At 46.9% G+C, this 60948-nt stretch overlaps 4 protein-coding genes and 1 pseudogene across 8 annotated transcripts; 3 read left to right on the forward strand and 2 right to left on the reverse strand.

Moving 5' to 3' along the window:
• The first annotated feature begins 80 nt into the window (after positions 1-80).
• LOC114110794 (collectin-46-like) lies at positions 81-10556 on the forward strand. 5 transcript variants are annotated; one of them, XM_027962146.2, is made up of 9 exons: positions 81-119; positions 939-1010; positions 1431-1632; positions 6163-6279; positions 6562-6669; positions 7014-7121; positions 7481-7597; positions 7781-7864; positions 10005-10556. In XM_027962146.2, exons 3-9 carry the CDS (start codon positions 1434-1436, stop codon positions 10388-10390), a joined length of 1119 nt encoding a protein of 372 aa, XP_027817947.1. In that variant the 5' UTR covers positions 81-119; positions 939-1010; positions 1431-1433; the 3' UTR covers positions 10391-10556. The 5 variants fall into 5 exon arrangements, with proteins under 5 accessions (XP_027817947.1, XP_027817950.1, XP_042096794.1 ...); XM_027962149.2 differs by lacking the exon at positions 6562-6669; XM_042240860.2 differs by lacking the exons at positions 81-119; positions 939-1010; positions 1431-1632 and adding exons at positions 1651-2792; positions 3323-3370.
• A 12572-nt stretch (positions 10557-23128) lies between these two features.
• Positions 23129-33737, forward strand: LOC101106651 (pulmonary surfactant-associated protein D). The gene is made up of 9 exons (XM_027962151.3): positions 23129-23167; positions 23985-24056; positions 24477-24678; positions 28961-29077; positions 29360-29467; positions 29774-29881; positions 30241-30357; positions 30974-31057; positions 33157-33737. The coding sequence occupies exons 3-9, from the start codon at positions 24480-24482 to the stop codon at positions 33531-33533; spliced, it is 1110 nt and encodes a 369-aa protein (XP_027817952.1). The 5' UTR covers positions 23129-23167; positions 23985-24056; positions 24477-24479; the 3' UTR covers positions 33534-33737.
• Positions 33738-38292: 4555 nt separating this feature from the next.
• Positions 38293-50217, reverse strand: MBLA (mannose-binding protein A). The gene is given in 7 exon segments (XM_004021518.6): positions 38293-44981; positions 44984-45073; positions 45076-45138; positions 45760-45834; positions 46704-46820; positions 47207-47396; positions 50051-50217. Coding segments are annotated over 6 exon segments (741 nt in total). The 5' UTR covers positions 47388-47396; positions 50051-50217; the 3' UTR covers positions 38293-44766.
• LOC132658678 (2-iminobutanoate/2-iminopropanoate deaminase-like) lies at positions 38874-43005 on the forward strand (annotated as a pseudogene).
• A 5660-nt stretch (positions 50218-55877) lies between the features above and the next one.
• SFTPA1 (surfactant protein A1) lies at positions 55878-59989 on the reverse strand (the record flags this gene model as incomplete). Its single annotated transcript, NM_001009728.2, is given in 5 exon segments — positions 55878-57312; positions 57765-57842; positions 58579-58698; positions 58946-59140; positions 59955-59989. Coding segments are annotated over 5 exon segments (789 nt in total). The 3' UTR covers positions 55878-56935.
• Positions 59990-60948: the final 959 nt, after the last annotated feature.

Consider the following 60948-nt stretch of genomic DNA (forward strand, 5'->3'; position numbering starts at 1 on the left):
TTGAAGAGAGTTTTCACGAAACAGGCTGAGAGTCAGGTTACAGGACAGGTATAAGGAGCCAGTTCTCGCCCAGGAACTCTAATTTGCCTGGACGTGCTAGAGCCCTACAGGAAACAACTGTGAGTGTCTCTGTCCTTGCCTCTTGTTTTCCCATGTCTGGTGAATATCTCCCTGCCTATGTGGGTGGGTGAAGAAGGCAGGGTGTGTGTAGACCTTCTCGAGGCGGTTCAGTGCTGGTGGAGGGAGAAAATGGGGTAATAAGGGGAGCTCTTCATTCTGGTCCCTTTGTTTGGTGGGAGACGTGTTTCCAGATGTGTTTCCAATTCTCAAGATGTGTATCCAACTCTACAGAGAGGGAGAGTTGGATGTGATATCCAACTAGATCTCTGATGCCATTGTCTGGCAGCCCCTTTGGAAAGTGCATGTCATCTTCCTCTTGGAAGGAAGCACTTCTCTGGCCAGGAAACCCCTTCCCTCCCACTACCTCAGCCTGCTTGGCAACCCTTGGTCGTTTGCACAGGTCCCTTGGGCTTTCTTCCAGGTCTCTACACCTCCCATGATTCTTTTCCATGCTCAAAACTTTACAGTTTCTCTGAGAGAGGAAAGAAGCCCAACACTGGAAGTGACCCATGTCCTGCACCCTGATCTCACTTAGCCCCTGAGTCCCTTTCTGACGGTGACTGGAAGCTCTGTTGGACATGGGCTTTCCTCCTCTGAAGCCAGCCTCCCCCTGATGGCGCCCATCTCACAGGTCCCCTCTTCCATGAGGCCCCTGTCCCAAGCCCTTTCAGGAGGTCTGGGCAGGCATGCTAGGCGTGCCAGGAACTTTCCTGGTGGAGCCCAGGAATGACAAATCCTGGAAAATAAGCAGTCATGCCCCATTCTGTGCTCAGGACAGACCTTACCAAGCATTAGCACTCTGGCTTTTTTTTTTTCAGATAGTGCTGCAGACTCCAGTCCTAGCCTGTCCAGAGCAGCAAGTGAGAGGAAACAAGCCAGCATTGTAAGAGGTAAAGCAATGGACTTACTGGTATAAAAAGGGATAAAGAGGCCCAGAGAGAGAAGGGTCCCACCTGAGGACCCTCAGTGAGTCCCTCCTGGTGTGACAATGGCCTCAGTGAGGAATTCTACACCCTGGTCACAGTGCCCCTGGCAGGGATGACAAGCCCAAAGGGGGATGACACAGAGCATCTGAGAGTAGAGTCATGTGCTGGCAGGCCAGGTCAGAGGCCTGGCTGGTCCGCTCATATCCTCCCTGGCCAGATCTTATCCTAACTTTCCCTAACCTGCTTTCGGAGCCCTGCTACTCTTGGCCCCAGAGGATGGGAGAGGAGATCGGGGAAGGGCTTCTCCTGCCCTCCAGGTGCTGGGCCAGCCCTAATCCTCATCGTTGGACCAAGAGCAGCCCCTCTCTCTGTTCCTCTGCCCAGGACATGCTTCTACTCCCTCTCTCCGCGCTGCTCCTGCTCACACAGCCCTGGAGATCCCTGGGAGCAGAAATGATGACCTATTCCCAGAAAACACTGGCCAACGGCTGTACCCTGGTTATGTGTAGCCCCCCGGAGGGTGGCTTGCCTGGTCGTGATGGACGAGATGGGAGAGAAGGCCCCCGGGGAGAGAAGGGAGATCCAGGTAGAACTGGGTCCATGGACTTGTCCTGGTGGGAAGGGGTGGGCACTGGAATTGTAACCAACCCCAAAACTCTGAATCTTCTGCTGTGGAAACCTTGAAGATGGTCTTTCCAAGTGGCTGGGTTTCCCCCAGATCTTCAGTCCACCTGAGACATGGCTTTACTGGTTGGCAAAGACTGGCTTGCCCAAGTCCCCAGCTCCATAACCACCTGTGCTGATTCCTCCCCTAGGATCTTCTGACCCCAACCACCCCAAGAATGTACAAACAATGAGCGGATGACTGGTATTTGGAGTCCCCTGCTGCAGAACTCACTGGGCTTACCAAGTGGTGCTAGTGGTAAAAAAAACCCTGACTGCCAGTGAAGGAGATGTAAGAGATGCAGGTTCAATCCCTGGGTCAGAAAGGTCCCCTGGAGGAGGGCATGGCAACCCTCCCCTGTATTCTTGCTTGGAGAATCCCATGGACAGAGGAGCCTGGCGGGTTTGGGGCCACTGTGTTGCACACGACTGAAGTGACTTAGTACACTCAAGTAGGAGACATAGGAGATGTGGGTTGATCCCACGGTTGGGACAATCCCCTGGATAGAAAATGGCAACTCACTCTGTTATTGCCTGGAGAATATCATGGACAGAGGAATCTGTCAGACTACAACCCACAAAGAGTCCGATGCGACTGAGTACATACACTCCAAAACTTAACTGTTGTTCATTTGTATTAAATGTTGCCTCTGCAGAATGTTAAATATTTTTGAACTGACGACAGTGTTGTAAGTTTCAGTTTAATCACCTATAGATGAGAATAATATCGACCACACAGTGACAAAGAATTGAGCCAAGGCTTCATTTTTTTGGTGGGTCTTCAAGATAAATTTTATCCTTCTGTCCCAACCAGCTGAATTCTCCTGAGGTTTCCAAATGCATTGATTATTAAGGGTATTTTCTGGAAACACTGCCCCACAGGAGAAGATCTGGTTTTTACTGGCAAGAAGTGAGAATTTGATGAACCAGCAACAAGGACAAGGGGACCACCATGGCCCTGGGCCAGGGCTATGGGGGATCAATGAGGTCTTTTATCTTTCTGAAGTTTGTGTTTTGATTGGAGGAAAGAAATGAACAACATTAAAGCTGAAAAGAATACATAACATCCCCAGGATTTGTAGGGTAAGAGACAAGTATCTGTCTGCCTTTTAGAAAGAGAGCAGCTTCTAACATGAATGGGCTGGGGCTTGAGAAGGCCTGCTAGAAGTAATCTCAGAGGAGGGGTGGTATTCAAGATGCCAGCTCTCTCTAGCTCCCCGAGAGGCCCAGAACTGAAAAGTATCCCTTCTTCTCCCTGCCTGCTCTCATGGCCTCCATGGTTGTGCAAAGGATGGGCAACCTCTCATGCTCCCTTCTAAGGAGTGACTAGCTTCCAAGGTACCTGCTGCCCTCTGCAGCCAGAGGGGAGCCCAGGAAAGGCTCAGCCAGGGACCTGGTGTCTCTGCCTGAACACACTGCACCAGGGGTTCTGGGATGCAGGGCCCATCCTCCGGGCTCCCATTGATTGCCTAGTGAGAATTGGAGCTAAGAGCAAGACACAATGTCTAGCACAGAGGCTCTCGCCACCTGCACAGTCTTGGCCCAGGCTAGCCTGGCCCTTCTTACCCTGGGGGAGTGGTTTCCAGATCTGAAATGTCATCTCCCCTCTCCAGGTCTCTGAATCCTCTTCAGCCTTGAAGTCCTGTTTCCTATGAGTACATGTATGTCCATGGGTTGGGGGTACTGGGATGGGACGAGGGACATCTCATAAGCTGTTTTCTTCACTTGTTACCGGTGCCTCACAGTTTAAAACTTGATGATAAATTCCTTGCAGACCAGGACCTGGTGCTAATGTGTACATCCTGCTCAGTACTAGGCAGAAAGTGATGTTCCACAGATAGTTTCTCAGTGAACAGAGAAATGAAATAATGAGGAAATGAATAAATAAGTGAATGAACAAGTTAGTAGTATCCGACAGATTTCTTTCGTTGTCTTTTTGCACGTGGATGCTTACTCACAACAGTCAAAAGATGGAAACATCCCAAGTGTCTATCAAGATTTATGCATGGTGAATGAATAAAGAAAATGTATTGCATTCATACTATAGAACATTTCTCAGCCATAGACCAGAATGAAGGACTGAGATGTGTTACAATTTGGATGAGCCTCAAGAATGTCACTCCTAGTTTAAAAAGGCAGACACAAAGGGTCATACATTGTATGTCTTTATATAAAATATCCAGAATAGATAACAGAGACAGGTAGCTTCATAGTGGTAACCAGGGCCTGGGAGGAGGAAGGGACGGAGTGATAAATGGGTATGAGGTTTTCTTTGGAATTAATGAAATAGTTTTAAACTAAAGAGAAGTGGTAGTTGCACAATTATGTCAATGTTCTAAATGCCACTGGATCGCATACTTTAAATGACTAATTATAGGAAACTCCTGGAGGTCCAGTGGTTAGGACTCGGTGTTCTCACTGCCAGACCTCAGGTTCAGTCCCTGATTGGGGACCTGAGATCCTGCAAGTTACACATCACAGTAAAGAAAAAAAAATGGTTATTTTTATATTATGTGAATTTCATCTCAATGAAAAAAGAATAACCAAGCTCACAGAATTGAGTGTATAATTCTTGAATCAATAGCCATTTCTCCCTTTAGTCTTTGAAGGTAAATCTCTCATAATTTCAGACTTAGGCATCCTTCTTAAGGTAATGTGATTTTTAAATATTCGATCATTTTTACAAAACAATTAACATGTGCTCACTAATCACAAAAAGAAGAAAATTAAAATTACCTAATTGTGCCCCTTACAGAAAATAACTGTTATCACTTGTGTGTGCTCTTCTTGTGGTTTTTTCAATGTGTGTTACATCTGCACATGCCTGACAATGCGTGGACATGTTGAAGAAACTGATTCAAACTCAATAGAGTATTTATAGCCTACATTTATCACTTGATGATGCACATTAATTTTGACTATCTTCTTTAATTTTAAAAACATGTTACATAGTTTTTTGCCTTTATATTAAAATAGAATTTATCTATAATAGATTCAGATGTATATCATGATTTCATATTTGCATATATTGTGCAATGATGTCACAATAAGTCATGTCAATGTCATCAATACACATAGTTACAGTTTGTATGTGATGAAAACTTTTAAGATCTGCTTGCTCAGCAATGTTCAAGCATGCAACCCAGGATTACTAACTATAGTAGCTTCGCTGTACGTTGTATTCCTGGGACTCAATTGTTTTTTAACTGGACCCTTGTACCTTTTGAAGATTTCTATCCATTCTGCCCACTTTCTCAACCCCATCTCTAGCAACCACAAATCTGTTCTCTTTTATCTGTGAGTATGTCGTTTTTGCTCATTTGTTTTCTTAGATTTCACATATGAGTGAGATCGTATAGTGCCCCCTTCTCTGTGACTTATTCCACTAAGCACAGTGCCTTCAGGGTTCACCAGTGTTGCTGCAAATAGCAGGATTTCATTCCCTTTATGCCTGAATGATGTTCCATTGTATGCACACCCTGCATGCATGTTAAAAACATGCATTTTTCTACACCCGTTCATCCATCCACAGATACTTGGGCTCTAGGCTGCATCCATTTCTGGGCTACCATGAATGACGCTGCAATTAACTTGGGAGTGACAGTGAAGTTGCTCAGTCATGTCCGACTCTGAAACCCAACAGACCGTAGCCTACCAGGCTCCTCTGTCCATGGGATTTTCCAGGCAAGAGTACTGGAGTGCTGTGCCACTGCCTTCTCCAGGGGATCTTTCCAACCCTGGGATTGAACTCGGGTCTCCTGCATTGCAGGCAGATGCTTTACCATCTAAGCCACCAGGGAAGCCCAACTTGGGGGTACATATATCTTTTCAGGTTAGTGTTTTCATTTTCTTTAGTTGAATGCTCAGAAGTGGAATTGATGGATTATACGGTAGCTCGAGTTTTTACTTTCTGAGAAATCTCCTTACTGTCTCCACAGTGGCTGTTCCAGTTTGCATCCCTACTGCACAGAGCTTTCCTTTTCTCTCCTTCTCCAGCGCTTCCTATTTGCTGTCTGATAACAGCCATTCTGAGAGGTGTGAGGTGACAGCTCATTGTGCTTTTGCTTTCTGTTCCTCTGGTGATTAGTGTCAGGTGTCATTTCTGACAGAAACTTTGGTTTTGGGATGGGGGACAGCAGGGAGTCCATGGTCCAGAGTAAGAGCTGACAGCCTTACCTGCCATAAATACCATGGACTTGGGGCAGGGGCAGGTGCACTGTATGCAAAATCGGGCGAATCTTGGTCTGGATCTGCCTCCAACTCTGCAAGCCTGTTCCTTCTCCTGCAAAATGGAGATGTGGATATACACTTCCTGCATCACCACTGGACCAGTCACCTGAAGGGGGAGTGTCTACACCCTACAGAACCCTGAAGGAATGCCAGGGCCCTGACTCTGGAGGCAGCTGGCTCCTCCTAGGCTGGGTCAGCTTTATGTCCATCTTTTCTGCCACAGGTTCACCAGGACCTGCAGGACGAGCAGGAATGCCAGGACCAGCTGGCCCCACTGGGCCGAAAGGAGACAATGGCTCTGCTGGGGAACCTGGACCAAAGGGAGACGCTGGACCACCTGGTGAGCAGCTGGGCATGGAATGCAGGTGTCTGCAGAGGGCGTGCTGCCGCTAGGCCACGGCAGTAGGCGCGCACAGATTCTGCCCCAGGAGGAGGAAGGTCATTCTCAAGGGGGCACAGGGTTATTTCAGGGAAGACTGGAGCTCCTGGGGAGGGCGGAGAGTGAGGGCAACATCTTTAGGAGGAGGCTGCCTGTCTGACTTCTATTACAGCCCCATCTTTTATGCATTCCCACTTCCAAGGAGATTCAATGTCACTGACTGGGCTGGTCCTTTTTCCCCAGGGCCTCCAGGTAAGCCTGGTCCAGCTGGAAGAGAGGGCCCCTCAGGGAGGCAGGGGAACATGGGACCTCCAGGCACACCAGGCCCCAAAGGAGAACCTGGGCCCAAAGGTAGGAGGGTGGTATTGGCGGGTGAGGGAGGGAGAAGGGAGGAGTGACGTTGGCAGCCCTGGTGGGGACCAGGGTATGTGCACAGTGCCTGGAAAAGCCTGGCACCTTCACGCCTGGTAGGCCTGGCCTGAGCCTCTCCCCTGACATTCCCACACTGACTGAATTTCCTAGAGGAGAGCAAGTGGTCAGGAGCAACTGAATTTCCTAGAGGAGACCAAGTGGTCAGGAGCAGTCTCCCGGGTCGCTCTCTCACCTGGAGCTGTGGGTGACAAGCTGCACTGCTCAGGAAATGGTACCTGCTGAGCACACTCTCAGCTGTATTTCTCAGTGTGTTCCTTCTGCAGGAGGAGTGGGTGCCCCAGGCATGCAGGGCTCCCCAGGCCCCACAGGTCTCAAAGGAGAGAGAGGTGCCCCTGGTCAGCCCGGAGCCCCTGGACCTACGGGGCTGGCAGGTGAGCAATGGACATGGGGCTGGGCTCATGTTCCCCTGTGCTCACCCCCACCATCCTTCAGATCAGAGCTGGCATTCTAGGGAGAGAGCCAGTGTTGGGTTCTGGGAACTGTCTGTCTCCAGGGAGAGGGTGGTGTGAGCAGCAGGGACTGTGTATTCAGGGAAGGCTGGTTGTTGGGTTAAGGGACAGTCAGTGTACAGAGAGGATGCAAGCAGAGGATCCAGGCACTGAGGGACATTTGTAAAGGTGGAGGGTGTATGGCTGGGGGATAGGAAGTCCATGTTTGCGGGTGGGGAGTGGGTATGAAAATGCTGAAATGTATGTTCAGCACTCATCCATTTCTATTTCTCTGATCCCAGGGCCTGCTGGGGCCGTTGGTCCACAGGGGCCTTCAGGAGCCAGGGGGCCCCCAGGACTGAAGGGAGACAGAGGTACTCCTGGAGAAAAAGGAGCAAAGGGGGAGACTTCAGTCCCAGGTAAGAAAGTTCTGGGGGCTCTAGTGGGTGCAGAGGGGCCAGCAGGCCCTCTTCAGTTCAGCACCTCCTCTCATGCCTCCCATGTCCTTATCCCATCCCCAGGATGCGTCACACTTCCCTGAGCCCTGGGCTCTGAGTGTCCTCAGGCTGGATCTGTGTTCACTTGGCCTCTCTCTCTTGCAGAAGCTGCTACTCTGAGGCAGCGGATGACAAACTTAGAGCGAGTAGTACAACGCCTCCGGAATACAGTGTCTCAGTACAGGAAAGGTGAGCTCCTTGACCCGACCCTGAGCTGCCACCGAAGGCGGACCTCAGACTGAGGCTGGGCTGGGCTTGGAGTTCTCTGGGCTTGGGTCTAAATTGGACTTGCTGGGACCATGACTGGGACTGGACCTAGACCTGGGGCAGGAGCGGGGCTAAGGACAGGGCTGGGACAGAGCCGCCCCCCCACGTGCTCCAGGAGCTCAAGTAGACGCACTAGACAAGGAGGAGGATGCGGTCCATGTCACCAGTTCAGCAGAACTTCACTCCAGCCTACTCTGGGCAGGTTCCTATGACAGACAAGGGGTCACCCAACCCGCGATGCATTTCTTCCCTCTGTGGGGCCAGGAGTACAAGTGCACAGAGAAGCAGCTGCACAGCCCAGAGCAGCAGAGAATCCAGGACTGACCCTGAGAGAGGCGGTGGGATGCTGCCTGTGGGGTTCAAGGCTGCTGGGGACCTGACCTTGGTGTGTGGCCACCGAGAATCTCACCCTAAAGATGTTCTGAGTCTGGCAGGGGCAGGCTGCCTCCAGTGTCTGGCCAGTGCTGCACTCTCCCTGCATCTGCTTAGGTATTTAAAGCAGAGATTCTTCCCTAAGCCTGGATCCTAATCAGGCTGAGTCCTCCTGGAGCACACACCTGAGTGCCCTGTGCCTTTGGGACTCTCCACCAACTGCACCTTCTCCTTCTCTGCTTTCTCTGAAGTCAGCTTTGAATCCACATTATTCATCAAACCTCAGGGATTGAAAAAAGAGAAGGTGCAGAGTGTATAGAGGCCTGATCTGGTGAGATATAGGGTTGGCTCCTATGGACTCAAGCCAACTAAGTACTGAAGTAGTGGGATGAGCATTTCCAGCAGTTCATGTCTTCCTCCTTGCACAAGCATATCTGCACACCTATTTACTCCCTCATATGGAGACTGATACAAACAAAGGAGAACTTGGGCATATGCGCTGGCCACACCTGTGTACTTAAAGACCACTCAGGCCACACCATCTACATACATGAACACACAGGCACACATATGCACACCTATCACCCAGATGAATGGGATGTAAACCAATCATGGCACACGAGCTTGCACTGACCTTGTCCAGGGCTGTCTGGGTGCCACCCTGACTCCGTGGAAAATCTGGTCTCCGACTGCTTTTTGAAGCTACTCAGAGGAAAAAGGCAGTGGATCAGGGTGCTGCCTGGGTTCTGAACCAGTCCAGTGAGCCCTCTTAGGAGCCCTGAAGATTTTCATGAATGATCCTGGAAGTCAGAGTGGTGTGGATGGGATGGCACAAAAAGAGATACTTAACACGCCACATAGGGGATGCTGTTATATAGTATACCTCTACCTCAGAAATAAGAAATTAGATTCTGCAAAGGGAAGTGACCTTCCCTTGACCTGGGCTGACATTGCCAGTGTGGGGCAGAACACATGGCCTTCTGAGGCCCAGACAGGGCTCTCTCCAAAGCTGATCCCACCCTGCCCCAACTGCCACATACAGCTCTCAGATCCCCCGCCCAGTGGTCCAGGGAGGCTGACTGACTGTAGCATCACCTACGAGCATACAGAAGCCAACACTGGACTGCCCCCGGTGCAGAGGTGAGCACTTGGCTGCTCTCAGATGCACCCCAGTCCTCCCCTTTCTCCTCATCCCTTCACACAGCACAGAACCGCTCAGACAGCTCCACACGCCCAGTCATCAGCAAGCGTGAGAGTGAGCTGCCTGTTTGGTGTTTTCCACACTCTCAGGAACTTCCCTGGGCTGCATGGTGTCATTTCCCTGCCAAAGCCCTTCCTGTTTACACAGTAATTAAAATCCTGGATTCTGGTGAACATCACGGGGAGGAACAGAACGTTCACGTGGGAGCTTTAGCGTCTCATTCAACAGGGTCTGATCCTTGTCTACACCTGACAGCTGGGAGACTTTGGGCCTCTTACATAAGCACCCGAGTTCTGGGGTCCTCATCTGTACCTGGAGACCACGGCACCACTCACAGGGCACATCATGGGTCCAGGGCTCCTCTGAACCAAATGCTTCACTTTCTTCCTATCTGGTGCCCTGGTACCCAGATGGGAGGCTGGGGATTCTGGTTGGAACACAAGGTCTAGGTGCTGCCACATCCCCAGCCTGACTCTCCTCTTCCCCTAGTGGTGCTCTTCCCTGATGGCCTGGCTGTTGGAGAGAAGATCTTCAAGACGTCAGGTGCTGTAAAATCATATTCGGATGCCCGGCAGGTCTGCAGGGAGGCTGAGGGACAGCTGCCCTCCCCACGCTCTGCAGCCGAGAATGAGGCCGTGACACAGCTGGTCAGAGCCAGGAACAAGCATGCTTACCTGAGCATGAATGACATCTCCAGAGAGGGCAGGTTCACCTACCCTACGGGGCAGTCACTGGTCTATTCCAACTGGGCCCCTGGGGAGCCCAACAATAGGGCCAAAGACAAAGGCCCAGAGAACTGTCTTGAGATCTATTCTAATGGCAACTGGAATGACATAGAATGCACGGAGGAGCGCCTCGTGATCTGTGAGTTCTGAGCCCCTGGGGAGGAAGGGGGCAATGCGAGGGTTGTGTGCTGCCGACATCCCAATAAAAAGGTGACCCTCTGCTGCTCACAGCTTCCCCACTGAGCCATGGAATGAGGCCATAAGGCAGGCCACTTATGGAACTCCTTCCTCAGAATAAAGTTCTGAACTGTCTTCACATTGGAAGTCTTGACACAGAAAAGGGGGGACAGCCTACTTTTCCAGGGGCAAGGACTAAAAGGAGGTCTCCAAGTCTCCCCTGTTAAAAAATTCAGTGCCCCTACCTCACCAGAATAGATGTCTAGCCCTCCATATCCACCAACCATCGGCCGCATATGACCCCACTGGTCACTGCCTCCTCCTTCCCTTTCCTCTCCTGGACATCCACAGAGGGGAGCAGGTGCCTCAGCTCTGGCTCCTTTCTCTCCTTGCATTCACTCTAGGCTTGGGCTCATTCTCTCCCATGGTTTCAAATTCCTTCTATTGATGCCTCCCCAGGTAGAGCCCTGTTTGGACCTCTTTCCAAACCCAAGACTCCTCTCACCAAGGCAACCTTGGAGGTCACAGTGGAGGGAAGCACCAGCTTCTCTGGCCAGATTGAGTGGCCTTAAACCCAGTAGTCTCTCCTCACTCTTGACCTTGACCGCCCAGGATCTCTTTCTTCCCACGACAATGTGACTGTGGATGGCTCATCAGAGAATGTACCGTGCACAATTCTAATCCCTTCTGACATTTCAGGCAGAGTGGCTGTCCAACCATGTTCAGATTCTTCCCCCAACCTCTTCCTGCCTTGAAGTACAAGGGATGTTCATCTTCACTCTGCCTCAGGGATAACCTAGTCAAAACCTTCTCTGTGTCTGGAAACCAAGACACAGAGAGGAAGGGAATCTGCATTTAGTAAGTTAGGAGATGGTGTGCCTCTGGACCAGACCCATGGTGTTTGTCAAGTCGAGTAAAATTCAAGCTTTATTCTCACCTAGATATTCAAGGACAAAGCTAATGGCAAAGATGAGCTCTGCTAAAGCAAAGAGATAAGGTGCCCACTCCTGAGTTCAACAAAGACTTCCCTGTCTACACATGCTCATGAAGGCTTCTTGGGGGTGGAAAATAGAGGGGCCCCACCCCATAATAAGTGTGGACATGCACCCATAAGCCCCTGAGAAGGGATGTATCTTAGAAAACAGTTTCACACGCACCTGGGGGAGGGTCCATGGACCAGTCAGTTGTGAAGAAATTAACAGGATAATTATCCAAAGGTAAGCAAAGACCCTGAAGGACCATCCTGTATAAGTTATTTTATGTCACATCTTTACTGCTCTCCCCCTCATCCGGGACTCCCACACTCACACCACGGGTGTGTCTCTGCTTAGCTCTGGCTTACCGCACTCCTCCTCATTAGAGAGGATGCTCATACCCTTTCTCTTTCTGGGGGCGTATTTCTGCCTTGCTTCTGTCTTAAATAAACAACCTGTTTCTCTGTGTGCTCTGCCATACATTGTGCTGTGTTTTTAATAGTAAACTTTTTACCTATTTACAGTTTTTGCCTCCTTGAAACATTCTTGCTTTCAAATGGGGGAAAGAGCCAGAGTCACTTTGCTTCTAGCCTTTAGTCCCTGGTGGTGTGTTGGCTAGGATTCCTGGGGTTTCATCCAGGGTACCCAGGTTCCATCCATGGGCAGGGAACTAAGATATCCCTTCAAGAGCGCTCACTGCTCTCCCTCCAAGATCAGGAGGACTGGTGCTGCAACTCAGTCATGAAAAAGGCCATCTGACCCCAGAACTTACACTTTTGGCTTGTAAATTTTTAGATCAATGCACCTGTATACTTAGTTGATTATACTGACAATGTACTGCAAAGAAACATTTAAAACGACATCTGTAGTGCAGAAATTGGAATGAGGCCTGAATGAAACACAAGCTCATGGAAGAGGGTGGTGAATACCCCTCGACCAGAGAGGAAACCAGCCACTCTTTCCTTTGATCCCAGGAATCAGAGGGACTGCCCTCTCTGGCCTTTTCTGAATAGGACCCCAAGCCCCACCCCTCTTCCCAACACCATCAAGATACTGAAATAAGCATTTCTAAGATAATGAAATATCTGAAAAAATAAAGGAAATTAACCCATTTTATTTTATTTTTTAAATTTTTATTTATTTATTATTTATTTATTTATTTTTATTTTACTTTACAATACTGTATTGGTTTTGACATACATCAGCATGAATCCACCACGGGTGTACACGTGTTCCCCATCCTGAACCCCTCTACCACCTCCCTACCATCTCTCTGGGTCATTCCAGTGCACCAGCCCTGAGCATCCTGTATCCTGCATCGAACCTAGACTGGCGATTCGCTTCGTACATGATGTTATACATGTTTCAATGCCATTCTCCCAAATCATCCCACCCTCTCCCTCTCCCACAGAGTCCAAAAGACTGTTCTATACATCTGTGTCTCTTTTGCTGTCTCGCATACAGGGTTATCGTTACCATCTTTCTAAATTCCATATATATATATATATATATTAGTATACTGTATTGGTGTTTTTCTTTCTGGCTTCACTCTGTATAATTGGCTCCAGTTTCATCCACCACATTAGAACTGATTCAAATGTATTCTTTTTAATGGCTGAGTAATACTCCATTGTGTATATGTACCACTGCTTTCTTATCCATTCATCTGCTGATGGACATCTAGGTTGCTTCCATGTCTTGGCTATTATAAACAGTGCTGTGATGAACATTGGGGAACACGTGTCTCTTTCGATTCTGGTTTCCTCGGTGTGTATGCCTGGCAGTGGGATTGCTGGGGCATAAGGCAGTTCTATTACCGTTTTTTAAGGAATCTCTACACTGTTCTCCATAGTGGCTGTACTAGTTTGCATTCCCACCAACAGTGTAAGAGAGTTCCCTTTTCTCTACACCCTCTCCAGCATTTAATCCTTGTAGACTTTTGGATAGCAGCCATTCTGACTGGCATGAAATGGTACCTCATTGTGGTTTTGATTTGTATTTCTCTGATAATGAATGAAGTTGAGTATCTTTTCATGTGTTTGTTAGCCATCTGTATGTCTTCTTTGGAGAAATGTCTATTTACTTCTTTGGCCCAGTTTTTGATTGGGTCGTTTATTTTTCTGGAATTGAGCTGCAGGAGTTGCTTGTATATTTTTGAGATTAGTTGTTTGTCAGTTGCTTCATTTGCTATTGTTTTCTCCCATTCTGAAGGCTGTCTTTTCACCTTGCTTATAGTTTCCTTTGTTGTGCAGAAGCTTTTAATTTTAATTAGATCCCATTTGTTTATTTATTTTTTTAATTAGTTTTTATTTTTAAATTTTAATATCTTTAATTCTTACATGCGTTCCCAAACATGAACCCCCCTCCCACCTTCCTCCCCATAACATCTCTCTGGGTCATCCCCATGCACCAGCCCCAAGCATGCTGCAACCTGCGTCAGACATAGACTGGCGATTCAATTCTTACATGATAGTATACATGTTAGAATGTCATTCTCCCAAATCATCCCACCCTCTCCCTCTCCCTCTGAGTCCAAAGGTCCGTTATACACATCTGTGTCTCTTTCCCTGTCTTGCATACAGGGTCGTCATTGCCATCTTCCTAAATTCCATATATATGTGTTAGTATACTGTATTGGTGTTTTTCTTTCTGGCTTACTTCACTCTGTATAATCGGCTCCAGTTTCATCCATCTCATCAGAACTGATTCAAATGAATTATTTTTTTACGGCTGAGTAATACTCCATTGCGTATATGTACCACTGCTTTCTTATCCATTCATCTGCTGATGGACATCTAGGTTGTTTCCATGTCCTGGCTATTATAAACAGTGCTGCAATGAACATTGGGGTACATGTGTCTCTTTCAATTCTGGTTTCCTCGGTGTGTATGCCCAGCAGTGGGATTGCTGGGTCATAAGGTAGTTCTATTTGCAATTTTTTAAGGAATCTCCACACTGTTCTCCATAGTGGCTGTACTAGTTTGCATTCCCATCAACAGTGTAGGAGGGTTCCCTTTCTCCACACCCTCTCCAGCATTTATTGCTTGCAGATTTTTGGATCGCAGCCATTCTGACTGGTGTGAAGTGGTACCTCATTGTGGTTTTGATTTGCATTTCTCTAATAATGAGTGATGTTGAGCATCTTTTCATGTGTTTGTTAGCCATCCGTATGTCTTCTTTGGAGAAATGTCTATTTAGTTCTTTGGCACATTTTTTGATTGGGTCGTTTATTTTTCTGGAGTTGAGCTGCATAAGTTGCTTGTATATTTTTGAGATTAGTTGTTTGCCAGTTGCTTCATTTGCTATTATTTTCTCCCATTCAGAAGGCTGTCTTTTCACCTTGCTTATATTTTCCTTTGTTGTGCCGAAGCTTTAATTTTAATTAGATCCCATTTGTTTATTTTTGCTTTTATTTCCAGAATTCTGGGAGGTGGATCATAGAGGATCCTGCTGTGATTTATTTCTGAGAGTGTTTTGCCTATATTCTCCTCTATGAGTTTTATAGTTTCTGATCTTACATTTAGATCTTTAATCCATTTTGAGTTTATTTTTGTGTACGGTGTTAGAAAGTGATCTAGTTTCATTCTTTTACAAGTGGTTGACCAGTTTTCCCAGCACCACTTGTTAAAGAGATTGTCTTTACTCCATTGTATATTCTTGCCTCCTTTGTCAAAGATAAGCTGTCCATATGTGTGTGGATTTATCTCTGGGCTTTCTATTTTGTTCCATTGATCTATATGTCTGTCTTTGTGCCAGTACCATACTGTCTTGATGACTGCGGCTTTGTAGTAGAGCCTGAAGTCAGGCAAGTTGATTCCTCCATTCCATTCTTCTTTCTCAAGATTGCTTTGGCTATTCGAGGTTTTTGTATTTCCATACAAATCTTGACATTATTTGTTCTAGTTCTGTGAAAATGTGGCTGGTAGCTTGATAGGGATTGCATTGAATTTGTAAATTGCTTTGGGTAGTATACTCATTTTCACTATATTGATTCTTCCGATCCATGAACATGGTATATTTCTCCATCTATTAGTGTCCTCTTTGATTTCTTTCAGTAGTGTTTTATAGTTTTCTATATATAGGTCTTTAGTTTCTTTAGGTAGATATATTCCTAAGTATTTTATTCTTTTCGTTGCAATGGTGAATGGAATTGTTTCCTTAATTTCTTTTTCTACTTTCTCATTATTCGTGTATAGGAATGCAAGGGATTTCTGTGTGTTGATTTTATATCCTGAAACTTTACTATATTCATTGATTAGCTCTAGTAATTTTCTGGTGGAGTCTTTAGGGTTTTCCATGTAGAGGATCATGTCATCTGCAAACAGTGATAGTTTTACTTCTTCTTTTCCAATTTGGATTCCTTTTATTTCTTTTTCTGTTCTGATTGCTATGGCCAAAACTTCCAGAACTATGTTGAATAGTAGCGGTGAAAGTGGACACCCTTGTCTTGTTCCTGACTTTAGGGGAAATGCTTTCAATTTTTCACCATTGAGGATAATGTTTGCTGTGGGTTTGTCATATATAGCTTTTATTATGTTGAGGTATGTTCCTTCTATTCCTGCTTTCTGGAGAGTTTTTATCATAAATTGATGTTGAATTTTGTCAAAGGCCTTCTCTGCATCTATTGAGATAATCATATGGTTTTTATTTTTCAATTTGTTAATGTGGTGAATTACATTGATTGATTTGCGGATATTGAAGAATCCTTGCATCCCTGGGATAAAGCCAACTTGGTCATGGTGTATGATCTTTTTAATGTGTTGTTGGATTCTGATTGCTAGAATTTTGTTAAGGATTTTTGCATCTATGTTCATCAGTGATATTGGCCTGTAGTTTTCTTTTTTTGTGACATCTTTGTCAGTTTTTGGTATTAGGGTGATGGTGGCCTCATAGAATGAGTTTGGAAGTTTACCTTCCTCTGCAATTTTCTGGAAGAGTTTGAGGAGGATAGGTGTTAGCTCTTCTCGAAATTTTTGGTAGAATTCAGCTGTGAAGCTGTCTGGACCTGGGCTTTTGTTTGCTGGAAGATTTCTGATTACAGTTTCAATTTCCATGCTTGTGATGGGTCTGTTAAGATTTTCTATTTCTTCCTGGTTCAGTTTTGGAAAATTGTACTTTTCTAAGAATTTGTCCATTTCTTCCACGTTGTCCATTTTATTGGCATACAACTGCTGATAGTAGTCTCTTATGATCCTTTGTATTTCTGTGTTGTCTGTTGTGATCTCTCCATTTTCATTTCTAATTTTATTGATTTGATTTTTCTCTCTTTTCCTTTTATTTCCTTTTCTGCTCTGATTGCTGTGGCCAAAACTTCCAGAACTATGTTGAATAGTTTAAAACAGTAAAATGCCTAGAAAAAAATTAAACCCCTTAAATGAATTATCTGTGCAATGAAAAGTATACAACTTTGTTGAAAGAAATCAAAAGCACAAACAAAAGGAAAGATTATGATGTTCATGGATTGAAAGAATTAATATTGTTAAAATGGTCATAGAGTTAGAGATAGATAAGACATTTATGGATATAGGTCATCATCTATAGATTCAATTCTATCCCTATCAAAACTCTAATGGAATTCTTCACAGATATAAAGAAAAGTCCCAAAATTTGTATGGAACCGCAAAGGATCTTGAATAGCCAAAGCAATCCTGATTAAGAAGAAACAAGTTGGAGGTCTCACACCTCCTCAATACAAAATACACTACTCAAAGCCATAGAAATAAAAACAGTATAGTTCTAGAACAAAAATAGACACAGACCAATAGAGCAGAATAGAGAGCCTAGAAAGAAACTATCCAAATATGGTCAAAATATTTGACAAGGAAGCCAAGACCACCTAGACCTGGACATGGAACAACAGACTGGTTCTAGATTGGGAAAGGATTTTGTCAAGGCTGTATATTGTCACTCTGCTTATTTAAATTGCATGCAGAGTACATCATGAGAAACACTAGGCTGGAAGAAGCACAGGCTGGATCAAGACAGCCAGGAGAAATATCAATAACCTCAGGTATGCAGATGACACCACCCTTATGGCTGAAAGCAAAGAACTTAAACGCCTCTTGATGAAAGTGAAAGAAGAGAGTGAAAAAGTTGGCTTAAAACTCAACATTCAGAAAACTAAGATGTGGCCCCATCACTTCATGGCAAATAGATGACTTTATATTTATGGGCTCCAAAACCACTGCAGACGGTGACTGCAGCTATGAAATTAAAAGATGCTTGCTGCTTGGAAGAAAAGTTATGACCCACCTAGACAGCATATTAAAAAGCAGAGACATAGCTTTGCCAACAAAGGTCCATCTAGTCAAAGCTGTGGTTTTCCAGTAGTCATGATGGATGTGAGAGTTGGACTATAAATAAATCTGAGCGCTGAAGAATTGATGCTTTTGAACTGTGGTGTTGGAGAAGACTCTTGAGAGTCCCTTGGACTGCTAGGAGATCCAACCAGTCCATCCTAAAGGAGATCAGTCCTGGGTGTTCTTTGGAAGGACTGATGCTGAAGCTGAAACTCTGATACTTAGGCCACCTGATGTGAAGAACTGACTCATTAGAAAAGACCCTGATGTTGGGAAAGACTGAAGGTGGGAGGAGAAGGGAATGACAGAGATGAGATGGTTGGATGGCATCACAAAATCAATGGGCATGGGGTTGAGTAGACTCCGGGAGTTGGTGAGGGACAGGGCAGCCTGGAGTGCTGCAATCCAAGGGGTCTCAAAGAGTCAGACACAACTGAGTGACAACTGAACTGAACAGATAGTACCCAATAAGCTTTGGGGGAGCTTCCCTGGTGGTCCAGTGGTTAAGACTTCCTGCTTGCAATGCACGAGATATGGGTTCCATTGCTGGTCAGGATCTAGGATCCCCCATACCTTGCTCCATAGCTAAAAACAAAAGAAAGAAACCAATAAGCCATGGGTTACAGGGACTTCAAACTGAGGGTACACTGGGGAGAAAACTTGTTTTTCCTTTTGGCTTTACCATGTTGCTTATGGGATCTCAGTTCCCTGACCAGGAATTGAACCCAGGCCACAGCTGTGAAACCTAGGAATCCTAACCACTGGGCCACCAGTTGTTGGGGGTTCTTTGTACCTTTATACCAACCCCTTCTTAAACTCTCAAGAAGACATGATTCTCCTGCTTCCCTTTGGGATGTACGAGACAGCATTTACTCATATCTTAGTAGTTAATTATCATCCCTTGGGAATACATGTGGCCTTAAGTGGTTGAATGGTACAGGCTCATTTGAATGGATGGTCAAGAAGGAAAGTCCATAAAATACTTAGGGATTGGGCTGGGTGGGCATGTGATTTATTCCTTTATTCCTTATCTCCAAGATATACCTATGCTGAACCACCTCTCTCATAAGTTCTGAAGTAAGTGATTATGAAACAGAGGTAACCAGGATCTTGTGCTTGAGGGCCCTAGGGCCCCAAATCCACCTTCCCCAAATCCACCCTCTCCTACCCCTTGGGATAACCTAATCATCTCAGGTGTTTGACCTTATCCTTGGTGGGGATTGAGTCACAATTATACCTAGATGAGAACTCTTCTCCAAAAGGTAGGAAGATAGTGATTTGGGGGTATATCTTAGTCTCTTTTGGAGAAGGCAATGGCAACCCACTCCAGTACTCATGCCTGGAAAATCCCATGGATGGAGGAGCCTGATAGGCTGGTCCATGGAGTCACTAAGAGTCAGACATGACTGAGCAACTTCACTTTCACTTTTCTCTTTTATTCATTGGAGAAGGAAATGGCAACCCACTCCCGTTTTCTTGCCTGGAGAATCCCAGGGACAGGGGAGCCTGGTGGGCTGCCATCCATGGGGCTGCACAGAGTCGGACACGACTGAAGCGACTTAGCAGACTTAGCAGTTAGTCTCTTTGGATACAAATGAGAGTCATTTTGTATCCAAAACCTATGATCCTGCTTCAGCTGGCTTGCAAGACCCTTCTGCTCTGCATGGAGGGAAAGGAAATTCAGTCTCATCAGAAAAGTGTTTCTCCTGATATAGCCTGCAGGAAGAGTGTTGAGTCTAACTCAGGTGCTTTTCATCTGGACTTGGTGGCTGCTTGGTGGTCTGAACATCTGTCCGTAAGAGATGAGCTTATAGTCATATAAGTGGGCACATGCACTGAAGGCATGAATTTCAATCCGTGCCTAAACCAAAGAAAGGCAGCTGAGCCACAGAAGCTGATTTTTCATTTGGATCCCAGCTCTTAGCAGAGGGGTAAATGTTTTAAGGAATGCCTGTATACCTGAGGACTTGAGCACTCTGGAAAGTGCACGGAAGGCAGATCACTATTTGACCTAAGAATCAACAAATGGCAACTACTAAGACGTCAACTTTAAGGAAATGAAAGGACAATAAAGCCAATAGTGCATGAAGAGCCCTCCATTCCAGCCAACCAATGGAGAAGCCACTCCTAGCCAGGTGTGGACAGTTGCTCTGAATTTGCACCTAGTATACAATGATCAGATGAAAGGTATAAATCGAACCCGCAAGATTTGACCTCAAAGACGTTGCCCTCTGCCTGATGGGTCAGGGGGGAAACAGAGCTGGAATCTTACTTCTGATGGCCATGTCTCCTTTTTCCTGCCCTGGTTATGGTTTCAGAAGCAAAGAGCTCAGTACCCAGAACAGAGCAGAAGCGGGTCTGTAAATGCTCTGGTGGAAGGCACCACTGCCAGACCTCCCCTGACAGTTCCCAGAGACCAAAACCAAAGCAACCTGCCCACTGCTGTTGGGCTGGACCTCAGAGGCCTTCGTGCCTTGCAGATGCCCTGCCTTAAGACTGAAGCAAGAGGGAGAGACAGCATCAAAGACATCAGTGGTTTTTGGACAGGGCATCTTACATGTTCAAAACACATTCTCCTAGAGTGATGTGCCAATGTTTATAGCAGCTAGGAAATGGCAGCAATTTTTGGCACTGGGGAAAAGTGTCAAAGTGTCCCCCTACCATTTACAGGGGGAATTGATGTCAGTAGGGCTTATCTGTTACCAGGGAAACCTGCAGCTAGGGCAGCAGCCAGCTGGTTACTAACTAAGCAATGTATAAAATAGGACTGAGTAGTCCTGTGAGTGGAGCAGGGACTGGTCGAGCAAGGAGGTGTAGAAAAGCAAGAGAACAGCCATCTCAAATGCGCTGACCATACACTCCATCCCTACATAACCTGTATGACCTATGACCCTTACTATCTAGGTCCACCCTCTTCCACAGTATTCCCGGCTTCAGGTGTATAAAGATGCACTGCAGTCAGATACCACAAATGCAATACAGACAATCACAGCTGTGAATATTGAGAGTGCAAAGAGCAGGCAGTCTTTGGGGACAGGCATTTATCAGGTCAATTTTTCATGGAATTCCTGAGGGCAACAACAGCATCACTGTAGACCCACCATCAGATTCATTCTGGAGTGAGGTCACCGTTGTTGCCCTGTCTGCAAATAGATTCCTTACCGCTCAGACTAGACATGAAATGAAGATGTCTAACAGACTCAATGCAGGGAAGATCATGACCATTAAGCAAAGTACAAGCAGTCACAGCATTCCAACATAATAACACCCTTGACTACGTTTTTTGTCCTGGCTGCAGTACCATTACTCTGTCCAACCTCAGTCCACTTCAGCCAATGTCAACAAACACTGGACAGGGCATAACAGAACATCAGGTTAATATAATGGTGCCTTTCTCTAGTAGGGGCCCGAGATTAATCTCTTAGTTATTTTATGTGGGCCCAGATGAAATCTTTAAGTCCCTTATTCCTAATCCCCACAGGGCTGCAAACCCAAAACACCTGGGACATCCATACCAGTTTCAGTCCCAGAGCCACTTACAATATGTTCCCTTGGGGGTAAAACCTGTGGCAAGGGCAAAAGTTAGTTATTCTCCTGATCATTAGCTGGCAATGATACTTGGGTGGTCAACAGTTGAACTCCAATGATGTTGAATAGTTTGCTCTGGGTTAACACGATGTAGGTACACCCATTGGTGACTGCTCCTGGAATATTTAATGACAAGCTCTGTGACTAAGCTAGCCTCTTGGTTCACAGGTTGAGACATTGGGTTTCCTGTATCAGTTGTTGCTTACTCAATCCACTCATCCTTCTATTAGCCCGGCAGCAGTAGGGCTGTAGGACAGGCGGAAATGCCAGGTTACGGCAATTTTATCAGCCCATTCCTGAATCTCATGGCCACTAAGTGGTGTTTTCCTGCATTGCTCAGCAACTTGAGTAGGCCCACTGTAACAGCTTCCAGTAAAGCATGTAGGCTGCATAGAGCTTTGTTCCTTGACACCATATCCCTACTCCCATACCTGGGACCAGAAGCCCAGAGGGTACTCTTTTTATTTCACCATTGCCACAGGTCCCAACCAAACCCTTCAGGGTAACCGACCATGGCCAATTGACAAGCCTGTCCCAGTTAGTGTCCCTAAAGCCTGTAATTGTTTAGGGGTGGTGGGTCAGCAGTACGTTTGTACTTTGTAGAAAACAATAAAACCAGAAAGGCTCTTGTGTTTTTCCAGTATCACAAGCCCTCCCAGGCAGTCAGGTGAAGCACAAGCCCAAGCTGCTACTTTTAAACTGGAAAGAAACTGAGGTTAATAGGATGTCACCAGTTTAATGGAAGAGAAAGACATCTCTCCCAGGAACCCACGTGCTAGGGGAATGACACCCTGGGATTATCCCCACAACTTTCCCTTCCCTGTCCTCATTCTCCAACATCTCGGCACTCACGGGGTTTTCTGTAGCTTTCTGGTTGACTCACCAATTGTTGGGCTTCACCCTGCAGGTATGCATGCTTGTTGATGCCCAGCCTTGAGACCGAAGCAAGAGCTGGGAGACAGGGACAAAGACGTCCATGGCTTACTAGATAAGGAATCTTAATGTCCAAAACAGAACAGTCTTAGCGCAACCATGTTCAGTGAGAACAGGAAGGGCATGGACGCAATCTCCACCGCTTGAGGGAGGAACCCCCCAGTCTAACAGAGAGTTGACATCAGTTTGTTTATCAGGTACCAGGGAATGCAGTGTCTGGGGCAGCAAGTATGCAGGCGATTACCGTTAAAGCCTGTAATTCAGAGAATTGGATAGTCAGGTGAGAGAAGGAGGGCTGGGCAGGGGATGAACAGAGAGCATGGAAAGCCATCTTGAGGCAAGTGGAGCGTGGTCCTAGATCTTCAGCAGAAAGCAGAAGAGTGACCCCTGCCAGATGGCAGCTCCCCCAGACGCTGTCTCCCACAGGCTGTTGCCTCAGCAGCCCTTCACCTGCCCCACTTTGCTCAGGTTGGCCAAGCAGCTCCCAGCTCTTTCCTAGCGTCTGAGCGGTAATGTTGAGATGAAGGTGGAAGAGAAGTGGGCGCAGCAGGTGCTGTATCTTGGACTCTGCAGAGGCAGGCTGCACTCACAAGAGCTCTGGGCCATTGTCAGCTTGCTGGTCTTCTCTGGACCTTGGATCCCTGGACATCCGTGAAACACAGACACAGATGCTGCCACTTTGCTCACAGGGCTGCAGTGAGGCCCTGGTGAGGTCCTGATGAGGGTGCTCTTTGAACTCTAAGGTGTGTGTAGTCCTATGAATTTCAGTGGCAGATGTCCAGAAGCCAGGAGAGGGTGCAGTTGAGTGAGTCAACAAGGAAGGAAATTACCTACTTCTTGAAGAGAGTTTTCACGAAACGGGCTGAGAGTCAGGTTACAGGACAGGTATAAGGAGCCAGTTCTCGCCCAGGAACTCTAATTTGCCTGGACGTGCTAGAGCCCTACAGGAAACAACTGTGAGTGTCTCTGTCCTTGCCTCTTGTTTTCCCATGTCTGGTGAATATCTCCCTGCCTATGTGGGTGGTTGAAGAAGGCAGGGTGTGTGTAGACCTTCTCGAGGCGGTTCAGTGCTGGTGGAGGGAGAAAATGGGGTAACAAGGGGAGCTCTTCATTCTGCTCCCTTTGTTTGGTGGGAGACGTGTTTCCAGATGTGTTTCCAATTCTCAAGATGTGTATCCAACTCTACAGAGAGGGGGAGTTGGATGTGATATCCAACCAGATCTCTGATGCCATTGTCTGGCAGCTCCTTTGGAAAGTGCATGTCATCTTCCTCTTGGAAGGAAGCACTTCTCTGGCCAGGAAACCCCTTCCCTCCCACTACCTCAGCCTGCTTGGCAACCCTTGGTCGTTTACACAGCTCCCTCGGGCTTTCTTCCATGTTTCTGCATCTCCCATGATTCTTTTCCATGCTCAAAACTTTACAGTTTCTCTGAGAGAGGAAAGAAGCCCAACACTGGAAGTGACCCATGTCCTGCACCCTGATCTCACTTAGCTCCTGAGTCCCTTTCTGACGGTGACTGGAAGCTCTGTTGGACATGGGCTTTCCTCCTCTGAAGCCAGCCTCCCCCTGATGGCACCCATCTCACAGGTCCCCTCTTCCATGAGGCCCCTGTCCCAAGCCCTTTCAGGAGGCCTGGGCAGGCACGCTACGTGTGCCAGGAACTTTCCTGGTGGAGCCCAGGAATGACAAATCCTGGAAAAGAAGCAGTCATGCCCCATTCTGTGCACAGGACAGACCTTACCAAGCATTAGCACTCTGGCTTTTTCTTTCAGATAGCGCTGCAGACTCCAGTCCTAGCCTGTCCAGAGCAGCAAGTGAGAGGAAACAAGCCAGCATTGTAAGAGGTAAAGCAATGGACTTACTGGTATAAAAAGGGATAAAGAGGTCCAGAGAGGGAAGGGTCCCACCCGAGGGCCCTCAGTGAGTCCCTCCTGGTGTGACAATGGCCTCAGTGAGGAATTCTACATCCTGATCACAGTGCCCCTGGCAGGGATGACAAGCCCAAAGAGGGATGATGCAGAGCGCCTGAGAGTAGAGTCATGTGCTGGCAGGCCAGTTCAGGGGCCTGGCTGGTCCGCTCATGTCCGCCCTGGCCAGACCTTATCCTAACTTTCCCTAAACTGCTTTCGGAGCCCTACTACTCTTGGCCCCAAAGGATGGGAGAGGAGATCGGGGAAGGGCTTCTCCTGCCCTCCAGGTGCTGGGCCAGCCCTAATCCTCGTCCTTGGACCAAGAGCAGCCCCTCTCTCTGTTCCTCTGCCCAGGACATGCTTCTCCTCCCTCTCTCCGCGCTGCTCCTGCTCACACAGCCCTGGAGATCCCTGGGAGCAGAAATGACGTTCTATTCCCAGAAAACACTGGCCAACACCTGTACCCTGGTTATGTGTAGCCCCCCGGAGGGTGGCTTGCCTGGTCGTGATGGACGAGATGGGAGAGAAGGCCCCCGGGGAGAGAAGGGAGATCCAGGTAGAACTGGGTCCATGGACTTGTCCTGGTGGGAAGTGGTGGGCACTGGAATTGTAACCAACCCCAAAACTCTGAATCTTCTGCTGTGGAAACCTTGAAGATGGTCTTTCCAAGTGGCTGGGTTTCCCCCAGATCTTCGGTCCACCTGAGACATGGCTTTACTGGTTGGCAAAGACTGGCTTGCCCAAGTCCCCAGCTCCATAACCACCTGTGCTGATTCCTCCCCTAGGATCTTCTGACCCCAACCACCCCAAGAATGTACAAACAATGAGCGGATGACTGGTATTTGGAGTCCCCTGCTGCAGAACTCAGTGGGCTTACCAAGTGGTGCTAGTGGTAAAACCCTGACTGCCAGTGAAGGGGATGTAAGAGATGCAGGTTCGATCCCTGGGTCAGAAAGGTCCCCTGGAGGAGGGCATAGCAACCCTCTCCTGTATTCTTGCTTGGAGAATCCCATGGACAGAGGAGCCTGGCAGGCTTTGGGCCACTGGGTTACACACGTCTGAAGTGACTTAGTACACTCATGTAGGAGACATAGGAGATGTGGGTTTGATCCCATGGTTGGGACAATCCCCTGGATAGAAAATGGCAACTCACTCTGTTATTGCCTAGAGAATATCATGGACAGAGGAATCTGTCAGACTACAACCCACAAAGAGTCCAACGCGACTGAGTACACATACTCCAAAACTTAACTGTTCTTCATTCGTATTAAATGTTGCCTCTGGAGAATGTTAAATATTTTTGAACTGATGACAGTGTTGTAAGTTTCAGTTTAATCATCTATGGATGAGAATAATATCGACCACACAGTGACAAAGAATTGAGCCAAGGCTTCATTTTTTTGGTGGGTCTTCAAGATAGTTTATCCTTCTGCTGTACCAACCAGCTGAATTCTCCTGAGGTTTCCAAATGTATTGATTATTAAGGGAATTTTCTGGAAACACTGCCTCACAGGAGAAGATCTGCTTTTTACTGGCAAGAAGTGAGAATTTGATGAACCAGCGACAAGGACAAGGGGACCACCATGGCCCTGGGCCAGGGCTATGGGGGATCAATGAGGTCTTTTATCTTTCTGAAGTTTGTGTTTTGATTGGAGGAAAGAAATGAACAACATTGAAGGTGAAAAGAATACATAACATCCCCAGGATTTGTAGGGTAAGAGACAAGTATCTGTCTGCCTTTTAGAAAGAGAGCAGCTTCTAACATGAATGGGCTGGGGCTTGAGAAGGCCTGCTAGAAGTAATCTCAGAGGAGGGGTGGTATTCAAGGTGCCAGGTCTCTCTAGCTCCCCAAGAGGCCCTGAAATGAAAAGTATCCCTTCTTCTCCCTCCCTGCTCTCTCAGCCTCCATGGTTGTGCAAAGGATGGGCAACCTCTCATGCTCCCTTCTAAGGAGTGACTTGCTTCCAAGGTTCCTGCTGCCCTCCCCTGCCAGGGGGGAGCCCAGGAGAGGCTCAGCCAGTGACCTGGTGTCTCTGCCTGAACACACTGCACCAGGGGTTCTGGGATGCGGGGTCCATCCTCCGGGCTCCCATTGATTGCCTAGTGAGAATTGGAGCTAAGAGCAAGACACAATGTCCAGTACAGAGGCTCTCGCCACCTGCACAGTCTTTCCCAGGCTAGCCTGGCCCTTCTTACCCTGGGGGAGTGGTTTCCAGATCTGAAATGTCATCTCCCCTCTCCAGGTCTCTGAATCCTCTTCAGCCTTGAAGTCCTGTTTCCTATGAGTACATGTATGTCCATGGGTTGGGGGTACTGGGATGGGACGAGGGACATCTCATAAGCTGTTTTCTTCACTTGTTACCTGCGCCTCACAGTTTAAAACTTGATGATAAATTCCTTGCAGACCAGGACCTGGTGCTAACGTGTCCATCCTGCTCAGTACTAGGCAGAAAGTGATGTTCCACAGATAGTTTCTCAGTGAACAGAGAAATGAAATAATGAGGAAATGAATAAATAAGTGAGTGAATAAGTTAGCAGTATCCGACAGATTTCTTTTGTTGTCTTTTTGCACGTGGATGCTTACTCACAACAGTCAAAAGATGGAAACATCCCAAGTGTCTATCAAGATTTATGCATGGTGAATGAATAAAGAAAATGTATTGCATTCATACTATAGAACATTTCTCAGCCATAGACCAGAATGAAGTACCGAGATGTGTTACAATTTGGATGAGCCTCAAGAATGTCGCTCCTAGTTTAAAAAGGCAGACACAAAGGGTCATACATTGTATGTCTTTATATAAAATATCCAGAATAGATAACAGAGACAGGCAGCTTCATAGTGGTAACCAGGGCCTGGGAGGAGGAAGGGACGAAGTGATAAATGGGTATGAGGTTTTCTTTGGGATTAATGAAATAGTTTTAAACTAAAGAGAAGTGGTAGTTGCACAATTGTGTCAATGTTCTAAATGCCACTGGATCGCATACTTTAAATGACTAATTATAGGAAATACCTGGAGGTCCAGTGGTTAGGACTCGGTGTTCTCACTGCCAGACCTCAGGTTCAGTCCCTGACTGGGGACCTGAGATCCTGCAAGTTACACATCACACTAAAGAAAAAAAAAAATGGTTATTTTTATATTATGTGAATTTCATCTCAATGAAAAAAGAATAACCAAGCTCACAGAATTGAGTGTATAATTCTTGAATCAATAGCCATTTCTCCTTTTAGTCTTTGAAGGTAAATCTCTCATAATTTCAGGCTTAGGCATCCTTCTTAAGGTAATGTGATTTTTAAATGTTCGATCATTTTTACAAAACAATTAACATGTGATCACTAATCACAAAAAGAAGAAAATTAAAATTACCTAATTGTGCCCCTTACAGAAAATAACTGTTATCACTTGTGTGTGCTCTTCTTGTGGTTTTTTCAATGTGTGTTACATCTGCACATGCCTGACAATGCGTGGACATGTTGAAGAAACTGATTCAAACTCAATAGAGTATTTATAGCCTACATTTATCACTTGATGATGCACATTAATTTTGACTATCTTCTTTAATTTTAAAAACATGTTACATAGTTTTTTCCCTTTATATTAAAATAGAATTTATCTATAATAGATTCAGGTGTATATCATAATGATTTCATATTTGCATATATTGTGAAATGATGTCACAACAAGTCATGTCAATGTCATCAATACACATAGTTACAGTTTGTGATGATAACTTTTAAGATCTGCTTGCTCAGCAATGTTCAAGCATGCAACCCAGGAAAGCTAACTATAGCAATTTCGCTGTACATTGTATTCCTAGGAATCAATTGTTTTTTAACTGGACCCTTGTACCTTTTGAAGATTTCTATCCATTCTGCCCACTTCTCAACCCCATCTCTAGCAGCCACAAATCTGTTCTCTGTATCTGTATGTCGTTTCTATTTGTTTTCTTTGATTTCACATATGAGTGAGATCGTACAGTGCCGCCTTCTCTGTGACTTATTCCACTAAGCACAGTGCCTTCAGGGTTCACCAGTGTTGCTGCAAATAGCAGGATTTCATTCCCTTTATGCCTGAATGATGTTCCATTGTATGTGCACCCTGCGTTTTCTACACCCGTTCATCCATCCACAGATACTTGGGCTCTAGGCTGCATCCATGTCTGGACTACCATGAATGACGCTGCAGTTAACTTGGGGGTGCATATATCTTTTCAGGTTAGTGCTTCCATTTTCTTTAGTTGAATGCTCAGAAGTGGAATTGATGGATTATACGGTAGCTCGAGTTTTAACTTTCTGAGAAACCTCCTTACTGTCTCCACAGTGGCTGTTCCAGTTTGCATCCCTACTGCACAAAGCTTTCCTTTTCTCTCCTTCTCCAGCGCTTCCTATTTGCTGTCTGATAACAGCCATTCTGAGAGGTGTGAGGTGACAGCTCATCGTGCTTTTGCTTTCTGTTCCTCTGGTGATTACTGTCAGGTGTCATTTCTGACAGAAACTTTGGTTTTGGGATGGGGGACAGCAGGGAGTCCATGGTCCAGAGTAAGAGCTGACAGCCTTACCTGCCATAAATACAGTGGCCTTGGGATAGGGGCAGGTGCACTGTATGCAAAATCAGGCAAGTCTTGGTCTGGATCTGCCTCCAATTCTGCAAGCCTGTTCCTTCTCCTGTAAAATGGAGATGTGAACACGCATTTCCTGCATCACCACTGGACCAGTCACCTGAAGGGGGAGTGTCTACACCCTACAGAACCCTGAAGGAATACCAGGGCCCTGACTCTGGAGGCAGCTGGCTCCTCCTGGGCTGGGTCAGTTGTATGTTCGTTTTTTTCTGCCACAGGTTCACCAGGACTAGCAGGACGAGCAGGAATGCCTGGACCAGCTGGCCCCACTGGGCCGAAAGGAGACAATGGCTCTGCTGGGGAACCTGGACCAAAGGGAGACGCTGGACCACCTGGTGAGCAGCTGGGCATGGAATGCAGGTGTCTGCAGAGGGTGTGCTGCCGCTAGGCCACGGCAGTAGGCGCGCACAGATTCTGCCCCAGGAGGAGGAAGGTCATTCTCAAGGGGGCTCGGGGTTACTTCAGGGAAGGCTGGAGCTCCTGGGGAGGGCGGAGAGTGAGGGCAACATCTTTAGGAGGAGGCTGCCTGTCTGATTTCTATTATAGCCTCATCTTTTATGCACTCCCACTTCCAAGGAGATTCAGTGTCACTAACCAGGCTGGTCCTTTTTCCCCAGGGCCTCCAGGTATGCCTGGTCCAGCTGGAAGAGAGGGCCCCTCAGGGAGGCAGGGGAGCATGGGGCCTCCAGGCACACCAGGCCCCAAAGGAGAACCTGGGCCCAAAGGTAGGAGGGTGGTATTGGCGGGTGAGGGAGGGAGAAGGGAGGGGTGACGTTGGCAGCCCTGGTGGGGACCAGGGTATGTGCACAGTGCCTGGAAAGCCTGGAACCTCTGCGCCTGGTAGGCCTGGCCTGAGCCTCTCCCCTGACATTCCCACACTGACTGAATTTCCTAGAGGAGACCAAGCAGTCAGGAGCAGTCTCCCGGGTCACTCTCTCACCTGGAGCTGTGGGTGACAAGCTGCACTGCTCAGGAAATGGTACCTGCTGAGCACACTCTCAGCCGTGTTTCTCAGTGTGTTCCTTCTGCAGGAGGAGTGGGTGCCCCAGGCATGCAGGGCTCCCCAGGCCCCGCAGGTCTCAAAGGAGAGAGAGGTGCCCCTGGTCAGCCCGGAGCCCCTGGACCTGCGGGGCTGGCAGGTGAGCAATGGACATGGGGCTGGGCTCATGTTCCCTGTGCCCACCCCCACTACCCTTCAGGTCAGAGCTAGCATTCTAGGAGAGAGCCAGTGTTGGGTTCTGGGAACTGTCTGTCTCTAGGAAGAGGGTGGTGTGAGCAGCAGGAACTGTCTGTATTCAGGGAAGGCTGGTTGTCGGGTTAAGTGACTGTCAGTGTACAGAGAGGATGCAAGGAGAGGATCCAGGCACTGAGGGACATTTGTAAAGGTGGAGGGTGTATGGCTGGGGGATAGGAAGTCCATGTTTGCGGGTGGGGAGTGGGTATGAAAATGCTAAAATATATGTTCAGCACTCACCCATTTCTACTTCTCTGATCCCAGGGCCTGCTGGAGCCATCGGTCCACAGGGGTCTTCAGGTGCCAGGGGCCCCCCAGGACTGAAGGGGGACAGAGGTACTCCTGGAGAAAGAGGAGCAAAGGGTGAGAGTGGGCTTGCAGGTAAGGAAGCCCTGGGGGCCCCATTAGGGTGTGGGGCAGGGAGGAGGCCTTATTCAGCTCAGCTCTCCTCTCAGATAACCTGTTTACTTACAGGTGGGGGTCCAAGCAGGAAAAGTTGACAGGGTATATGGCGAGGTGGACTCTGGGCTTAGCCTCTGTGACTCGCTGGAGGACAACCTGAGCAGATTTTCTATCTGATCTTTATGATAAGCAAACCTGCCTCTCCAGTTCATCAGATAACCCTGAACAGCAAATAACTCAATGGATGTATTTTCCATCCATTGTGTATTCCTTTCCTACAACCATACCACCCCCTGCAATACAAAAGGAAGTGCTATCAGATTCCTAGAATTTGGAATTAAAGTGATATCTGGTTCACTGTCAGTGAGGTGCAGGGACCTGCTCAGGAGATACTGTTCAGAAGAGAACCACAGGAAATCCCATGGACGCAGAGGCCAGCTAGGTCAGCAGAGGTAGGCTTTCTAGGCCTCTGTTCTAACTTCTTACCCCATCCCCAAGTTGCATCTCCACCTGGACACTCTTTCCTTGAGTCCTGGGCTCTGAGTGACCCCAGGCTGTTCTGGATTTGTCTTCACTTGGCCTCTCTCTCCTGCAGAGGTCAATGCTCTCAGGCAGCGGGTGGGAACCTTAGAGGGACAGCTACAACGCCTCCAGAATGCCTTCTCTCAGTATAAGAAAGGTGAGTTCCTGGACCTGACCCTGAGCCAGCCCCTGATCATGGGCCTCAGACTTAGTCTGGGCTTGGCTTACGGTTCGCTGGGCTTGGGTCTAAACTGGACTTGCTGGGACCATGATTGGGACTGGACGTAGACCTGGGGCAGGAGTGGGGCTGGGACAGATCTGTGCTCCAGGAACTGCAAGTAGACACATGGAACAAGGAGGAGGAAGTGTTCATTGTCACCAGTTCAGCAGACCTTATCCCAGCATACCCTTTGCAGGCGCCTATGACAGACGAGGGGATACCCAACCCTTGTCTTTCTTCTGTGGGGCCAGGTATGCAAGTGCATAGAGAAGCAGCCACACAGCCCAGGGCAGCAGAGAATCCATACCTGATCATGGGAATGGGGCTGGGATGCTTTGTGTGGGGTTCAAGGCTGCTGGGGACCTGTCCTTAGTGTGTGGCCTCCAAGTATCTCTCCCTAAACATGCCCCCAGGTCTGGCAGGAGCAGGCTGCCTCCAGTCTCTGGCCAGTGCTGGACTCCCCCACACCTCTTGTGGAGTTTAAAGCAGAGATTCTTCCCTAAGCCTGGATCCTAAGCAGGCAGAGGCCTCCTGCAGCACACACCTGAGTGCCCTGTGCCCTGGGACTCCATCAACTGTCCCTCCTCCTTCTCTGCTCTCCCTGACGACAGCTTTGCATTCACATCATTCACCCAAACTCAGTGATTGATCAAACATTTTCTGAAGGAGCAGAGCATAAAGGAGCCTGATCTGGTGAGACGTATTGTTGGCTTCTAAGGACTCTAGCCAGCTAAGTACCAAAGTAGTTCAGAATGAGAGTTGCCAGTGTTTGGTATGTCTCCTCCTTCCACAAGCATATCTGCATACATATTTACTCCCGCATGTGCACACTGATGCACACCAAGAGGACTTGGGCATATGCGCTGGCTACGCACATCTGTACCTAAACCACCACCTGTGCGACACCATCTACCTACCGTAGATGCATAGGCTCTCCTATCCAGATGGACCTTAAGTCTGCCCATGTATCTTCGGATAGACACATGGGCGTATTCACTGATACAAATATACACCCACCCAGATGCATGGGCTGTAAGCCCAGTAGTGTCACATGGCTTCACACTGACCTTATTCAGGGCTGATCTGGGTGCCATCCTGACCCCCCAGAGAATCTGTTCCCTGAGTCCCTGTTGAAGCTACTCAGAGAAGGGCAGATGGTCAGGGTGCAGCCTGGGTTCCTAAACAGTCCAGGGAGCCCTAAAAGTTTCCATGTATGACCCTAGAAGTCAGAGTGATGGGGACGGGTTACAATAAAGAAGAGATACTTACATCACACAGAGGATACTCTTATACTGTATACCCCTACCTTAGAAATAAGGAATGAGACCCTGAAAAGTGAAGTGACTGTCTTGTGTCCACCTGGAGCATCATTGCCAAGGTGAGGATGAACACATGGTCTTCTGGATCCAAAACAGGGTTGTCTTTAGTGCTGATCCCATCCTGCCCACTGTTCCTACACACACTGCCCAGTGGTCCAGGGACACTGAGTGACTTGCATCACAAGCATGTCGAGCCCAATATTAGGCTGTTCTCAGAGGCATCCCCATCCTCTCCTTCCCCTCATGCCTTCAGACAGCACAGAACTCCTGTGACAACCCCATGCGCCCGATCATCATGGAGGGATTGGAGTGAGCCCGTATGATGTTTTCCACAATTCCAGGAACTGCCCTGGGCTGCATGGTGTCATTTCCCTCCTACCCAGTAACTGAAAACTTGATTCTGGCATGCAACACAGGGAGGAACAGAAAGTGCAAGCTTTAGTGTTACCTCCAGCAAGGTCTGATCCCTGTCTACACCTGACAGCTGGGGGACTTTGGGCCTCTTACGTAAGCACCTGAGTTCCGGGGTCCTCACCTGTACCTGGAGACCACGGCACCATCACAGGGCACATTGTGGAGCCAGGGCTGCTCAGAACCAAGTGTCTCATTTTCTTCCCATCTGGTGCCCTGGTACCCAGATGGGATGCTGGGGATTCTGGTTGGAACACAAGGTCTAGGTGCCACCGCATCCACAGCCTGACTCTCCTCTTCCCCTAGCGGTGCTCTTCCCTGATGGCCGGAGTGTCGGGGAGAAGATCTTTAAGACGGCAGGCTCTGAAAAAACGTTTCAGGATGCCCAGCAGGTCTGCACACAGGCTGGAGGACAGCTGCCCTCCCCACGTTCTGCAGCTGAGAATGAGGCTTTGACTCAGCTGGCCACAGCCCAGAACAAGGCTGCTTTCCTGAGCATGACCGATACCAGGAAGGAGGGTACTTTCATCTACCCCACGGGGGAGCCCCTGGTCTATTCCAACTGGGCCCCCCAGGAGCCCAACAATGATGGCGGCTCAGAGAACTGCGTGGAGATCTTTCCCAATGGCAAGTGGAATGACAAGGTCTGTGGAGAGCAGCGCCTCGTGATCTGCGAGTTCTGAGCTCCTCACACACACACACACACACACACACACACACACAGTGTGTGCTGGGGAGGCGGGTGCAGTGCCCAGAGCTGCATTTTTCCAGTGTTTCAATAAAACAGTGACCCTCTGCTTGCCAGGGCTTCTCCACAGAGCCACAGAATAAGGCCAGAGGCAGGGCTCCTATGGAATACATCCCTCAGAATAAAGTTTGAAACTGGCTTCACACAAGAAAGATTTGTCAGAGGAAAAGAGGGCAGCCTCCCTTCCTAGGGGCAAAGGTTAAAGGAAGTTCTCCAACTCTCCCCTGTTGCAAAATCCAGTGTCTCTGCCTCATCCCTCCATCTCTACCAACCATCGGTTACATTTGACCTCACTGATCACTGTCTCCGCCTCCTTCCCTTTTCCTCTCCTGCCTGCGGTTTTCTTATCTTCCTGGCTGCTCAGCATCACTCTCTTTCCCTCGTCTCTCCTCCTCTCCTCCAGTCCACGGAGGAGGTTGGGAGCCTCAGTTCTGGCTCCCTTCTCTCCTCACACTTACTCCAGGCTTGGGCTCATTCTCTCCCATAGTTTAAATTCCTTCTATTGATGCCTCCCCAGGTACTGTTCTGTTCAAGGCCTCTCCCCAAACCCTGGACTTCTCTAGCCAATGCAAGCTGTCGCCCTGGGGCTGGGAGTGTTGCAGGAAGGAGGACCCCTTCCAGGGCCCAAAACTGGGCTCTTGTCTAACACTCAGAAAAGAATTGTCCAAGGAGATGCATGCACTGACAAAGCAAGAGATTTTATTGGGAAAGGGCACCCGGGTGGAGAGCAGGAGGGTAAGGGAACCCAGAAGAACTGCTCTGCCACGTGGCTGGCAGTCTCGGGTTTTATGCTGATGGGATTAGTTTCTGGGTTGTCTTTAGCCAATCATTCTAACTCAAGAGTCCTTCCTGGTGGTGCACACCTTGTTCAGCCAAGATGAATGCCAGAGAGAAGGATTCTGGGAGGTGGTTGGACATGTGGTCATTTTGACCTTCCCCGAACTCTTCCGGTTGGTGGAGGCTTATTAGTTCTGTATTCCTTACCAGGGTCTCCTGTCGTAAAACAACTCATGCAGATGGTTACTATGGTGCCTGGCCAGGGTGGCCGTTTCAATCAGTGTGCTTCCCCTAACAGGAAGTCTCTCAGTGGCTGCCTCTTGCTTCAAGCCCTGAGTCTAGGAAGCTGCACAGGTAAAGAGGGATGACCTGGCAGGAAGGTACCAGCTTCTCTGGCCAGATTGAGTGGCCTTACACACAGTAGGACCCTCACTCTTGAACACCCAGGATCTCTCTTTACCCTTGACAATGTGACTGCCACTGGCTCATGGGAGAATATGCCATCTGCACAATTGTAATCACTTTTGAAATCTCAGGCAAAGAGGGTGTAGAGCCATGTTCAGTTTCATCCCCAGACCTCTTCCTGCCTGGCAGTTCTGGGGATGTTGGTCTCCACTCTGCCTCAGAGATAATCTAGTCAAACCCTTCTCATTTTACAGACAAGAAACCAAGACACAGAGAGGAAGGGAACCTGTACAGGTAGCACTGGTGTTACTGCTCACTCTTGAAAAAGGCCATACGATACGACCCCAGAGCTTATACTTTCAGCCTGTAAATTTTTAGATCAAAAATTTTTATATTTAGTTTAGTTAAAATTTTTATATTTAGTTGATTTTATTGACACGGTGCTGCAAAGAAAGATTTAAATGACATCTGTGGTTAAGAAATTATAATGAGGCCTGAATGAACCATAGGCTTATGGGAGGGGGTGATGAATATCCTCCCCCAGACAGGAAACCAGCCACTCTTTCCTGTGTTCCCAGGGACCAGGAGGATTGACTTCTCTGGCCCTTTCTGAATGGGACCCCCAAGCCCCACCGCTCTTCCCAACATGCTTACAGACACACTGCATATATGAACAACACATCTGAAAACAAAGCCACACCTCTCAACAGCATGCAGCTCAGGTTCCCGCTAAGATTGTTCTCCTGTTACTGAAAATCTCCCCAAATTCCTGGCAGTTTCTGAAATATAAATATTTACACAATAATGAGCAAACAGCTTTCCAGCACAAAGGCGTGGATCTTAGAGCAGCCTGTTTTTATTGCAAATAAGAAAAACAACTGGATCTACTTAAGCCAAAGGGAAGTCATTTTTTCCCCCTTAAGAACAGAGAATTCTGATTTGACTTTAGAAGAACTAGGTTGGGGGCAAGCAACCTTGTGCCACCTCCCTGGCTCCTGTCTCTCTCTGCCCATCCTCACCTCTTTCCCTTCTTTACATATCAAATCCTCTGCATCCAGGTCTCTTGTGTGCCACAAAGGTCAGAAAGTCTTGCTCTCTTGCCTGACATCTATTCAAAACTATGTGAAAATGCATCTTCCTGTCTCAGATGCCCACCTCTGATCCAATCAGCTCACTCTGGAACCTCATAATCCAACATGGCCATGGGATGCACGGGAGGTCTTGGTGGTCTGGGCGGATGCTCTGTGGGTGGTCACTACTCATATCCCAATGTGTAAGCCATGCCTATTTCTTGGCAAGAGGAAACTATTTGATGCCATAGGAAGGAAAAAATCTGCGTTGCTGAAGTCTGCAAATGCTGAGAAAGAAGCTTAGATCAACCCGCATCGTGGGCCATGGGAGTCCGGTTTGCCTCTCTCCAGCACAGAGAATAAGTAGGGAGAGTCATTCGGGCTCTGCAGACACAGTCCGATTAAAGCAGAGGAAAGAGGCAAGGATTTCAGAAAATGCAGGTTTTTAACCATTCTTGGTCACAGAGGTCTCTCCCTCCTACACTGTCAGTCATGAGCAAATGTGAACATGGATCTCCAACCACATCAGCCCCACCCCAACCACAGTAGCCATGACCCTAGTTTAGTAGCCTAGGTGCCGAGTGAAGCCAGAGCTGTGGGCCTCTTATTGTTGAGAGATGTTAAGACACTCGCAATGCCAGCTGACATCGTGGGAACAAGACATCCTTCCATGTCTGGAGGCGGGACAACCCCATAGGGAAGCCTCTGTTTATAGTGTGTTCTCAAGTACATTCTATAGTTGCCTGTTGGTTCTCAACCGTCCTGTCACCAGCCCAGCCCACAACCTATACTGAACAGCCTATGGGAACCCCGCCCACATTTTTTTTGTTGTTGTTTTACATTTTTTTTTTAAACTTTTCTAGGATCCTAGCTTTGTTCTGGATTTCGCTGATATAACAACACTGGCATTTGAGTTGTTTACATTCAGAACATTCTTGATCACTCTTACTTTCCAGATGTCCTTAATTCAAGCTTAATGGTGTGGTGGACTTTTTCAGGTTACCTGTGTTTTATATAGTGGAGCAAAGAAACCAGGTACCTATCAGAAAAAGTAAAATATTAATTGATATGCCAAACATTTATTCAGGCATGTCATGCCTTCACATATACTAAAACCCGGAACTTCCTTAACATTAGAGATCAGATATAAAATTGTGTTTCAGCAATGGGTGTTGGAGGTGCTCAGAGTGTAAACTGGAAAAGAGTGGATGGATTGTAAAATGGATTGTAAAATGTTTTTACCAGGATAATAGAGGAGAGCCTTCTTCCTGTGGAGGCACCAATATGTTCAGAGACCTCGATACTCATTATTGTTCAGTTGAATTGCCTGGGACTATTAGGCCTCTGTATAACTATTGACTGGTATCTTTTGGTAGATTTTACTGTTTTTCACAGACGTTTCAATAAGAGAGGCCTTATGGAGGCAGACATTGCCCTGTGACATGTGTTTCTCCTGGATAGAAGAAGATGAAGGCCAGTCAATATTGCTGAAATGCCCAATTTTCTGCTGCCCTGGTGAGCACAGAAATGTTGGTGATTATAAGGTTGGACATCCCAGGATTCTGGACCCCTGAGCAAATGTATGGAAAACAAATGCCCTTGGGGATCACCTAGATCCACTTGGATTTTGAGTGTGGTTTTAGAGTTGTTACTACATCCTATGCAGCCCATCCTTACTGAATACATTCTGAATATTCACATATTTGATCTCCATTTAGTTAAGCAGAGCAGTCTCTCAGACTGGCTGGCTGAAACAACTTGGAGCCACAGAGGGACTCAAGGGGGCCCTGCCTGAGCGAAATGGTACTCTTCTTATTTATTTAGTAAGGAGAAGGAATGAACAAAGTGAGTAAGTGGGAGAGTTGAGTGAATAAGATCCTTCATTCCTACTTGTAAGTCTATTTATAGCCCTGAAGAAGGTGATTTCAAGATGTTTCCAGGCTCTCTGATCTGAAGAAACAGCGCCATGACATCACTGCCAGCTTTTCTGCACATTTATCAAGTCCCTGAATACTTCAATTCACGGGTAAGGGCCAAAAGGTCAGATGACAACCTCAGACCAAGCAAAGGCATTCTGTGAACATAAGGATGGAGCAGGATGGGAAGAGGAGGAAAACCAGTGGTGGGTTTTGAACAAGCCTAGGATGCTTTATCCCCAGCTACAGAGAGTCTGAGGGAATAGAAAGAGAATGAGGGGGATGTGAATTCTTCAAAGACTCAATCCCTGCAAAAGGGTGACTGAAGCTGTGAAGACTTCATCAAGGGATTCCAAAGCTCTGGTGAGAGAATAAATATCCTAGAACAGACATAAAAATTAATTTTAAAACATAATGAGAATAGACTTGGTCATTTTAAAGGGTTTTAGAAAGCTAATATAATTACAATAGTGTATCACTGACACAGGAATAAACAAAATAATCTAAAAAATAACAAAGTCCAAAAGTGGGTCCAAATATACATATATTTATACACATATATCTTATATATGCATAATTACGATAAACAATAATTCTATTTTTAAAATGTATTTATTTTTCCTCAAATTGCAGGAAAATAATCTTTCAATTAATAATATTGAGCTAAAAGCTTAAGCATTTATAAGAAAAATGAAATTAGATTATTTTATTATGTATAAAAATCAAAATCAGAAGAAAATGTTGTCATGATTTGTGCAGTCTTAGAAGGGACAAGAGCAATCTAAGACTGTCAGAGAGGGCAGCGAGATGCAAGAAGAAGTAGTATATGGGCTAGTTGACTCTGAAGGGTGGTGAGGGAAAAGGATTAGCCATGCCGTCTTTAAATATATACAGTACCATGTGTGAAATAGATAGCTAGCAGGAAGCTTCTGAATAACACAGGGAGGCCAGCTCTGTGATAACCTAGAGGGGTGGGCTGGGGGGAGAGAGGCTCAACAGGAAGTGGGTGTATGTATACATATGGCTAATTCACGTTGTACAGCAGAAACTGACACAACATTGTAGAGCAATTATTCTCCAATCTTTTAAAAGAATAAATACAAACAAATTGGAGAAAAAGAGAAGGTGATCCACACCACAAAAGCCACAGTGGCCACTGGTCCCTGCAATCAGGCTGTGTTAGTCAACAGGACCATACACATATCAGGACAGCTAGGCATGGACTCTGCAGGTAGACAGCTTGCGCCAGCAGAGTGGCAGAAAGAGCTAAACAGCCTCTCACAAACACGGGTAAAATTCTGAAAGTAGCAGGCTGGGACTTCACAAATGTGATAAAAACAACTGTTTTGCTGGCTGACATAAATGACTTCAACACTCTCAGTGATATTTACAAACAAGATTTTCAGAGTAGCAGGTTGCTGCTTTGCCAAAAGGAGGCTGGGTTGAGACTGAAGCAGTAGCTGTGCAAGGACCTCTCCTGATAGCATCACTCTTAGTGGGTCCAGTGTCATTTCAGTTCAGTTCAGTCGCTCAGTCGTGTCCTACTCTGTGCGACCCCACGAATTGCAGCACGCCAGGCCTCCCTGTCCATCACCAACACCCGGAGTTCACTCAGACTCACGTCCATCGAGCCAGTGATGCCATCCAGCCATCTCATCCTCTGTCATCCCTTTCTCCTCCTGCCCCCAATCCCTCCCAGCATCAGAGTCTTTTCCAATGAGTCAACTCTTCACATGAGGTGGCCAAAGTAGTGGAGTTTCAGCTTTAGCATCGTTCCTTCCAAAGAAATCCCAGGGCTGCTCTCCTTCAGAATGACACTGATCTCCAGTGTCATTTAGTCTGGAATCTAAATAAGATTTTTAAATTAATGTCTTCATTTTTACAGTCTTCATTGGAAAGTGTAAGGTTGACTGAAACATCTGAAATGATTATGGAAAGTCCACTTAATAAGGAGAATTGAACATGAATTGAAGGTTAATGATGAATCTAGTTACTAATGTTATAAATTACACTTCTAGAACACTCATATTACTGGATGTGGGGAAACAGACATGCATTACATAATTCTCAGAAACACAAAAGTAAAGGGAAATAACATGGAGGAAAGATAAGTTACAATTCCTGAGAAATAAAGAGCACATCTAATTCAATCAAATCCTATTAATTTAATGATGTGAAATACTTAGTTCTCATGTCAGATATATGATTCTGCTTTTACTTGAGGAAAATTTAAGCATTTAAGTTTGAATGAAAAACATTAAGGAAAAGAAACTGGACTAAATTTTATATAGATAGTATTTTTCTAATGGAAATAAAATAGCATCCAGATTAAAAAAAATAAGACTATCAGAGACAAAAACCCAAATAAAATACTGATGTATCTGCAAAAAAAATTAGTACCTAAGTAGAAAAAATAAGAAAAGTGAGAATTAAAAGAGAAAATTCATAAAAGAAGAAATAATGATGGCCAATAGTATGGAACCATGAACGCACAATTTGAATAGTAATTAAGGAAACATATTAAATAGTAACAAGTATCCAAAAATCTATAAGCTATAGCTAAAGCTATTCTCAGAGGAAAATATGTCTTACTTTTGCCATTACAATTTTTTAAACCATAAAAATATGAACTGAAAATAATTGAACATTTATCATTTTGAAACAAATGTTAAAAACAACAAAAAAATAAAGGATAAAACAAATAAATATAAAAGTGAAATTAATGAAATATTTTAAAAATAAAAGAAATGATAAGTTAACCCAGAAACCAAACATTTTAAAGTCAAATAAAGAAAAATGTATCCTGATAAATCTGTATAAGAAAAAAAGACAAAACAGTAACAACCAGAGCAGTAGAGATCAGAAAGATGCTGTAACCACAAACGTGAAAAAGATGAGAAGAACTTTAAAGCAATACATTCATCTCCTTTCAGGTACTGGTCATAATTAAACAGGACAAGGATGAAGGGAATCTGGCATCTCAGCTTAGCCCTCCCTCACTTTAACTTCGTGGCCTGGGGTCAGATTTGATGTCCTTGCCTTGGGGCTCCGCGTGGTTACAGCTCCTGGTCAGGGAGGAGGAAAGGGGCACTGCTTTCTCTCTAATCTGGAATTCAGCCCAGAGCCCCAGGGTATTGGTCCAGAGTGCTCAAAGTGAGTGTGGTCTTAAGCTGGTGAGTCCAGGGTGCTGGAGACATGTGTGGGCGTGGGGTATCTGGATCTGGCCCTGCAGGTAGGGGCTTTTAGGGAAAGGCCTTCCAAGAGAGTGGAGCAACCAGGGGGAAAGGGATGAGCGGGAAGCAGGATCTTGTGACGTCTCAAAGTTCTGACAGAACCCCGCCTCTCACCTGGCTGCCTTGTGATCTTTGTTTACTGATCCTGTCTTACAGATGCCAGCAGAGGGCAGCAGGAGGCCTCAGCTCCTGGGGCACGAATTCACCGGACCCCATTACTCGAGAAAGGAGGCTGCGCCCAGAGCCGTATTCCAAAACAAATCTGGCTACTTCTCTTTTGGATCCAGCTTGAAGCTGAGTCAAGCTCCAGAGAAGGGAGTCGGATCACACATTTTGGGGAGGATTTAGATTCAGTCACTCATTTGTTTGTTTATGTATCCAACTTTATTGAGTGTGTATGTGACTTCTTGGGCTCCCCTGATAGATGAGCTGGTAAAGAATCCACCTGCAATGCAGGAGACCTGGGTTTAATCCCTGGGTTGGAAAGATCCCCTGGATAAGGGAAAGGCTACCCACTCCAGTATTCTGGTCTGGAAAATTCCATAGACTGTAGAGTCCATGGGGTCTCAAAGAGCTGGACACAAATGAGTGAGTCCTTTTCTAGGCCCTGGAACTACAGAGGTGAGTGGTAGTGTGGTAATACAAGAGCAGTGAGAACAAATGTTTGCACGGCACTTTCTGCAGGCTGATACTGTTCTGAATGCCTTACTTGTATCAGCTCATTTACCCCTCATGACATCCCTGTAAGATGGGCAGTACTACTACCCCCATTTTACCAAGAAGTCAGCTAAAGCACAGAGTGTATGTGACTTGCTCAGGGTCACACAGCTATAGAGTGGTAGAGCCAGGTTTCTATCCATGCATTGATTTTGCCACACTGACATAAGTTAGTGGTCAAGATGATTTCAGGTAACTATAAATGCTAAAAATAAAATAAAATAGGGCATTGCAGTGGTGACTGGGGTTGGGCCAACCTTGCTTCAGTGGTCAGATAAGGAGTTTGGGGTGGGGATGGGACAATTCCCTGGAGAAGGGAGTGGCTACCCATTCCAGTATTCTTGCCTAGGGAATTCCATGAACAGAGGAGCCTGGTAGGCTACAGTCCATGGGGTTGCACGGAGGCGGACATGACTGAGCACTGAGCAATCGATAGTGGTGATTACAATGCAAGGGGTGGAGGATCTTATTAGCACCCAGATAATCTCTGCTGGAAAATTCTGAAAGAGACGGGAATACAAGGCCACCTGATCTGCCTCTTGAGAAACCTAGATGCAGGTCAGGAAGCAACAGTTAGAACTGGACATGGAACAACAGACTGGTTCCAAATAGGAAAAGGAGTACGTCAAGGCTGTATATTGTCACCCTGCTTATTTAACTTCTATGCAGAGTACATCATGAGAAATGCTGGGCTGGAGGAGCACAAACTGGAATCAAGATTGCCGGGAGAAATATCAATAACCTCAGATATGCAGACGACACACCCTTATGGCAGAAAGTGAAGAGGAACTACTAAAAACCCTCATGATGAAAGTGAAAGAGGAGGGTGAAAAAGTTGGCTTAAAGCTCAACTCTCAGAAAACGAAGATCATGGCATCCGGTCCCATCCCTTCATGGCAAATAGATGGGGAAACAGTAGAAACAGTGTCAGACTTTTATTTTGGGGGCTCCAAAATCACTGCAGATGGCGACTGCAGCCATGAAATTAAAAGACACTTACTCCTTGGAAGGAAAGTTATGACCAACCTAGAGAGCATATTAAAAAGCAGAGATATTACTTTGCCAACAAAGGTCCATCTAGTCAACACTATGGTTTTTCCAGGGTCATGTATGAATGTGAGAGTTGGACTGTAAAGAAAGCTGAGTGCCGAAGAATTGATGCTTTTGAACTGTGGTGTTGGAGACACTGTCCCTTCCGCACAGTGTAAACAAAGGAGATATTCATCCCAGGGTAGAAGTGGTCCCCATCCCCGTTCATTCCTATTATTAAAATAGAAAGAATTATATAATGGTTACCTGTCCATTTTCTCATTTTCATCTTGGCAGTGATAAAATTCAGGTGTAATTTCCATGCTTGGTTACCATAATTCTCTTGTTCTGGGTCATCATCTATGTATCTTCTTTCCTTCTAAAATGTTTCTCGACTTTTCTTCTTCTGTTTGCCATAGCCTACATTCTTTATGTTTCATATATGCTTCTTCCATACATTTTGGGCACTTTCCCATTCCTTTGGCAAGCAGCCTGGATTTGAAGTGCAAATAGTGATTTGCTTGGCTCTGCATCACAAAAGCACCCTTCTCACTGCCCCCAAGAGCAGTGCCTGAAGAAGAGCTTCAGGAGGTTGAAAAGTCAGTGAGGTGACCATCGTGGTGGGCCAGAGGCCACGGACAAGGCACTCTCCCCCTCACCCTGCCAGCCCCAGTGTCTTTAGCACACCCCGCCCCTACCCTGATAGCCTCGCAGATGAAGCACAGCCTGGAGAGAACTCTACCCTATAATATTCAATTCTCAATATTCCACCCGCTCATCCATTTTGCTAAGTCTTTGGAGCACCACTCCAACAAATGCTCATCAAGTGTTTCCCAAGTACAAAGTGCCCCCTCTGGTACTTTGGATACAAAGAAAAATAAAGTGGAAAACTAATTTAACAAAGATATTTCACTAAGTTAAAGTGGTCCTTAGCCCATTCATGAAATATTTTCAATCTCATTTTGTGATTGATCTACAGTTGGAGCCAGAATCCACTCTCTTCCCCCAGTTGGTTGCCTTGGCTCTATATAATCTCAGCTCCACCACCCTGAGATTGCTCAAGAACATCCATAGTCTTGAGCTTGACTGTCAGCCAAGATGGTGTCAGAACTCTGCTCAGAGGGAAGGTTTTATTTGCTGACTGGATGGTGCTGTACAGCTTCCCCTCCAGGGTATGAAACTCACCCTTGTGAAGTTTCCCTCTTGTCTCTACTAATAATGGACCTACTGACCTATAATGGGATGAGGATGTCACAGAAGGAAGGGGATGCTGAACACGGAGGGACCTAGACCAGTGATGCTGTGGGGAACGACGCAGCCTGCCTGACCATTTGCTTCTATGATGCTGGCATACGCTGCACTGTCAAATCAGTCTCCTAAAAGTATGCAAGAAGGAAAGGCTGGCCTTTGTCCTCGGGATCACCACAGTGGCTATAGGGACACCACAGCCACTTGAGCAGGGGAAGGGATTCCTAGGACTATTCACTGTTACCCATGCCAGGAGTTATAGTCTGGCAGTGAGAAATTTTCAGGGGTAGCTCATGAATAACTAAAGCAACACTTACGTTGTAGACATGGCTGGGCTAGCCATCAGAAGGAAGGAGACTTTGACACCAAGCAGTGGCAACTTGGAAAAATGGAATTGGATCTCTTGGAGGCTGAGACTAATGCTTGCTTGGACACAGACATGGTCCTCCACGGATCCATCAGCTGGGCTGATGTCCTCACTAAAAAAGGAGATAGTTTGCTTGCTTTTTCTGTAATTGACTCTGACCCAATGCTGTGCTCTTAGGCAGGACAGACAGTGTCCTTTGCCATGGACTGGACCAGAAACCTTCATGCCCCACTGTCAGCCTCTTTTCACTTCCTCCTCCCGCAATCCAATACACCCCTTCACTTTCCTCCCATCCCCAAGAAGGAATGAGTCAACACTGGATGTGGGAAAATAAACACAGAATTCTCTTCCAGAGCAGCAGAGAGGTCAGCAGGGAGTCACTGGGGGAGCAGAGGAACTTGCCTCTTCAGGCTGGAAATTCACAGATGGCCAAGAAGGAGGAAGAACAGGAGATGTCGTTCCAGAGCCCATCTGGTAAGAGGAGCACACAGTCCTCCCCTGAGCCATGGTTATTGGGCTCATTCTTCTTCCAGTTGCTGTAGCCTAGCCTTCCTCCAGTTACATACATAAACTGCCCTTCGGTCACCTCATCTGTGATGCCCAGGAAGGCGATGTCGGGGCCATGTCCTGGATGGCTTTGTTCTCCTCTGCATTCTTGGGTGTGGCAACGGTGGCCCCAAGCGCAGTGCACAGAGCCTTCACGCTGGAAAAGGCATCTTTTCACCATTGGTCACGTACAGCTTCTTCCCAGACTTTTTGCCCAAGGAGAAGGTTTGCACTGAAATCACAAAGGGTAGGTGGGGTTGATTTGGCTTAGAGCCCAGCCCTGGACAGATGAAAAAGCCCTTCTCTGGGAATCTTGGATTGAGCCCCATTCTTTACCACCTCTGGTGAGATCCTGGTAAGAAAGTAAAGGCAAGCCCCGGCAGCAAGCCAGCGATCTCCTGGGATAGCCCATCCTTAGGACAAATATCTGGAAAAATTGTCCCCTGTACTGGTGAATCTAGGGAAACATGCTAGAGCCCCACTGCCAGGTGTGGGCACCAGAGTGAGAAAGAGGCGTGGATACCCATCTGAGACCCATGGGTGCTGAGGAAGGAGCAAAGATCCCAGAGTCAGCAGACCTCCACTCCATCCTCCTCCATCCTCCTAACTGCATGCTGCATGCTTCCTGGACCTAGTTTTTTCTCACCTGTCAATAAAATGGGTGTAATACCCACACATAGGGATGGCAAAAGGATTGAATGAAACCATATTATTGAGAAAATGACAACCAACCTAGCCCTGGTATATAATAAGTGGTCATACATGTAAGTTCTTTTCCGCTCTTCCCCTCGAACCTAGAGCTCTCTGGAGATAAAAGAATCCAGAACACATTGGCGACAGAAAAAAAGCTTACACTTCTTGACATGATCCAGTTCTGATTGCAGGTTCCTTATCTGTCCCTCCAAGCTAGCCAGCTTAGCCTCGGCAACTGTAAAGCAATAGAGAGAGGATATTTATTGAGAAGAAGACCTTAAATTGGAAAGCAGAGTATTTTGAAAATACATGTATATATTAGTGGAGTAAAAGTATTCCAGAAAAATAAAAACATAAAAAAGAAGCAAAAGGAAAATAAAATGTATTCCTGCCTTCCCAAGTATATATAGTAGCTATTGTAAAAATATAACTCTGGAAATGCTAATAATAGTAGTAGTAGTAATACCATAACCTATAGCTCTGGGTCCTTTTTTTCATATATTTCTTAAATATTATAATTATTCATAAGAAAGGCCCAACAAATTATTCTCCTTTTTGAAAAATTTCCCTAATCTTATTTTAACTACTTATTGTAGGCAAACTCTTGAATACATTTATTATTTTGATAGGCCAGTGGATAAATATTAGTAAGAGGTCATCATTTTGGTTCTGTTGTTACTGAATTTGTTTTACTCTGAACTAAGTTGCTATGATGTCCCCCATTATCCAGGCATTCTATGAGGCCAACACTTTTCATGCCACTCTTGTGACAACAGGCATAAAGTAAGAGCAGAGAAGACCCGTCTCCATCCTTGCAGCCTGCAGCCACGCGCTGGACTGCTGCAGCCGAAGAAAGGCCAGGGCACACGGCCTACAGCGGCCTGCTCAGGGAGCAGCTGGCGGACTTTGGAAGTCTGTACCCAGGCAGCTGTGGAAATCCCCTCAGGCCCCGAGGAGCTGAGAGGAACAAGAGTGCTGGGTCAGGAAGCAGAGCTGAGCATCTTCCAGTGGGGCAGCAGGAGACGGGGCACCTCCCGCCTGGCCTGGAGTTCCCAGGGCCTGCGTCCCCTCAGCCCCTGCTAGATGCTGGGGTGGGCTCCTTACCCGAGCTAGCGCCACGATCTCCTTTGTAGCCCCTGGGTCCTGGAAGCCCAGGATTCCCTATATTTCCTGGAGGCCCCATTTTCCCTGGAGGGCCCTGGGAGCCTCTGAGCCCTTGCCCTGTTGGAAGATGAAGGAAATATGAAGAAGTAGCTGTCACTCATTCTCTTTCTCCGAAAGCACGATAGTTGATTGACCCCAAGAAACCGCCACTCAACTTGTGGTGACTCAAGGAAGAAAGATCCTCCTGCATCCCGGGGATGGCCTGTCCTAAGGCAGCTCCCTGAGCAAACAAGACACCCCTTCTCTAAGGACAACCACATACCGCCAATTCCAGGGTGGCAGTGAGGGATCCTGGAGGGCCAGAGAAGCATCTTTAGAGAATGCCCTTTCACAGGCATGCACTATAATGAAAGATGAGCCTCCTCCTGTCTCTATGCTAGACCCCTTAGAGAGGACGCTCTCCTACTGGGGCAAAGGTTTAAGAAGACTGGCCTGTCATCTACCTGGTTCTCCCTTTTCTCCCTTGGGTCCATCTCGCCCGTCTCTTCCTGGGGTGCCATTAGTGACTGGGATGGCACAGGCCACCACTGGACAGGTCTTCTGAGCATCCTCAGCGGCTTTTGTATTTGAGAAGGATACTGTCATCACACACAGGAGGACAGGAAGTGATGAAAACAGGGACATGATCCGTACCTTGGAATGAAGAGAGTTGAGGAAAATAGTTTCATCTTATTTTGTTTAGCCAACATTTGCCACCACCTCTGCAAAGAGGAACTAAAAAGCCTCTTGATGAGGGTAAAAAGGGAGAGTGGGAAAACCTGGCTTAAAACTCAACATTCAAAAAACTAAGATCATAGCATCTGGTCCTATTATTTCATGGCAAATAGAAGGGGAAAAAGTAGAAGCAGTGATCGATTTTATTTTCTTGGGCTCCAAAATCACTGTTGACAGTGACTGCAACCATGAAATTAAAAGACATTTGCTCCTTGGAAGGAAAGTTATGACAAACCTAGACAGCATATTGAAAAGCCGAGACATCACATTGCTTAAAAAGGTCCATATAGTCAAAGCTATGTTTTTCCCAGTAGTCATGTATGGATGTGAGAGTTGGACCATAAAGAAGGTTGAGTACTGAAGAATTGATGCTTTCAAATTGCAGTACTGGAGAAGACTCTTGAGAGTTCCTTGGACTTCAATGGGATCAAGACAGTCAATCCTAAAGGAAATCGACCCTGAATATTTATTGGAAGGACTGATGCTGAAGTTCCAATTATTTGGCCATCTGATGTGAAGAACCAACTCACTGGAAAAGACCCTGATGCTGGGAAAGAGTGAAAGCAGGAGGAGAAGAAGGTGGCAAAATATGAGATGGTTGGATGGCAGCACTGGCTCAATGGACGTGAGTCTGAGCAGGCTCTGGGAGATGGTGAAGGACAGGGAAGTTTGGCATTCTGCAGTCCACGGGGTCACAAAGAGCTGGACACAACTCTTGGAGCTACTGAACAAGAACTGATGTGTTGGGCCCTGTGCTCAGGGCAGTTGACACAGGGAAATATCACAACTCTTGGCTCCAAGTTACTCCTAAACTACTAGGAAAACTGCTTCTAGGATAAGTAAACTATTAGAGTTAATTTCAGTTCAGGTCAGTTCAGTTCAGTCGCTCAGTCGTGTCCGACTCTTTGCGATCCCATGAATCACAGCACGCCAGACCTCCCTGTCCATCACCAACTCCTGGAGTTCACTCAGACTCACGTCCATCGAGTCCGTGATGCCATCCAGCCATCTCATCCTCGGTCGTCCCCTTCTCCTCCTGCCCCCAATCCCTCCCAGCATCAGAGTCTTTTCCAATGAGTCAACTCTTCACATGAGGTGACCAGAGTACTGGAGTTTCAGCTTCAGCATCATTCCCTCCAAAGAAATCCCAGGGCTGATCTTCTTCAGAATGGACTGGTTGGATCTCCTTGCTAACACAAATTTAGATGCAAGAGTAACCTAATAGGGGCCCATTTTCCCTGGGGCTCTTTTGCCCTCTGAGTTCAAGGCTTGGTAGTTTAGGCAGCATTAAAGCATGAGAGCCCATGGGGTCTGCACATGACACACAGGCCCTGTTCCTTTTAGAACAGCTGATGGCCCAGCAAAGAGAGCTCATTGCTGGCATGAGCTTTGGCTGCTCTCTTAACTCCCTTTCTTGAAGGTCTACATAGCTTAAATTTCCCTCTTCCATCCCCTCCTATGGACCCTAAAGCTAGACTCAAAACTGTTGCAGGTGACCCAAGGTCCCACAAGGCCCATTGCTTGATGGCACCTGTTTTTACAACATCCATTGTCTCATTTCACATAAAAATCTGTTTTACGCCCCAGGGTTCCAACCACCCTCAGAACCACAGCTGTTTCCCAACAGCCTGTCAATCATCTTGTTTAATAAAGTCTCTGTTTTGTGACAGGCACTTGCTGGGACTAGGGACCCAGATTGCCCTGAGGTATGGAGCCTTATTCTAACCCTGAGAATGGAGGCTTCTTGGTCATTGATCCCAGCCAACTGAGACTTAGATTTACCTTCTTCCCTTCATTTGAATTTTCCACGGAGAGGCCATTTGTTCAGCCAGAGCCCAGGCTTCTGAAATTTCTGTTCACTCTGGGCCCGGTGGGGTGATCTCATGTTCCTCCTCCTGGCAGGATTCGCTGCAAGCTTCCCAGATGCCTCTCTGGCTCTGCGCCCCATCCAGCCATCAGATCCCCATCCAGTCTTGCCTGAGCTGGCCCCCTCCCAGAAAGCCTTCAGAGCCCAGCCGCTGTGGGCGTCCCCCTCTGCTTATCTCTGGCCTCTCACCCCAGTGTCCCTGGAGCTGCTTCATACTACTGCCTCTGTCCTTTCCTCCCCTGGCCTGTCAGCTCTCTTAACCCTTTCTTTTCTCCAGGACTCAGTGAGAAGCAATGAGTTGGAAGGGAAATGTCTTTCTTTTTTAGGATTTTGAATTTGGGGATTAATTGATCTCGTTTTTGGCTGTACCACACAGCATGTGGAATCCTAGCTCCTGGACCGGAGATGGAACCACTGGTGGGTAACCCCTGGACTGCTGGGGAAATCCAGGAACGGAGTTTTCTTGATCAGATCTTCACCTTTCTCCTTTCTTTACCTCCCCTGATTATGCTACAGACCAAAGCCAGAGTTAAACATGTTGCCAGCACATACACCCCACTTCCATCCTTCCATTTGGCTGAAAAGACTACCTTTAGTTTGCAGATGGTCAACTAGATCCAGGAAGGGCACAAGGCCCCAGGTCAGAGAGAGACAAAGGCCCTCAGGGAAACTGATGACCCCACCATAGCCCCTGCCTGGAACTCACCAGGATCAAGTCAAATGGCCAGACTCTTGGCCCAGGCCTCCACTTCTGTCCTCCACGAATGACCTACTAGTGCCGCCTCAGAGCACAGAGGCTGTGGCCGAGAAGCTGGTCCTCCAGCCTGGGCCTTTGGCAGATGCCTCAGCAACGTCAGCCCCAACCAGCCTAGTGAGCAGAGACAGTGGTGGACTGGCCTTCAACCCGAGATTAATGAACAACCATCCTTAGAACTGCCATATCCTGGGCAGTTCTCCAAGGCTGCTGGTGGGTCCTCCACCTTAGCACTGGGCAGCTCTCTACTGCAGCGCCCCAGACACCTCCTACTGCTCCCTCTCACACATCCATCTCTACCACTCAGCTATCTGACCATCTAGAATCACAGATTCTCAGACCATGGATCAGATTCACAGAGGATAGTTCTTTCCCAATATTTATTTCTGGAAGAGACATGCATACACATCCTACCAAACAGACACATGCTCGTGCACACACAGACACACGGATGCACACCTCTCTATCAGTTCTCTCTATCTGCCTAGTTCACCCCTTCACCCGTATTTAGTTTACTGGGGGTAGGAGGGAAGGGGTTAAAGACCTACGACATGAAGTCACCTCATCCCTTTCTTCTCATTCAGAACACCCCTTATCTGTCCTCTCTGGGTGCATCACAGGCCTAGGCACAAGGAGAGGAAGTGTCTGTAAATAACTCAGATTCGGAGGTGAACATGGGCATTTGTGCTAGGTAATCTAGCCGAGAACACTTCTCTCCATCTTTGCACAATTACTTGTTGTCATTCAGATTTCAGCTTAAGTGATATCACTGGAGAAAGCCCTATCACAAAATTAGAGTTCTCTGTTTTAATTATCTGCTTCTAGTCCATCTCTATGTAAAATTGTCTTATGTCTTTGCTTGCCATATGTATTGACCAGCCCACTCCTTTACAACAGGAAGTTCACCAGAACAGGGATCTTACATCCCCACCTAGAAGAGGGCCTGGAACAGAATCAGTGCTCAATAAACATTATGAAACAAAAGAATCCTCCAGCACCGTGTCCTCAAAGAGGCTCTCTTGACTTCCCTCCACCTAGAGCTGATATCTGTGCTCTCTTTTCTAGGGCAGGAGCTGCCTTTGATTCACCTCCTTGTCTCCAGGGTGTAACTCAGGGCTGGGCACACAGCGAGAATCCATTGGCAGAGCGAGGGGAGAAGCAGAGACCCTGAACAGGGCAGACACCAGATCAGTCCATGGCTCCTCCATGCCTGGGTTTCCAGGAGCACCCAGTTCTTATCTCCAGAGCCTGATCAAATGGCCTTTTTCAAGTCCCTGATGCAACTTTGAATTCCTGCCTTCCCCTAAACTTACACCCGCTCTTTGAAACACTTATTCTAACAACTAAAGCAGCTCTAGAGGTTTGCTTTGTCCGGGGGGGTGGGGCCACTTCCCGTTGACTCTACTTCGTGATTGGTGATTTGGCTCCTCAAGCATTGGCCCCTGTGTACTCAAGTCACCGTGCCCTGTTCAGCAAGCCTCCCAGATTCCCGTCATCAAGGAGCCTGCCAGGCGCTGAGAGGAGCCCACTGTACAGAAGATCGCCGCCTCCCACCAGCACACCAGGATCATGTTTCCTGATGCCATTGACATAACTCTGAAGGGCCCTTAGGCTCAGAGGACAAAGAACACTCAAACCTTACAGCAAATGAGCAGACCTCCCAGAAAGGGGGAAATCTGAAACAGATTTACATACAGCTAGGACACGATATCGGAGAAGGCGGTGGCACCCCACTCCAGCACTCTTGCCTGGAAAATCCCATGGACGGAGGAGCCTGGTGGGCTGCAGTCCATGGGGTCACTAAGAGTCGGACACAACTGAGTGACTTCACTTTCACTTTTCACTCTCATGCATTGGAGAAGGAAATGGCAACCCACTCCAGTATTCTTGCCTGGAGAATCCCAGGGACTGGGGAGCCTGGCGGGCTGCCGTCTATGGGGTCGCACACAGCTGGACACGACTGATGCGACTTAGAAGCAGCATGGAGCTATTAATAAAATTTCAAAAACCTTGTTTTTTGGAAAATCAAATATATTTGGCAGATAGGTCCCCAGTGGCTTGAATGATTGTTCCTAGTTTCTCATGTCTTCTTTTCATAGAAATACATAGCCATGCCCTTTACTATGGTACTTTATACCACCTCCCACTGAGTGTGTGGAGTAAACACCCTGACCCCTTTGGTATTCGACTTGGCTGTGTGAACATGAGCAGACACTCAGGGAACAGCAGCTTTAAATGTGAGAAGAATATCTCCCTAGTAGCCACTAATATCAGGATAATTAAATGATGTAGAGAAAATAGGAAGCCCCCGAGGAAGCTTGACGTAAAAAATAGTTATTAAAAATTTAGTCATGAATATAGTAAAGTTGCAGGATATAAAATCAACACACAGAAATCCCTTGCATTCCTATACACGAATAATGAGAAAGTAGAAAAAGAAATTAAGGAAACAATTCCATTCACCATTGCAACGAAAAGAATAAAATACTTAGGAATATATCTACCTAAAGAAACTAAAGACCTATATATAGAAAACTATAAAACACTGATGAAAGAAATCAAAGAGGACACTAATAGATGGAGAAATATACCATGTTCATGGATTGGAAGAATCAATATAGTGAAAATGAGTATACTACCCAAAGCAATTTACAAATTCAATGCAATCCTATCAAGCTACCAGCCACATTTTCACAGAACTAGAACAAATCATTTCAAGATTTGTATGGAAATACAAAAAACCTCGAATAGCCAAAGCAATCTTGAGAAAGAAGAATGGAACTGGAGGAATCAACTTGCCTGACTTCAGGCTCTACTACAAAGCCACAGTCATCAAGACAGTATGGTACTGGCACAAAGACAGACATATAGATCAATGGAACAAAATAGAAAGCCCAGAGATAAATCCACACACATATGGACACCTTATCTTTTGACAAAGGAGGCAAGAATATACAATGGAGTAAAGACAATCTCTTTAACAAGTGGTGCTGGGAAAACTGGTCAACCACTTGTAAAAGAATGAAACTAGATCACTTTCTAACACCGCACACAAAAATAAACTCAAAATGGATTAAAGATCTAAATGTAAGATCAGAAACTATAAAACTCCTAGAGGAGAACATAGGCAAAACACTCTCAGACATAAATCACAGCAGGATCCTCTATGATCCACCTCCCAGAATGCTGGAAATAAAAGCAAAAATAAACAAATGGGATCTAATTAAAATTAAAAGCTTCTGCACAACAAAGGAAAATATAAGCAAGGTGAAAAGACAGCCTTCTGAATGGGAGAAAATAATAGCAAATGAAGCAACTGACAAACAACTAATCTCAAAAATATACAAGCAACTTCTGCAGCTCAACTCCAGAAAAATAAACGACCCAATCAAAAAATGGGCCAAAGAACTAAATAGACATTTCTCCAAAGAAGACATACGGATGGCTAACAAACACATGAAAAGATGCTCAACATCACTCATTATTAGAGAAATGCAAATCAAAACCACAATGAAGTACCACTTCACACCAGTCAGAATGGCTGCGATCCAAAATCTGCAAGCAATAATTGTTGGAGAGGGTGTGGAGAAAAGGGAACCCTCCTACACTGTTGGTGGGAATGCAAACTAGTACAGCCACTATGGAGAACAGTGTGGAGATTCCTTAAAAATTGCAAATAGAACTACCTTATGACCCAGCAATCCCACTTCTGGGCATACACACCGAGGAAACCAGAATTGAAAGAGACACATGTACCCCAATGTTCATCGCAGCACTGTTTATAATAGCCAGGACATGGAAACAACCTAGATGTCCATCAGCAGATGAATGGATAAGAAAGCTTTGGTACATATACACAATGGAGTATTACTCAGCAGTTAAAAAGAATTCATTTGAATCAGTTCTGATGAGATGGATGAAACTGGAGCCGATTATACAGAGTGAAGTAAGCCAGAAAGAAAAACACCAATACAGTATACTAACACATATATATGGAATTTAGGAAGATGGCAATGACGACCCTGTATGCAAGACAGGGAAAGAGACACAGATGTGTATAACGGACTTTTGGACTCAGAGGGAGAGGGAGAGGGTGGGATGATTTGGGAGAATGACATTCTAACATGTATACTATCATGTGAATTGAATCGCCAGTCTATGTCTGACGCAGGATGCAGCATGCTTGGGGCTGGTGCATGGGGATGACCCAGAAAGATGTTATGGGGAGGGGAGGTGGGAGGGGGGTTCATGTTTGGGAATGCATGTAAGAATTAAAGATTTTAAAATTTAAAAAATAAAAAAAAATAAAAATGAAAAAAAAAAAATTTAGTCATGCAACAACGGTTAATAGCCCAGTCCCTGGACTCTGACTTCCTGTATTTACAGCCCACTTCTGCCATGAACTGGCTGCATGATCTTTGGAAAATCATTTTAACCTATATGTGCCTCAGTATTCATTTTTAAAGACTCTGGTGCTGGGGATGATTTGAAGGCGGGAGGAAAAGGAGATGACAGAGGATGAGATGGTTGGATGGGATCACCAACTCGATGGACGTGAGTCTGAGTGAGCTCCGGGAGTTCATGATGGACAGGAAGCCTGGCATACTGCAGTTCACAGGGTTACAAAGAGTTGGACACAACTGAGTAACTGAACTGATTCATTTTTAAACTGGGTATAATGATAGCATCTACATATTAGGGTTAATGAGGATTATATGAGTTAGTACAAGTATAATATATGGCACATAGTAAGTGCTATGAGAATATGAGCCGTTAGAGTTGGACTGTGAAGAAGGCTGAGCGCCGAAGAATTGATGCTTTTGAACTGTGGTGTTGAAGAAGACTCTTGAGAGTCCCTTGGACTGCAAGGAGATCCAGCCAGTCCATTCTAAAAGAGATTAGCCCTGGGTGTTCTTTGGAAGGAATGATGCTAAAGCTGAAACTCCAGTACTTTGGCCACCTCATGCGAAGATCTGACTCAATGGAAAAGACTCTGATGCTGGGAGGGATTGGGGGCAGGAGGAGAAGGGATTGACAGAGGATGAGATGGCTGGATGGCATCACTGACTCGACAGATGTGAGTCTGAGTGAACTCCAGGAGTTGGTGATGGACAGGGAGGCCTGGCGTGCTGCGATTCATGGGGTCGCAAAGAGTCGGACACGACTGAGCAACTGAACTGAACTAAACTGAAAGTGCTATGAGAATATGAGCTATTAGACCAAGTTGAGTATATTCCAGGGATGGAATTGTGCAACATTAAGAAAGGCATCCATGTAACTCACAAATTTTATAACACGTTCAAGAATCTTAATAATCTTATAGATAGGTACAATCTTGAAGCCTTGAAGCTCACTCTTTTCCTCAAACTAATACACAGTCTCATAATTATTTACATATATTTTTCCTTAGAATGCAAACTTTCTGGGGTTGATTTAAAATATACTCCAAATGATTATTGCCCCTAGCTTTGTCATTAAAATCTGCTTAATTTCTGATTCACCACCACCCTGGCCATAGAGTGGTAGGTTCTTAAAATGAAAGGTAGGCAGTAACTTTTTGTCTTATTCTTTTGCATGTGTGGGTGGTAGAGAGAATGATGGTGCCCAGTGTGCTTCCAGGATGGAACCAGGTGGCCCCTATCACCCAACAAAGAAAATTTAACCTGAGATTGCACTTCCCACTCTTACTTTTCAGGTAAGTGGGGGTTCAGAGCTAGAGTTAACTTGACTTCTAAAAATACAGAAATGTTTCTTGAAACCAAAGCAGTGGAAACTCATGTTAACACAGTCATGATTTATTACACTTGAATCATCTCTGTTCAGTGAGGTGGGGTGGTTATGAGCACAAGCTTCAGGTCCAGGTAGATGAGTTTGAAACCAGCCTCTGCCAATTGCTTCATGTTTAAAAAAAGAAACTCAAAACATTTAACTTCTCTAAATTTCAGCGTTGTTATATAAAAGATTGGGGAAAATAATGCTCATCCCATGACACTGTGTGAAGATTAAATCACATAAGATGTTTTAGAAGTGCATGTCAAGGTGCTTGGTGTATAGTATGTGCTCAATAAATGGTGGTGTGACAAGTGGTGTGAACTCCTCACTGAGTTCTGAAGAGGTGGGGAATGTGTTCATCAGCAGGCAGTTACTTGGGTAATGTCTACGGTGGGGGTAAGATCTTCCTTAGAGGCGCTGGCTGACACCCCAAGACTCAAGGAAGTGGATAATACCTGCCAATCACTAGGAATAAATTGGCCTCCATCATGCTGGAGCACCACCTGACCCTCTGACTTCATGGAGAGCCTAACAAGATGCCTCCCCATAGATCTCAGGTTGATAGATAAACCCAAATGTATCCTTAGCTCCACATGTGTGAAATTTCCCAGAAGTCCACCTATCATTGTGCTTGAGCAGAACTGCTAAATCTTGATGAGGCTGGGCAAGCAGTGAGCTGCAAAGACAGAGTAGAGGGGGCCAGGAAGCAGGCACCCAGTGTGGTGCTATGGAGGGAACCTTCATCTCAGGACCTTACTGTTGCCATCTATAAATAAAGGAACTGGACAAGAAGAGGAGGAAAGAAACCTCTGTCTCTTGCAGAAGGGCAAAGTTAGAGTGGCTGCCAAGAGTGCAATGCTGAGAAGGGGTTCTGGGGGAGTCAGACTGATTAGTGATCATTGGGGAGGAGTTAGGATCCACCCAGGAGTGGAGTGATCAAGAGTGCCTTCACTTCTGATAGCCACAAAGGAATTATAGCACCTGATCCATAGACCAGGTGGATTCCCAGGATGGAGGCTGAAAGGAAAGATAGGACTCTGTCCATCCTGTGGCTTTGGTGCCTGCTCAGAACTCACAGATGGCCAGTCGGTACTGCAGGCAGTTCTTGTCATTCCACTGACCATCTGTGTATATCTCTACACACTTCTCTTTACCCCGGCCCCTGGGCTCCCCTGGGTACCAGTTGGTATAATTCACAGGGGCTCCATCCAGGTAATAGAAGTCTCCAGCGGTGGGGCCTTCAGCCAGCCCCAGGTAAGCATAAGTGTTGTGCTTCTTCACGATGCTGGTAATGGCCTCATTCTCCTCCGGACTCCTTGGGGCAGCGATGTGTCCACCTGCTCTGGCACATAACTCTTTAATGGCATCAAAATTGAGTGACTGCCCATTGGTAGAGAAGACCTTCTCTCCCACTTCCAGCATGGACCCCTGCAAAATGAGGACTGACAGCAGAAGATTCCAGGTCAGGCCACAGACCTCTTGCCTCCTTCCCTTCAGGCTCTCCACCTTTGTGTTCTCCCCAGTCTCTTTATCTTTGCCTGCCTCTGTCATCCCTCCTTCTTCCAACCCCAGTCTTTCTGGATTCTCTGCTATGCCCTCATGATTCTGTTTATTCCTTTACCCATTTAGCAATTACTTATTATTATGTGTTATAAACTGTGCAATTTCCTGGGAATCAAAGAAAGCAATATTGATAGGGACCTTGCTTCCCCAGGACATAGGGAACTAATTCATGTCTATTTCTCTCACCTCTGGCCGTTTAAGAACATCTAAAAAATGACTTCCACATCTACACTTGTTCATCAAGTCTCTAGATTCTGGAGCCTGGTTCTGAGGATGAGGAGAACCAATGGGAGACCCCCTACCATATAGAGCCCCAAGGGGGACCCCTTACCGCCCTGTGACTGCAGGACTTGATGTCTGATCTCATGGAGTGTGCCCTGGAGCTCTTCATCTAGATACGCTGGAAACCCTGTAGAGAAATCCCCGGCGAGATGAGAGGACCAACAGGCCAACAACAACCCCACTTGCTGCCAAGCAGATCTGAGATCAACTGCAAGCCTGGAATTCGGCCCTTCACTTGTCTAGAGCCACCACCCAGGCCCCCGGTCATAAGGGTCCACAAGGCCAGAGTGGGTTTCCGTCTTCCCTACACGCTTATCCCTTAGTGCCTCCTTGCACCTGCTTTCCCCTTCCCTGCTCTTCTTTCCTTCCATGTCCTTCCATGGCTCTGTCTGTCCATATCTGTGGAGTTCTCTAGTTCCTGGGCAGGGCCCCTTTCCCACCCTCCATTAAGAGCAAATGTGGTTCTTTCTGTACTCTGATGCACCCTCATTGCTGCTATAAGGCATAGTAAGAAACCTAGAGCTCCAGAGGCCCCCTGGGCAAGCAGGGCCCCTAGTTTCATCATCTGTCTGCTCCTTGGTCCATGTGAGCCCACACACCTCAGCCCCAGGAAGGGCTTCCCCTCCTTCCATCCCTATTCCATTTCCCACACCTGATGTCCCGTATCTTCCTGGCAGCAGTTGTAATGCACAGAAAACTTTCGATTCCCACCAGACTCTGCACTTATGACCCACACCCCAAACACCTCCGGGATGCCCTTTGGGAACTTGAACAGTTTTGTCTGACCCCCATCATTCCTCATGTAACTGAACACATGGGCACGGTGTCCAGTTGCCTCTGCCCACTGGCCCCATCCAGCTCACCTGGAGGACCTCTCTCGCCAGGCTCTCCCTTTTCTCCACGTTCTCCAGGGAGGCCAGGGGCTCCAGTCATCCCATCACGCCCAGGGAGGCCTGGCATTCCTCCAGGGGGGCCCATGGGGCCTGCAGAGAGAGGGGAGGAGGATGTATGGTATCTGTAACCCACAATGAGTTGGGGCTTAAGTGACTGGACCTCCATTTCAGCCAGGCTGACTTGCCTGTCCTTCCACGGGCATTGAGGATAGACCATCCAGGGCTATTCCAGTCTAAGGGTCCCAGGAAATACCCACCATCCAGCTGAGCCTTGGACCCACCTGGGCAGGTGCTCCCCTTGAAATCAGGTCACTGTCCCCCAGCTCCCACTCAGTACCTGGAGGCCCAGGGTCTCCTTTGATACCATCTCTCCCATCTCTTCCTGGCAGGCCATGGGATCCGGGAGTGCCAGGAATGCCAGGGCTTCCAAGACAAACTTCCTTCATGTCGCACTCGAGGCCAGAAGCCACCATCCAGAGGAGCATAAGGGTCAAAGAGCACAGCAGCATGGCGCCTGCTCCAGCGGCTCCTCCTGAGGAAGGGAAGGGCCGTGGCCCCGCTGAAGCATTTATCAGGGTTTCCCCTTGCTCTGCTTTGTCAAGATTCAGCGCATGCTGGGGCCTGAGGGCTGGGTTGGTACTCTCAGGAGCTCTGGAAAGACCCAAACTATTCTTGGAAATGTCAGCATCATTTGGTACCTAACACGGTCTCATGCCCCATCCCCTTGGCTGGAGGTGGTATGGTACCTGGGCAGGTGAGGGGTTGTAAAGAGCTCTGGAGAGTCAGAGGACCTGGGTTCTAATAGAGTCTCTGATCCTCACTGTGTACCCACAGGGAACTCTCTTGGCTTCCCCTAACACGTCTGTCCTGGAGGAAATCCTGGCCTGTACCTCCCAGGTTGCTGGGAGGAAGGAAGTGGTCACTCACTCACTCATTCTGTCTGTCCCTCGTACTCTCAGATGGCCTCCTTTTGAGTTGAGGGATCACAATCCTGAGGATGAGGAGAAATGACCAGGGCCCATGGCTCGGCCATTCCCAGTTGGTCAACAACAGGGAGTCCCCTCCTCCCTGCTCTGGTGTCCCTTTCTCCTTGGCAGGCTGTTTCTCCCCCTGCCCCAACCCTGCTGGCCCTGCTGAGTCCTTGGGGAGAAGGGACTTGGCCTAGGAGCACAGTAAAGAATGAGGATATCTGCAAGCCCATCATCCTGCACCCGTAGTTAGGACTCTATGGAATAGCTCCCAGTAGTACAGAGGAGGACCCTCCTTCCCACCTGACCCGTGGTGAAGCCTGTGCCTGCTGGGCTGGTTCGCCCTGGGGAAGACCCAGAGGATGGGGCTAAACTCACCTGCACGAACACAGCCCGTGCTCCCTGCCTCCAGAGCAGTGTGGCCAGGTGGATGGTGCCATTTATACTGATGTAGGCCCCCAGGCATCCTCTCCAACCCGTAGAGACTCCTGTCACAAGGACCTCTACACCAGAAGGACCGGGCAGGAAGCCGCCATCTTGTTTACTCAGCATTTCCTCACAGGCACTTAGGCTGGAGAGGCACTTAGAAAATCTGCTAATGAGAAACTCCAGGTCTGTAAGAAGGGAAATTTCCCATGGGCCGGAGGTCACCCACTCTCCCTCCATCCATCCAGTTTCCCACGCAGTGAAGGATGAGAGCACTTACAAGGAGGCATGCGGCAAAGGAAGTCTTCTCCCTCCTGGGTCTCAGGTCCCTGGTCCTGGCTGGTGACATGTTCACACTCCTGGGATCACTACCCTCAAAAAGCCCACCAGTGGGAGAGAACATACCAGGGCTGGACTCTTTTCTCAGGGAAGCAGAGAGACAGATTAGTGGTATAAAGGGCTGTCCGCTGGGGCCATTCCAGTTCCAGAGACTCTTTGGTCTTGGAAGCATCCTTGTGGCTCTAAACCACGCAGAGGTCATGTCTCAAGCCAAGGGATCATCAGACTGAGCTGGAACAAACTGTCTGTCAAGGGGCATGGCTCGCTACTGAGCCTCCCAACTCCTGCTTCTGGGGTCTGTGGCTGAGTTGATGGGTACATGGTTCACTGGCACAGGTGATCCCTTGGCTGGGTCCCCACTCCTTTGCCTTGGCAGGCTCAGTGGTAGGGAGACAGGGCAGGAAGCCATATTTTCTGTCTTGACCATGGTGATGTCTAATGACTGCAGTGGTGATATCTTTAAGTAGTAGAATGACTTGTGAAGACAATGGAAGAGATTTCCTCTTCAAGCCACTAAATTAGGAGGGAATCTCTAACGTAGGATGGTAACAGTGGAGAACCAAGACAGGAAAAGATTGCCATGCTTACCTGTGAGTGGTCTGAAAAT

This window comes from Ovis aries, chromosome 25 (genome assembly GCF_016772045.2).
Source record: "Ovis aries strain OAR_USU_Benz2616 breed Rambouillet chromosome 25, ARS-UI_Ramb_v3.0, whole genome shotgun sequence".
Taxonomy (NCBI): Eukaryota; Metazoa; Chordata; class Mammalia; order Artiodactyla; family Bovidae; genus Ovis; species Ovis aries.

Excerpts from the sequence above, each read along its gene's own strand:
- LOC114110794 (XM_027962146.2), top strand. The coding sequence starts at position 1,434 with ATGCTTCTACTCCCTCTCTCCGCGCTGCTCCTGCTCACACAGCCCTGG. Across the intron at positions 6,280-6,561 it reads GGGAGACGCTGGACCACCTG|GGCCTCCAGGTAAGCCTGGT; the intron begins GTGAGCAGCTGG and ends CTTTTTCCCCAG. Across the intron at positions 7,865-10,004 it reads AGTGTCTCAGTACAGGAAAG|TGGTGCTCTTCCCTGATGGC; the intron begins GTGAGCTCCTTG and ends CTCTTCCCCTAG.
- LOC101106651 (XM_027962151.3), top strand. The coding sequence starts at position 24,480 with ATGCTTCTCCTCCCTCTCTCCGCGCTGCTCCTGCTCACACAGCCCTGG. Across the intron at positions 24,679-28,960 it reads GGGAGAGAAGGGAGATCCAG|GTTCACCAGGACTAGCAGGA; the intron begins GTAGAACTGGGT and ends TTTCTGCCACAG. Across the intron at positions 31,058-33,156 it reads CTTCTCTCAGTATAAGAAAG|CGGTGCTCTTCCCTGATGGC; the intron begins GTGAGTTCCTGG and ends CTCTTCCCCTAG.